Here is a 50,624-nt window from a genome sequence, read left to right on the forward strand (position 1 = left end):
AGATTATCATTAAATGCTTGGTGAGCAAGTAGATAAGCACATCTATTTGCTTCCCTTATCATATGGTCAAAAGTAATTATTCAATCTTTTATAGTGAAATCTCTAATCTTCTCAATATAATTAGAATAAAAATAATTCTTGAAAAAGTTGTATTGAATAAGGATAAAGCTTCTAAAGAGTTTAAATAGATATTAACTTTGGTTAGTATTGTATTTCAACAAAGCTTGATTTCTTTCAAAATGCCTAGTAGTTCACTAGCCACACTTGAATGATAATCAAAATATTTAAAAAATCCCTCAATTTAATGTCCATAAGCATCACAAATCAAGCCTCCACAAGTCACAACTCCATTTATGTTAATTGATCTATTAATGTTAAGTCTAGCACATCCTATTTCAGGAGGGTTCCATTTTACTTCATAACTTGCAGCCTTTTTTAATAAACAGTTGATCTTGGACTGTAAATTAATTGGTATCATTGATTAGTTATTGTTTGTTGATGAATGCAATATATCTCTGTCCGGTGTATTTTTATAACACTTGCCCCGAGTGTTATCCAAAAATCACACAATTCAAATAAACTAAGTGTGGTTAAGGAATTAATCCTAAAACCAACTTAAAAAACAAACCACTTAAATCACTAAACAAATACACAATTGCAAAGTAAACATTTAAAGCCTTTAAAAAAAATTATAGGTTCTACCCATAGCACGCGGAAGCAAGCTAGACGAAAGTGAAAGAAAAAGATGCTGTCATGACAGCATTAAATTGCTGTCATGACAGCCCTCCTGGGCCAACTTTTGGAAGGCACCGTTTCATCATTCAACCTCCAATCGAAGTGATTTTAAAGCTCACACGTCACATTCAAAGGGTACTATAAATATACCAAATTTCAAAAAGATCCAACGGTCGGATTTAAAATTAGACATGTTAAAAATTTGATTATTTTTGCTGTCATGACAGCACTTCCGGACCAACTTCCGGAGTGCACCATTTCATCATCTGACCTCCGATTGGAGTGATTCCAAATCCCACATATCAATTTTAAATAATACTATTAGCATACTAAATTTTGAAAAGATCCAACAGACAGATTGAATTTTGTGTAAGTTATAAAATCAACACTGCAGCTGTCATGACAGCAATTTAATGCTGTCATGACAGCACCTCCAGATCAAATTCCGGAGTGTGTCGTTTCTCCGTCCGATATCCGATCGACGTGATTCCAAAGCCCACACGAAGCTTATAAAAGGTTTTACTTGTGACTCAAATTTTAGAGAAATCCAACGGTCGGATTAAGATTTGGACACCCGGATGCAAAAGTGCAGCTTTTTAGTAAAAACCATTTTCAAAATTGTCCAAATCTTATCCTAATGGTTACAAACCTGTGGGAATACTTTGGACACGTCAAATAAGACTAAAAACACCTGATAGAACATTCAAATGATGGAAAACCCCCATACATCAAAATTTGACCACCCAGGTGCCATTTCCCAAAATGGACCCTAAACCCCTAAAATGCACAAATCATACAAGAGTGGTCACAAATCAATCCAAATACCATATATTTATATAAATACATATGCTAAACATTTTCACTTGGCTCAGAGCTCCTTGTGGGCCCACTCACCCACTCTCTCTATCCAAGGTGTATGTTTGCCCATAGCACACCATTTACAATGCAACCACTTTGCATTTGCTTATAAAATCACATATATATCAAAATAAATATCTGCTTATAATAGAAACTTGGTCTACTAAGTAAATCCATCAAAATCATACACCATAACCAAGTTTCCTAGTCACAAGTCTACAAACAGACAAAAATTCATACACAAGCACACAATCTACACATATTCACACACACATACATAATCATATCCTACTGGCACCCTAATCTTAAATACATTACAATATATTTGCTCAAAAGAAAGGGGTTACAGTTCTTTACAAATCACAAGCAAACCCTAGCTTTGCTCCTTTCCCCCGTCCACCACTGGATCCTTCGCCTGGACCTAGAATATTGAAAAGAAAGGGATGAGATAACCACAGTCTTAGTAACAGCAAAATCTACATTAATTATTACAAAGTAAACCATAATCAAATAAACAAATAATAAATTCAACATAGTATATAATTTAGCCATTTAAAATGCATGAATACATGACCTAGGCCGGTATGGCCTTTCATGACCAACAGAATGCCCCCTGGCACTCTTTAACTCGCAGGTAAACCTTATACCTACTTGTACCTCCACAGGCACAAAACATAATCTAAGGCATGATCTAATCCACCGAACCTCCTATGCCCCTTCGACGTGAATCCTAAGCAGTTGAAGCTAACTCCCTCCCAGGGCCAGCCAAACTTACTTTCCATGTGAGGGCTACCTTGGCCTAGGCACTCAACCTCACACTTCATATGTTAGATTCCCTTCCCCACTGAGAGGTGTCAAACACTCAATACACTAACCACTTTAGTGCACTGAGCCCACAATACGTAAGACAACACTGAGTACTGACAGTGTGCCATAGAATATCAAAAATCCACACCTTCTCATTAGTGAACTCCCACCGAGATCATGCCTTTTACTCTTGTCTACCTTTCCTGAGTATTGACCATTCAACACTCTAAAGTAGTATAATATTTATAAATCTCATTTCTATAAAAACATTGTTATTAAACAATTAGAAAATATTTGCACTATAATCAAAGTAGTACCCCATAACCCCTTATAAAGCACATTTAATCTTTTAAAACATGTAATGCATGATAACTAGTAATATTTATTCAAAAATAGCTAAAACAAAGTAATAAAAAATATAAATTCTCCTGTTACCTCAACTCTTTGATACCAAAAGGGTTCCCCTTGTACAAAATAGGGCTCAGCTTGTTCCTTACTTCTCAATAAGTTCCACCAACAATTTTCTACAACATATAAGTGATCCACATCACTTATCATGACAAATAGCATTAATGAAGACTATAACTCATACCATACAACTTAGGTCAATGAGTCATAATCCACCCTAATGGTCCATATATTAAACCAACCATTCACATAGTATCACTTAACCACCAAAACCATTTATTAGCCATCACTAGGCTAATTTTCAATTTATATAATTTTTTAATCAATTAAAAACCTTTACTTAGTGTCACCAACTTTCACCATTAGCCCTTATAATGAAAACCAAACCTTAATTTAAATCTTATTGGGCTCAAATAGCAAAATTATAACTAAATCAATAGGCTTAAACCATTGAGGAGCAAAAACCCAATTTCTCAAGGTTTATTTTGTGCCCAAAACACCTCTTTTCATCCAATTATCCACTCAAAATATTAGATCACTATATAGAAACTCAAAACATACTCCCTAGGATCCAAAGAAACAAAAGCTTACAAGAATAAAGCCTTTGGGATCAAAATCCAAAAATTTCCTCTTCCAAAAATTGAAGAAAATCAAGAGAAAGAGAAGAGGATTGAAGTAGGGAGTTTACCTATCGTGTAGCCGAGCTCGCAACGGTCGCAAAAACTCCTAGATCCGAGCCTAACTCCCTCTCTTTCTCCTTTCTTCTTCCTCTCTCTCTCTCTCTCTGCGTTTTGTTCTTTCCTTTTTTTTTTCTGCGTTTCTGCATCTCTTTTCCCTTATAAAAGCTGATCCAAAAGTTTGGAAAAAATTACAAAAATGACCCAATATTTTTTATTATTGCACAAAAGCCTGAGTCAACTTTGGTAATTTTTCCAAAGTTAAAAAATCAAATAAAACTAAACTTTTGCTTAGAAAAATTCAAACTCTGAACCTCTATCAAATTATTCTAAATTTTAATTTAATTATAGATATTTTATTTTATTTTATTTTTATAAATTCGAGTCTTAAAATTTCGGGATGTTACAATTTTTTTCTTATTAATAAATATTCTTACATCTTGCCTTTCAAATGTTCTAACATACTCGTGTAAAAAGTTTTTGTCAAAAAGACCCTCTTAAATTTGAATGTAATGTGGACATTATTTTTTGCATTTCAAGTTATTCACCTCTGTGTAGGAAGAGAAAATGTGCAACTACTTTTGATTTGCAGTCTATCAAGGCAAACAAATTTTCGGCCGTAAAGTTTAAACTCTGAAGAGCCATTTGGTAGATTTATTTAACCAATAGCCTAGGCTGAGCATCTCCTTAAACTTGTTATATTAAGTATACTTAAAATAATATGCCTCACTACCTCTTAGGTAAACGTGAACGAGGTAGGAAAAGAAAGGATACAGAAAAGACAACGCTCCCAGCGATGGAGCAAGAACAAACCCAAAAGTAACATTGTAGGAGAAGATCTCGCCTTGATTCCAATTCATTGTCTTCCAACCTAACTAGTTTTTCCAATAGCTCAACAACCAAAACTAAATGACTTACCTTATATTTTGTGTATATATATGGTATACGTACATTGATTTTGTTGTGACTCATCTTGCTCTACCGAATAAAAAATATATATATATATATATATAATTTTGAATCTTTATACTTTACTTGTATTTTATTATTGATCCCTGCACTTTTTTAAATATTTTAGATCCCTACAATTTTACTTTTTGATATTCTAGATCCCTCCAGATCTAAAATACTAAAAAAATAAAAATATAAAGATCTTGAACACTAAAAAAATTATAAAACTAATAGCAAAACACGAATAAAGTGTAAAAATATGAAGTTATGTTAAAAAAAGAAAGAACAATTATTGGAGATTAGGTGGATGACTTCCCTTCATATTTGAGATGAAATTAAAGGAGGAATATTATACATTTATAATATATAGAAGTGGGAGGGGGGTGGACCTTCTCTTGGCCCACGTGATGCATGTTTTATCTAGATAAACTCCCCATGAATATTATATTGATGATAATTATTGTGAATTGTGTGATAAGTGCAATAAATTAGCTAGAAGCACATGTTAGTATGTATTTAGTTTTTTACTTACACCTAGCAAAAGTCCATTTAAAGATTCAATTATTTGAGAATTTGACACAAACACATCTTAAATATAGTTTGAATGTATTTTTAAAGATTACCTAAATAGACCCTTAATGTTGATCAAGAAGTTATGGTATAGCTATTTTTTTATATTATTATTATTTTTACCTAAAATACTGAACTGCATTCCCCATCTTCAAAACAAGTATGGTTACAGCAATAAGACAATAAGGAAAAGGAAACCGAATACACATAAACAAGAAAGGAAAGGAAGAAGATTTAGCCGGCTTGGTTTATGTTTGCATTTGGCTTGGAGATCGATCGGATATAAATTAAACAACTTGATTTGTGTTTTCAAATTAAACTATGTTTTGACAAAAATGTCAAACTTATTGGTTCTGCTAATTTAAAATAAGTTTTGGTATGATGGTGCGACCCCCAAACACACTCTTTGACGAAGACTATTATAGACTTCAAAATTGTTCGGTGTTTGCATGGCCCACGAGAGGTGGAATGGAAATTAAAATTTGTTATACTAAGCGAAAAACTAAGGTGAAATGAGGAGAAGGAGATTGATTTTTGCCAGAGATCATTCGTATAGAGAAATTTTTATATAGACTAGTACATCATCTTATTTGTAGTCTATGTAATTAAAATACTCCAAGTTATTTAAATAAAATTTTATGTAACATTATTTTAATTAATCTTATAGTTGTAATAAACTGTATATATTTAATTTTCTTACCTTTTTTATATTATTATTAATTAATGTCGAAATCAATTTATATTTAATGTTATCTAAATGTTATGTTTTTATTAGATAGATCACAAATGATGTGGCCTGTCCAATTTACTTAAGAATTTCTTTATTCATACATTCACACATTCACACCACACTCATCACTCTTACATTCACACATTACATAAAAAGTAGATTAATTGGATACATTATTATTTTTTATTACAAAAATATAACTTTTGATACTTGTGCATTTCCTTATTTATTGATTTCATCTCTAAACTTTTACTCAAAGCAATTTAGTGCATGATTTCTTAAAATATAACTCAGTCCATCTACACTTGAAAAAAAAAATGACTTTTGACAATAATAATGTTTATCATTGTTATTAGCAATGGGTCTCATGGTAACAATTGTTCAATGATGAAAAATTACCACTAAACTAAAAACTGTTATTAGCAACTTTTTGTTAATATCTTTGCAAAAAAAAAAAATTGTAATGATATATTTGTTAACTCAAGACAACTCAATGCCTATATATTTTTTTATTGGAACAATTTAATTCCTATAATTTTTTAATTTAAGAAACTATAAGGAGTAAGTTATATAAATTAAATAAGTCAAAATTTATGAATTAAATTGAAAGAGAAATTAAAATTATGGATCAAAAGTTGTATTCTTTTTTTTTTATTTGTTAAAGCTATAAAAAATCCCATTGTTGATGTAAAGATCTTGTTAGTTAGTGACTTATAAGTCTTTTTGTAAATGTTCTTTGAGCCAGGAGACACACCTTGATACTGGTGAGCCTGTGGGACTCAACTTACTTAAATTTTTTGTTAAAAGGAAAACATATTTCAAGGTTAAAAAAATCAACATATACCCATAAAAAATTCTTATTTATCAATTTTTTTATTTTAAATATCTTCTTGCATTATATGTTCGAAATTGAGGCCAATGTAGGTGAAAATTTGGTAGAAGACTCTTGGGCGTTGGGATTAATTAAAAAGGATATATAGGATTGGATAGCCAAGGCTTCAGCATGGGAGTTGTGATATTTTGATTGGGTCTTTAAACCACCAATTCCTCTATAAAGACTTTTTTGGATGAATTGATCCACCGGAAATTTGGGATTCTGGTTAGTTCTTTGTTCTTGTTCTATATTTTTATTGTCCTTTGTCTCATGTTTGGTTGTATTTCAGACTGATTTTTAGTTAATGAAAATTTAAAAAAGGCAACAGACATCAGAGAGGGGTCTCTCCATTTTTTCCCTCCATTTTCTTCCACTTCCTTTATCCCCACCATTCAAATTATTTTATTAAATAATTTTTTTAAATGATAAAATTAATGAATGATGGGGATGGGGAAAGTGGAGGGAAATTGAGGAAAATGAGGAGAAAAAAGTGGAGAGACCTCTCTTCTCAAACTATTGGCTATTGGGCATTCTTCTCCTCTTCTTCCCTTCTTGTGGTTCTTCCAAGTCATTATGTGATTTTTAGTGTTCTGAACTCTACTTTTTGCTGGAATGGTTCGTCTAATTTTCGGAAGATATTGCAATTAAATCATGTATAGTAAAATAATTCTTAAAAATAATATCCTTAAACATGAGTTGAATAATATTTTTTATCAAAATTTTTCAACTGTTTATAAACTATTTAAGTACTCGTTTCTATCAAAATGTGTTTGTATTTGTATATATAAATATTTGTTTCTATCAAAATATGTATATGTATTTTTTTTATAAATCTCAATCAATATGTCGTGTAAAATCAAAATGAAGTTTGCAAATATGTAAGTGGAAAATGGAATTTGGCCCAAAAAAAAAAAAAACTGTAAAACAGAGCCCCATATCTTACCTGAAGAAAATTGAAAATCGCATGAGAAAAACATAAAAATTGATTTTACTTACCGAAACGGTTTTAATAATTTTTTTTAACTCAAACAGATTTTATTCGCCGAAACAATATTTTTCTAATTTTTTATATTTTTTATTTATGAGTAATATAATAAAGATAAAAACAAATATTCAATGATTAAATTCACAATAATTTTAATTTAAAACACAAGAAGTTGTTTGAGCGACAGGATACTATTCAAAAATAAAAAGACAATATGTTGGATGACAACTGGTACCTTGGAGGGTTAGATGAGAACTACACAAATTGAACAGGATTTGAGAAATGAAGGGAAAAAGGAGATGAAAAAAATGGAGACACTCCATGCACCTCCAGAAGATGGAGGCAGTAAAGACTAATTTCCCTTGAAGACTGATTAATTAGAAGTGGGGAGAAATCTTGTGGTTGAAGTATTTGTTGAATGGGAACCTTCCAACTTCCACGTGGTGCCTCGGGGGAAAATCTGAGTCATGTAGAGATGAAAATACGGGCGGATCTAGTCCTTGAGGACTCTTTTGAGGGGCACTTTTCAAGTAAGATTAATAATTATGAAAGGTTGGTTTCTTTTAAAACCAGCGTCTTCTTGCACAGTGGAAAATTCCAACCTTCAATGGACCCAATTGTGTCCCATTGCCCCAATGCTGCTACAAATTCCAAACACTATAATTTCATATTCATCACAATCTAAGGGAAAGGATTTTAATTTTAATGGTTTTGAATTAGATCTCGGAGAAGAGAGGGGGGGGGGGGGGAGAGAGATGACGCTCTATGTTCTGTTTAATATGGTGCATGCAATTTTTACCATTCATGAACGAATGCAAAAGGAATTCTATGGCAAAGCATGTTTGGAATTCTTTTACATGATGAACTATTCCATTTCACACAATACGTTCATTCTCATTTTTATAAGAAGAACATTGTAGCAGCCATAACAGCCATGAGATTTTTCTGCCATTTTGTATAGGTCCCCCCCCCCCCCTCAAAACCATCCCTTTGGACAAGAAGAAAAAAATATTTATCTTCTTTTTCGATCTTAGAAAAGAGATAATGACAGATAATTTTCAAAAAATTGAATTAATGACAATTAAGCTATTGACAAAATTTTCTAAAAAATAAATTGTAAATATTAATTTAAATAATTGTAAACAAAATTTTTTATTATAATTTAAAATTTATATTTGATATTTAAATATTTATATATAATTAAAACTGAATTTGTAATTATTTAAATCGTTATTTTTAATTTATTTTTTAAAAAGTCATCAGGAACTTCACTGTTCAGAACCTAATTTTCATTCTTTCAATAAAAAAAATTTCACATTTTGGCCCCCAAAAAAAAAATCACATGAGCCACAGAATTTAACAAAGCAAGAATAACAGTTAGGTCTCAAAATAGTAAATTAATATCAATTAAGTTCTTGATAATTTTTTTAAAAGGTAAGTTAAAAATATTGATTCAAATTATTATAAATTTAGGAGTTTTAATTACAAACAAGTATTTAAATATTAAATATAACATTTAAATTACAATAGAAATATCTGTTTCTAACTTTTTGAATTAATATTTATAATTTATTTTATAAAAAAATTTATCAAGTACTTAATTAATAGTAATTTACTGTTTTAGAACTTAAGTATCATTCTCCCCTTGACAAGTTACAAATTAGAAAAGTGGTTGCTTTTCAGCCCATTTTGTGTTCTCTTGATTTTGTCCCGGAGATTCACAGTATATACCTAAGTGAGAGCATCTTGAGCAAAGCGTAAATTTGGATTATCTCAATTCTATAATTAATTTACTAATAATGTAAATTTCAGTAATTAATTCAAAACACTTCAAAAGACTCCATGTGAAAACGTGAATGTCATGATATACTCTAATTCAATATTATAAAATATTTTTAATTAAATTATATCTCAATAAGTTAGTTAATTATCTTTAAAATTATACTCTCCTCCGTTCAAAAATGTAAAGTATTTTTTTTGAGGTGTTGGATGTTAAAAAATATAAGAGATTTTTAGTCTTTTGAAGTATAATCATTGCCCCTTTTTTTTTTCAAAAGTGTTCCTATTGATAATGATTTTACATTTTTTATAGAGTATTTAATGGGGATAAATATTGAAAGATAGGGTTAGTTGAAAAGTAGGTAACTACGTTATTGAAGGGTGATATTCGGTTAAAAATGCCTTACATGTTTGAACGAAGAGATTACATTTTTTCAAGTCTATCTTTATTTAATAAGATATCTTAATTAAAAATTTTTAGTACTTATCAAAATTTATTATTATTATTATTCATCTTACCTAAGGGTACTTTTGCAAAAACAAAAAAAAAAACTTGTTAGTTACATGTTAAAAGATCGTAGCATTCATCTTTTCACATGGAAAAGCACATTGTTTTTTTTTTTAAACAATCCCAATATCCCATTTTTTTAATAGTTAAAGTGCATTTTTCTTCTATACTTTTTTTTTTGATGAGTACTAGATACCTTATATTAATAAAAAAATGTTTTTCTTCCTAAACCATACCATTTATTAGAATAAGGTGCCAAGCACCTTTCGAAGAAAAGCATAAAAAAAAAAGCACTTTAATCCTAACAATAATGAAAATAATATTTTCAAATAAATTATAGAAGTGACTTTATAAAAAAATTAATAATGATTGAGTTCTTTAAATCTTTTATGTCATTTTATATAATTTTTTTGGTCAATCAACAGTCTTTTTCTAAAATATTAGATCATCCAAATTTAATATTTTGATATTTTACAACTTTGAATTAAAAAGAAGGGAATGAACCTCCAAATAAATTAATAAAATTAATATTATCTTGTTGAATTTGTAACTTATCTTCCCAATTTTTAAATTATAAACAAATTGCATTATATGAAAATATCAATTAAAAATAAGTGACATTTTAATTTTAAATATCCATTAATTTAACCGTTAGTTGACAATAGAAATTACAGATAATGACCTATAAATTTTAAAAAACTTAATCAATATTAATTTTATTAAAAGATCATTTTCTTAATAAATATTAAATATTTTAATAATATTTCTTATAATTTATTTTAATAAAATTTCAGAGTGCTTAGCACTTTTAGAAAAAAAGTTTAGGAACATATTAATATTAAAGAACATGCTATATTAGTAGAAAACGACAGAGTTAATGGAATACTAATAAAGGAAAATTTTTGCTCTCTAGAAAATGGTTTAAGAGAAAAAAAAAAGTCCTATTTATCAGTATAATATACCTGATGCTCATTGAAGGAAAATTCAGGAAAGAAATGCATCATAAGCCTTATTTTAAACCCACGAAAAAGTCTCCTATTCAGCAAAATATTCTCACCTCTCGCCTTGTTTATAAGGTCAGACATATAATGATTTTTCATGTTATTAAATTTTTATTACAAATCTATCATTTTATTCTCATTAAATATTGGTGAGAAAAAATATTATTAAAGTATATCTATTTAATATGAACAAAATTTAAAATTTATTAAATTTTTAGTTAAAGAGTTAATGATTTTAAATTTTTTATTTCAATAAAATATGTTGCAAGTAGCTTAGAAATAAGACTGGAAAGGTTATCGACATTCTTTATAACTAAATACTATTAAATTTTTAAGAAATTGTAATGATCAAAACATAATATCAAATCATGCTTTCCAGTTTAAAAAACAAAGAAAACTGATTAAGCACTAATTTTTTTGGCCAAAGATAAAGCGCTAATTAGGTTTGGCATTGAATCATCAAGGCAACATATAAAGACATAAAGTGCTGTCATTTTGTTAAATTAAACAAACTCTATCGGTATTCAAATATTCAAAAACAATTCGAATCCCAATGAAGTTACTCAATTTGGTAAGCTTTTATGTAATTTGTTTTTTTTTTTGGATAAAAGGTAATTCATTCATAATAAAAGTTCTAGAGGTCAAAATACATCAACAGGATCATTTCTTCTCCCTTCCTCTCCTTCTTTAATGAAAGATGGAGGATAGTAGAAGAAATGCCTATTTTTGGATAAAGCATGAGTTATCCTAGCAAGTACATCGGCGTTTCCAACATAATCTGTAGGAACCAAGTTTAAATTAATAGACCAATCTCTTCCTAAAATTAGTCTAATTTTCTGAATAGTATCCCAAAAAGGATGATTTTGTGGCGAGTCTCTCACAATCATGTTGATAGCATTGATGCCATTCACTTTCCTGATCCCTAGATTCCAACAGTGATGTAGACTAATGATAATAGCTTTTACCTCAATAATGGTAGGTGGAAGTGACTCAACTTTCGCACAGAAGCCCAGTATCCATCTTCAATTAAGCTGCCTGATAATATCTCCAGTAGCACTATCTTCCCCTTGTATAACTGAGGCATCACTTTTATGTAATTTTAGTTGAAGTATAGAAGGGATTAAATGAATAATACCATCTGATCTAGCAGTGGGGTAGTAGAGCAAGAAATCGCTAATGTCGCAACCCAGAATAGGATGCCAACCTAAACGGGCATAAATCTTCAAGATGGTGTTAATAACCTGCATTACAAGCGTTTCTTCACTCACAACGTGTTGGCTACACCGACGGCAGATGTATACAGTGACACTTGATTGGTTGCTTGAGTCGTGCCCGGAAGGACACTGTCCTTAAGAACTATTCCGGCACACCGTCCGACGCCCGGCAGTTCCCCAGGATTAAACAAGCACATCCTCGGTGGAACGAGGGAACAGAACAACGGAGACTAAACATAAGCACAGATGTTTACAGAGGGAGGAAGAGAGAACCGCGAGAACTCAAGAGGCTTATGTATCGCTCTGTCTGCACCCATGGCTATATATAGCCCGAAGGTGGACATGAACATTGGGAGGTTACCACCGGTTTAAAAGCTCGGTTATAGTCTCATAAAAATTGTTTAAAAGCTTGTCTAGAAACGTTGGGGTTACACAAACGTTTGTAAAATGCATTTGGGAAGACAAACGTTTAGAAAAATTAATTTGTTTAATGATCAAAAAAACGTTCTTGGTTTGACTTCAAACTCCAGACAGCCAAAATTTGAGTTTCTCCGGTAAGCCAAAATAATTATTTATTTATAAAAATAATCCTGTAAAAGGAACCCACTACCTCTTGAACTCGCGCGCAGGAGGGGCGAATCGGCTAATTTCAACTGCGATTGCCCTGAGTTGGCCTGTCTCATGTGCGCGAGACCACTTCTCTTCCAAGCCCATTTTACTAGCCCACTTCATTCCTTAGTATATATACACTAGGAGAGTCTTTCTTTTAATTAATGTGGGACTTTGACACACACACACTTTTGACACACATATAACACAATGAATCGAATTGGGCCTGTGTTGCCCTAGACATTGACGCTAATTAATATCTTTCTCACATCCTAAACGTTCAGATCCTTCTTTTGCTTGCAAAGCATCATTGTTTCACTTTCACCTAAAAGCTCTCACTATTTGTCGGAGAAATCAAGCATCTGTGAATCGAACGGAGATTCTTGCGAATAAGAGAAACTTGAGATACTGAAATTGCAGGTTTGATTGCTTTCAACTTCAAATTAAAAGTTCAGGCAGCGATAGTGCCAACCCTCCTTGGAGGAACTGAAAGCAAAAGTGATGGTCCTTTTGGGAAGAAGGAATCACCTGAAACATGCAGCGTTCAAGGTTTCCACCATTCTATATTCGACAAAAAATTTGAGAAGAGCTTGGCTAGTATTACTGAAATAGGAACCAAAAACTGCAAGGAGGGGATTGGAACTCTAAATTCTTGTAAAACTTAAGAAGGAAAATTAATTTGGAGTGGAAAATTGGAAGTATTTGGATTGTTTTTTTCTTGGATTGTTGAGAATAGTACTAAAATATGCTTCCACCATTCGATGTACACAGTTTAGAATTTGGATTGTTTTTTCTTCCTAATGATAGGAGGAATTTCATTCAAAGAAAAGGGATTTAGATTGTTTTGTGCAACTTGTTTCCTCTTTTCTAATGACTAGTCTATCCAAATGGGACATAGATATATGCTCTGTTGGTCAAATAAGATCCAATTTGAGATCCATCATGGTGTCTGCACTTTTGAATATAAAATGAAAAAAATGAACAAGAGAGAATGAAAGCTATGTTGGGAGGTGCTCATTTTAGTATTTGACATGCTTCCAATAAAAAAAAATAAGTTAAAGTATAATTTTGCCTCTAAATTATTCATGGAGGAACAATGTTGACCATAAACTATTCAACATAGCAATGTTGCCCCTAACCTAATTAAATTGGAATAATGTTGCCCTTTCTGTTTAAAATAAAAAAAAATTGTTATCTAAGGCAAGTGGCCTTCATCGATCAAATTTCTTACTTAATGGTCAAATGTTTAGGTTTAAAATGGTGAGGGCAACTTTTCTCTACTTTAATTAATTGAGGGGCTACATTGGTATGTTTGATAGTTTAAGGGCAACATTACTCCTTTACGAATAATTTAAAAGTAAAATTGCACCATAACCCAAAAAATATTTATGAGTAATAAAAACAAAAGAATAAAAGGTAGATTTTTGCTCTTAAATTATCATGCGAGGGGTGTCAAGTAATCTAAAGTAAGGAAAAAAGTGTAATATTACCCTGAGGTATTAAAAAGAAAGTAATGTTGCCCAATTTTAACAAATTTCAAACGTTGACCGTTAAGTTGACTTATTATGCCCAAGTGGCATACACACATAGCAATAGCATCTACCAGGTCACTACCTTCTTGAAGTACTCTCTAATGGCTTCCATGATCTCTAAGTCCTTATGCCTTACCACCATTTTCATGTCCAGAGTGTCCCCTATCCAATAACTAGCTGATGACCCTGTATAATCAGACTTCTAAGTCTTGCTTGAGGTCTTAGATATCTTTGAAGCAGTTGATGCTGTGACAGTCGACGTTCTAGTGATGGATTTTGCCCCCATTGACCCAAAATTTTAACGTGTCCTAATCTTGGACCTCAAATCCCACCCCCTTTCTCCTCATTGGAAGAGCTTGTAATGCTGTAGTGGTCACCCCACTCGCTATATTGAACCTCCTCCTACTCTATCTTAGCGTACTCCTGATCGTGAAGCTAATGATGTTGATAAAGCTTTTGGGTTTGAAGAGGCTCATGCTTTACGTTGAATAGCTTCGCCTCACCATCACTTACACCAATCGTGCAACAATCTCAAGGAAAATTAAAGGTTATCACCAAATTCCCCTATACCATTCAAAGTTGGCTTGCCCTTTCACTAATAATTCTCTTCTTATTAGTATTGAGAAGTATAGTTCAGGTATTGAAACTGAAGCTGTTGATTTGGTTATGATGATGGATTTCGATGTACTTCTCTGTGACTTGATTAGCATAGTAAAGGAGAGCGGGTTCAATGTGGTGGTCAAGCCGTGTTAAGAGGTTGTGATGGTGGCTAAGCTGATTATGATGGATGCCTATGGCAATTCATGGTGGCACAATGGAGGAGTTGTTCATGATCATGTTGTTGGTCTTAGTATTATTGTTCTTGCTTCCAAATCTAAAGGTTATACCACGATTTTTAAGGTTAGAATTGCACGATCCTCTCCTTAATGCTACCAAATTATCATTAGGAATGTTGGGTGCAATCTTGATATTGGAGGAAGAGAGGATATGAGCTTGAATTGGGTAGGTGTGAAGTTTCACTCTGAAATGGTGAATGCCATCCAGGTATAATAAGTCAACTTAATGATCAATGTTTGAAGTTTGTTAAAACTGGACAACATTCTTTTTAATAAAAGATAAATGTACAAATTTAATTATGAATTATTTTTTGATGAGCTTTCGGTAGCCTATATTATAGAGTGGTGTAAAACAAACCATCGACTATTTAAAATGGAACACCCAGCACTAATCGTTAATTTGCCACCAACATTCGTTAACTAGTTACATATTCTCTCTCTACCCTCTGCAAAAACGTGAGGTTGTTACGTTCTCTCTCTCTCTCTATCTTTACTTCTACATCCTCATCCTCCTTGGCTTTCACATAATGGAAATAGCATTATTAGTACCCATAATCATCGTCTTCTTCATGGATTACATAGCCCAGTAACTACAACAACACTATATCTTTATGAAGCATGTGCAGGCTGGGCATCCCATTTGGAATACCATTAAGCAGCATCGGATTGTTGTGTTTCTCCTTTCCATCCTTACTGCCAGAGATTTCCATGACATTGGGTAAGGACGTTGATAAGTCCTGTCGGTAATACCCACTCCTCCCCTTCTTCCTTGCATGAGAAGGCCGCTTGGCAAACCCACCTTCTTGGCAGACTCGAGAAGTTGAGTTAGAGTCTTTTGGTGCATATAGTAAGTTGACATAGCCACCATAGAAGCTCCAACTAGAGTCATAACAGCCAAATGCAATGAATAAGTATCCATAAATAGAAAGTAAGCAACGAAAATAAGTGATGGAAAGAAACCACAAAACTAGAAAGCATAGATGAACATTCAAAAAATAGAGATGCAGAGAAGAGATCATGACAGCATGGCAGGCAAGGCTGTGATGCTAAGCTATGTCTTGCTCATGTGTCCCATGTCATTTAATCCTTCTTCTTTGTGTATATAAGTTATCGTGCATCTTCTTTGTGTCTCGGAGGAGGAGAGAGACATCGAAGGTTTGAGGTGAGAGAGAAAGAGAGAGATCTACCATAGACTCGTGGAACGAATAGAGAGAGAGAGAGAGAGAATGATAAGGTGGGAGGGGAGCCTTAAATCATTGTTTGGTTCCACAAGTTGAACAAAATGATGGTTAGTATCATTTGGACAAAAGTTGCTGGGTACCGCCATTTTATTAATTGATAATTTATTTCATATCACTCATAATATAGGTTATTTAGTGATTTTTAAAAAATAATTCGTAATTAAATTTACATCTTTATCCTTTAATAAATTAGGAACAATGTTACACTTTTTATTATTTTAGGATGCCTGATACTTAAAGTTGGGAAACAAGTGGGCTTGACCCTTAAACCTAATTTTCTTAAAATACTTTATTTTTTAAAATTCAGCCCTTATATAAAGGGCTCAGAGCCAGGGTCATAAGCTCTTATTATTATTTTTTTATTTTTTAGAATTTTTAAAAATTAAATTTTTTAATTATAATATTTCATATATTTTTTAAAAATACAAATTATAATGTTTAAAAATTAAAAATAAATAATATAAATGTTAATTTTAAGGTATAAACTTATATTCTAAAGTTTAAATTTAATTTAAAAATTAAAATATTTTATTTTTTAAGAAAAATAGGACTAAAGGGGCTGTTCAAGCCCATTTTTTCAGCGCCTATTAGGGCTAGGCTTGAAAGCCCAATTTTTTAAAAAAATATTATTTTTTTAAATCCAAACTCTTATAAAAATAGGCTTAAAAGTGCAGCCCTTCAGGCCTGACTCTACTAACACTTCTCACGTGATACTTCGAGAACATATTTGCACCTTTATCCTACAAAAAGTAACTCCTTCTATTAAAAAATATAAGATTTTTTTTTTGAGGTAAGATGTTAAAAAATATATGGCATTTTAGATCCTTCAAGGTGCAATTAAATATTTTCCACCCTCAAAAATGCCTTTAATTAGAGGTATGGTCAATACAATTTTCTAATTCAAATGCCTTTTTTTTTTAAGTAAAGAGAGAAAATACCTTTTAAATAAGAGTAAATATGAAAAGAGCATGTAGGGTATGATTCAATTAAAAATGTCTTATAATATTGAACAAGAAATTAATTTCCAAAACTATGAATTAACGATAGTTATGTTCTTGATATTTTTTTCTTAAAAAAAATAAGTAATAAATATCAATTCAAGTAAGTACAAATTTATAAGCTTTAATTGTAAATAAGATATCTATATTTCAAATATATTCAAGTTGTATAACAAATTTTAATTGTAATTATCTAAATCAATATTTAAAACTCATTTTTTTAAATATTTTATTAGAGACCTAAGTGAATTCAATTTTTTTGTACCTAATTGTCATTCTCCCAGGAAAAATCGTTGAAGGCAACGATGCTGCGTCATTGGCATTACCAGCGGTGAATTTCGGAGGATTAGAGGAAGGTGGAAGAATGTTTGTTAAAAATATATATGTATATATATATATATATATATATATTGCTCACGATCTTAAACTTTCTGGTTTGACCTGTTTCCTTCAATGACTTGATTATACAAACATTGGCCAGGTTACTCTGCTTTCATATGAGACCATATTAGAGCTAATGCACAAGCTAATAAGAGAGGATCCACTAACACAAATCAACCTCACTGGATAAATGCTAATTAGAGTTTTACTCAGAGGAGTTCTAGAGGGAAGAAAATTTAGAGCCAACAAGCCAATGTGCCATGTCTGTAACAAGCTAAGGCCATATTGCAGTTAATTGTCACTACCATCTGGACAGAACTTTCATGGCAATCACTATGGATTGAACATAGAAGAAATGAAACTCACTTAGCCTCTTTAATAATTAATACACGTATAACAATTTCCTTTTTTCTTTTTTCTTGAATATTGTTTTGCATAATTTTTCGGAGCAAAATTGAATTTCAGATGCTATTTTTGTCCACGTTCATCTCAGAATTACAAATAAGATGCTCATTCTGTGTTTTCCTTTCAACAAATGGCACAAAACATATTACAATCAGAAAAAGCTTTACAGTTTTTCTACAGTTTTTCTTTTGTCTGGCCTTACACTGAAATCCTCGCTCAGAGCAAACTTTGAATCTGGGTTTCAAGATAACTTTTATAACTGCTCATGATAGCCAAAGTTTATACGAGTGCCACTTTTATTATGGGACTTTCAAAGTCATGAATAACTTGGCTACAAATACAAAAAAGAAATGAAACTTCGCAGCCGCCGTTAAAACAATAAAAAATAAAAAATAAAAACTCATCCACGACTATTACTTCGACAGCCATAAAGGACATTGAATCAGCAAGCAATTTGCACGGCTAGTCTGTTAATATTAGTGGTGTTGCTGTTGCCACTTGCACCGGATATTTGCTGTGCACCAAATGTTTCCTTCGTCACGGCTAAAGTACACGCCGGCTTTCCAGCACATGCTTTTTCCACAACAGACATGCTAGTACTGGCATCAGATGAGCCTTTTTGGAAAGACCCACATTGTCCCTGTGGATTTCCAAAGCTAGCAAATTCAACTTTTGACATTTTCCCGCCTTCACATGACAGCTCCAGATTGGCACCTTCATATGCATTAGCACAAACTGTTCCTACTGATACAGTTTGGAAGGATATATTCTGAGGATTCCCACCTACTTCTTCAAACAAAACCAGTATGTTTTCTTTGTTGCTGAAGTATTGCCTAGGAACATGGTACCATCTCTGTGTTGGATTACCACAATTGTATGTGCATTTGCTTGATTGGTATGCTCCTCTATAATCACATGTTTGACTGCATCCATCAGAACCAGCAACATTCAATGGCCAATACCGACCAATACCGTGACCATTCACCCAAGCTTCTCCTTTTCCCATGCCTTGTAAGTCCAATACCACAGGGTCGGTCCCAGAAGGAACATTAAACTTGGCCTTATACCAAGTCATTCCTTTCCCAACAGGAAGATTATTGCTAGAACCAGATTTCCATACCCCTTTACGGAGACGTTGAGCCTCGCCATTCAAGCCAGTTTTGTAAGACCAAGAATTGTTTGTCAAGTCCATAGAGACACTGTTCTTGCCAATTAACTTAACTGGACCGTCTACTATTCCTGTGTCTATCAAATCATACTTTGCACCATAATTTGGAAGCCCCACAGTTACACTGAGTAGAGTTATGATGTTTGTTCCCTCTGTCAGAGAAACTGGTTTCTCAAATGTGAAATTCCCCCCTGTTTGACTGAATTGGGATCCTACAAGATTTTTGTTAACATAAGCATAAAGAGCATGACCCATTGTGACCACTTGAAGTGTTGCATTTTGCCAAGAGGAAGTGTCATTGATGTTAACAGTTGTCATGTACCACAAATAGTCACTTGCATCAAGAGTGAAGTCTTTCTGCTCAAGAAGTAAGTTTTCTGTAGAAGTTCCCTTGCCACTCAGCGTGTCTTCTATGTTCTCTGCCATCCATTCCCAAGTAAGATGAGCAGATGAAGCATCAACTTTCTTCACCATCAATGAGGTTTGAGTATTAACCTTTGCAGTATTGTAAATCTCTTTACTGCAATTTTCAAGAATGGATACAGACCAAGCAGGAACAAAGAACTTGCCACCACCATTGGGCAAGTCTACAGTAGCATCTTGGCTGCCATCAGTGTTACTCAAGTAGCAAAATTTTCCACCATTACTACTGGTGTATGTGGTCAAGTTGACTGAATTTCCAACGCTTGTTTCAGTTCTTGTGGCGCTTGTAATAATCTTCTCTCCCGATTTTATTGCTGCATGAAGTTGCTTAAGATGCCCATATTTGGGTTGATTCAAAGTTCCATACTCATTAAGTGGTGCATCATAATCATAACTTGTTGTGATATATGGGCCTCCAGCTGTTCTTTCAAAGTTTGTTCCTCCATGGAACATGTAGTAATTGTTTAGCACTCCACCATTTTGGAAGAAGCGAGCCACTGAGTAAGCAACATCTTCAGCAGTCCTGTGTGGTAATTTTTCACCCCATTTTTGAAACCACCCAACCCAATTCTCTGTGAAAACTTTTGGGTTTTTAGGGTTATTGCCATTGGGTTGGAAGCTGTCACAATAAAAGCCATTACAAGTTTGGATGACAGTACTAGGAGCATCATTCTGTTGGCACATGATCCAAGGAACACCAATGTTTTGTGCTAGAGCCATTTCAGCGCACCATTTCACATACTGTTTCCCTGCATCTCCATAACCTGACATGATGTTCCCATACTCATTCTCAATTTGTGCAAGAATGATGGGTCCTCCTTGAGATGCAAAAAGGTTAGCTTCTTTACACATGGTCACAATTTTGGTGACGAAAGTTTGCATTTCTTTCTTCCAAGGTTCATTATCAGTTCTGACCTGAATCCCGGGAATTTTGTGTAGCCATAATGGAAGGCCTCCAAAATTCCATTCAGCACAAACATAAGGACCAATCCTTATAATGCCATAGAGTCCATGTTCTTGGACGAGCTTGAAAAACTTGACGAAGTTCAAGTTTTTTTTGAAGTCATACTTCCCTTTCACAGGTTCATGGCGATCCCAAAAAACGTAGGTCTCAATGGCATCAAGACCTGAATCTTTAGCCTTTTGAAGAATTTGAGGCCACATTTTCTCCGTGCTTCGTGGGAAGTGAACTGCCCCGGATAAAATAACACGCCTCTCTCCATTGATGATGAAAGCAGTTTGATCATATGATACCTCTATGGCAGTGGCAGAGCATAAGCCAAGCAATGATAAGCTAAATAGGACAACCTTAGTCCATGAAGAACAAGTTGAATGAAAAGAGGAACCCATGTCATGAATGGTGATTATTCAACTTTGTTACGATCTTTGAAGAATGGAATGGGGTTTAAATATACACTGCAACAAAGAAACCTAGACGCTAGAAATGGAAAGTTCTTGATATGTTTGAACGCGTAAACTTCATTTCCATTAGAAACAAGTGGACGAACACTCTAGTGGTCATATGATTGGTTTTGAACTTGGTAAGCTACGGAGTAGGATCGGTAGAGCAAACTCAAAATTAGTATTGCTATTTTAAAAGTGTCTTGTGTTTCCACATATATTCTATATACAGTGTTCGCTTTCCTATCATCATGGATCGGTATTTTGTAGACAAAGTCACTGAGACATTATTTTTATTACCCAGAACTGAGACATGCATGTGCTAGCTAATTTAATATGATATATATGATACTTCAAATTATATTGAATCTAATATATGTATTTAAATAAATTAGAAAGGCGTTCTATGCTGATGATACTCACAAATTAAAAGAATGAGACACACTATTCAAGGTCTATAGATCAATATTGTTAAAACTTGTCGGGTTCGACTAGAACAATAATGATAGAACCAATCAAAAAGTGAATCGGTTAAAACCGGTAAAGCTGGTAGAAACCAATTAGAAGAACTGGTTTTTCATTATTTTGTTTTAAAAAATGTCAATAATCCGAAACTATTTTACTATGTTCCTCGTTCAGTGGTCATCACAATTATGAGTATCATATATTGCTCATTGTTATAACAAGTCTTGAATTGTCCAGTTTGAAGGGTACATCTAGATTAAAATTTTTTGTTTAAATAATCAATTTTCTTTTAGAGAATAGCATTTGTAGAATTATAAAAGTCAACCTGGATGGCCCAGGTTAATGGTGAGCAAGAAATGTGGCTTATGAATAAAGGTATAAAAAATGCTGATTGCAGCTTGCCTTAATTTATGGACGAAAATAAATGCAGAGTGACCCGTAGGAAAATGATAAGTAGTAATAACAAATCAGAGGAAGCAAATTATGTAATTGAACTCCGGTGAAATATTTTTATGGTTATCAGCTTTAATTTTGATTTTTGCTCCTATACTTTATTACAGTTAAATGAAATGCTCATGTAAATCTTGAAATTGTGCAGCAAACTAATCTTATTTAAATAATTAGGTTTCAAACTAATCTTACTTAAAAGAAACTTGCCATAAAGAGAGTTTTACATCTATATAATCCAACTCCGACTTACCTGAACTAATTAGAGCCCAATATATAGGTTTCAGAAACCATTTGGTATTATTTAAAAAAAAAAATTCTAAGAAATAGTTTTATGTTTTATAAACTAGTTTACAAACGAAACACACGTATTCTGAATGTATATTTGCAGTCGTGCAACTTTGTAGGGATGTAGGATCAGAGAATGTCGCTGATCCACGACGGTTCTGCTCAAATAAAAAATTGGGATGCCGTTTTGTTCCTTTACAGACACATTTATCTTTCTTCACTTCATCGACATCTTGTTATTCCTGAAGATTTTAGCCAGGCCATAAAATAATTAGAGATCATTAAAAGCTTCAATGATCAGGGTTTTCTGGGTATCCTCAAGCTTCGTGTAAAAAAAGGAATCAACCTTGCAGTACGTGACAGTCGTGCAAGTGATCCTTACGTTGTTGTCACCATGCACGAACAGGTTACATTAATCACTGTCCAATCACGAATTGAATTGTATCATGTTTGTGTTCAGATTAAACACTGTTCAAGTTTTGGAAAAACGCTTTTTCTGCGTATTCTGTTTTATTTGATATTCGCGTTTGTGTTTGTGCCACTATTTTAACATTTGGAAAAAAGTTCTGTTTTTTCTCTTTTCTTTTTGGATTTATATTGCTCTTGCAAAATTTTGGGATCGTCATTTGCTTTATATTATATTTATTTGAATTTCTATTGATAGGACAGAAATGAAACAAGATTATATTGTGTTATTACGTATGACAAACCTAAACCATAACATACAAATAAGAAAATAAGTTAAATTGTACCTCCTTGAATTTAAAGAGTTAATTACAACATCCTCATATAATCTACAAACAGAGAACAAGACACCTTGAATTTTATTTAAGAAGTCACAAGCACTATTTAAACAAAAAAAATTGCTATACGTTATATTTTGAAGCTCATTAACCAATTTTGTAATTACACTTTAGTTTAAGGAGTTGAAAGTACTCCTTCGTTCTTTCAAAATATATGTAGTTACGTGAAGAGGGTTTGAATCAATGACTTGCGGCCTTACCCTATATCTGTACAACTTAAACCATATTTTCAAATATTTTATGCCTTGTTCCTAACCCCTTCGTATACAGTAAATTATTTTATTTTAAAATATTATTATAATAACAGATCTTTAATTTGTCTTCCAAACATACACATTTAAAAAAAAAAAAATATACCCAATGTTTTAGTTTTTAATTTTTTTTGGCAAAAATACCCCCATATATTATATATATAATACTGACAAATGTACTCCTATTATATAAAAACATTCAGAATTTAACTAAAATGCAGAGTAATTTATTTTAGGAGAAGGCTCTATGCACATTTTCTTCATATGTACTCCTTTCCTTATCAATATCAATGTAAAAATATAAAAGGAATAGAAGCGTGTAAAATTTTAAATATGTTTCTATATAAAAAAATGAAAAAAGTGATGTTATATATGTTTTTTTATGAAGAGTAGTTTTAAAAATATTTTGTAAATATTATATTATCTAAAAAATCATAGCATTACCATTGCTTATAAATAGAACCAAATGCTACAAATGTCACCGAAGGCAGTATACCTTTGATACATGAACATCTTCTTGGTTTCTTGTTTAATATTCAAACTGACACAGAAACTGAGGACTAAAGTAGTTGAAAGTGAGTGCAATCCTGAGTGGAATGATGAGCTGACATTGTATGTAAAGAGAATCGATGCTCCAATCATTCTAGTAAGTACTCAAACAAATAATCTCTCGCTCTAACGGCCAAATATATTCTTCATCAATCAGATCAGATCAGTGATGATTCGTTCTTGTGTTGCAGGCGGTGTTGGACAAAGACACGTTCACAGAGGACGACCCGATGGGGGAAGCTGAATTAGACATAAAGCCATTGCTGGAGTGTGTGAAGATGAACATGGCTTCAACTCAAGATCTTGAAGAAGGCGGCGTACTCAGGACAGTTCAACCTAGTAGGAATAACTGTCTCTCTGAGGAGAGCTTGTGCACGTGGACTGATGGAAAATTCCGACAAGAAATGTTTCTCAGACTGACAAAAGTTGAGCGAGGTGAACTGCTCGTGCAAATTGAGTGGAATGATCAAGGTTGTTTGGGATTATCCAACCTTGACTTTTAACCCTTTCTTTGTTCATTAATTAATACTCTCTCTCTCTCTCTCTATATATATACACACACAGATATACATATATGTATATGTATATATATATATTTATATAGGCACATAGGGTCATCAAAATTGAAATTTATTAATGGGAGAATTAATTATTACAAGGTCCATTAATAACTAAATTAAAGCCATTCACAACATAATAACCTTACTTCATTTATTAATGAACCTTATAATAATTAATTTATTTATGTGGGGCTTCATCATAATTCTCTCTTTATTAATTTCTTGGCTTGATTCAAAGGTTGAGACAAAAACTTGACCTAATTAATTACTATATGTTATAATTATGAGATAGCCTTATATTATTTGTTTTAACACCCCCAGAAAGAAATTACGTTTTGGTTGAAAGTAATAAACTTTATATTTTTTCTAATTGTTTAATTTGTAAATTTTTATTTTAAGTATTAAAACCTTACGTACATGCAATGAGTATATTGACTCACTAGCTATAGTAGATATTTTGATTAAATTTATTATTGAATTAAAATACAATATTATCTAGTGGAAATTTGTAGATATTTTGAATATATATGACAAAATTATTCCAAAATAAAATATCTACAAGTCTCAATCCTGTTCTAATGCACCAAGAAAGGTCAACCTCAAAATTCAGTTCTCTCATTCTCAAAAACTTCTGGCGCATTTATATGCATAAAAATAGAGTTATCAATTAAGATTGGATTCTTCAAGCTACATACCTATTTAGGCACGACTCTTATAAACTCTTTAAAAATGGACTCGAGTTTAAACTAGCTAATTTTTTCAAGTCTTGAGCTCAAACTAGCCCTTTGAGGCCTCTTACTTTTCTTTCTCATTTGTTTTCAATTAGCATGAAGTTGAAATTGTTAAAAATTGTTTGATTGAAATTTTTAACATTGCAAAATAACGTAATTAAAATTGTTTGGTTCATTTTAACTTTTAAATTAATATATGAAAATGACACATTTGTATAATAATTTAAAATAAAATTAATTAAAAACACTTATGGGGGCTTTCGACTCCACCTTGAGAACTATCAATAAAAGCCGAACTTGAACAGTATGGTTAATTTAAACTATTAAAGACTTGAAGGCTTAAGCCGCCAAGAACCAGCCGGCTAGCCGACAACTCTGCACATAATCTAGCAAGTGCGTGACCTGGAAGAATTTGCCTGGTTCTTATAATTTTACTGAAAATATCATACTCCAGCTTAGAGACAAAACAGTGACAAAAATCTTGAACCCTAATTTGGAAGCTTCTTTGCAGATTTTTTATATGCAAATATATATGTAAAACAGATTTGTAAGGTTACGGTTTAATGCTACTGGGTTTGCCTTATCTTCCCAAATATTATTCTTCAATGGAAGTGGCAGCTTCTGCAACAGCACCATCAAGCCTCTCAACTTCTTCTCTGACAAACCTACAGATTCATCCACTGTACAACAGACACAGCTTCTCACTACCTGCGAGAAAGCATAACCATCATCATGTTCTTGTTCATCAATATAATCAATGTCGATATGATGTAACAGTGAAGTGTGTGGGAACAGCCAAGTATGATGAGGTGGAGGTGGTGGACGAAGAGATGGAGAAGATAAGGAGGCTTCAGAATGGGTCGGATGTGAGAGGGGTGGCATTGGCGGGAGAGAAAGGGAGGAAGATTGATCTCACTCCTGCTGCGGCGGAAGCCATAGCTGAGAGCTTTGGAGAGTGGGTCATCAATGGTGTCAAGAAGGACGGTGACGTGAGGGTGTCACTCGGGCGTGACCCGAGGATTTCCGGGTCGAATCTGAGCGTGGCGGTGTTTGGAGGGCTTACTCGTGCAGGTTGCATGGTGTTTGATATGGGAGTGGCAACCACACCAGCTTGTTTCATGAGCACTGTGTTGCCCCCATTTGCTTATGATGCTTCCATTATGGTAAGTCACTGCATTTTCTATTAAAATCTGATTTTAAATGTTTTTTAAAAAATATTTGAATATCTTTTTAGATTTTTTTTTATTTTTTATCTAGCCTCTAGGCTCTAATCATAATTTATAATTTTTATTGGTCTCCGTTTCCTTTTGATGTAAAATTTAAGTATATTTTGTTTTTCTCCCTTGATTGTGTGTTATTTTATTTTTTTAGGGAAAATCAGGCTCATCCTACAAAAATAATTTAAATATAAAAAAGTCTCATCAAATCACAAAATTACTTTTAAATTGCATGTTCTTTATTAAATTTGTCAATTATTATTGAATACTTTTTCTGTCCCCATTTATAAAACATTTTTAAAGATGATTTGACATTTTAAATATAAAATATTTTGACAAAACTAAAATTTTGATATTAGTTATACTTGTTTTAATATTATCCTTCACTCCTTATTATATTTTATCTCCTTATTTAATGTTTCATAAATAATGTTATATTAAATTAAGAGTATTTTTGAATTAGTAATACAACGAACTAACAACTTTCATAAACAATACTCCCTTTGTTAGGAAATATAAGATTTTTTTTAAGATTGAATATTAAAAAATATAATGTATTTTTAATTTTTTAATGTGTAATTAATGGGTTTTTTTTAAATACTCTTAATAAATAAATCATTCAACTTGTCACTTTTAAGGAGACAAAATATTAAATAAAGACATATATGAAAATATTGTGTTAGTTTAAAGATAATCAACTAATTTATTAAGGAGTGTAATTCAATTAAAAATATCTTATATATTTTTTAAAAAAATATAAGATTTCAAAGTAAGTTTATGACTTGTAGAATTTTTTCCCATTTAAATTTTTCTATGGAACATTTTTTTTTATTTTTAACCACTATATTTTATAAATAAGTTGAATGGATACATAATTTTAGTTTTGGATTCTCTTTTGTCACAACTTACCACAAGACCACACCAACAAGTGGGATGCTATGGAGATGGGGGGGAAGGTGTGGGGGCGCGCACAAGTAAAAATCATTGAATATAAATATTTTTTTAATGAAGTATATGAATGGTAATTTTATTGAACATTACAAATAGGAAAAAAAGGAAGAAAAGAAGCACTCCCTCTCTTAAAAAATATAAGATATTTTTTGAGGAGTTGGATATTAAAAAATTTGAGGTATTTTTAATTTTTGAGATGTAATTATTATCTTTTTTTTTTAAAGTATTTCTATTGATAAATGACTTTATATTTATTATAGAGTATTTAATATGAATAAATATAAAAAGATAGAATTAATTTAAAAGTAAATAACTATTTTATTAAAAAGTAAAATTTAATTAAAAATATTTTATATTTTTGGACCTTGATTCTAACTTAAGTAATACTTTAAGTTTGTTTAGATAATCTCAAAAATATATTTAAATTATATTTAAAATGTGTTTTTTTATCAAATTTAATAAATAGTTGAATTCTTTAAATAAATTTTTTATCAAATTTGAACTGAAAAACTAATCACACGCTCGTGGTATCTCCATACAACCATTAATGTTCCATGAAGGCATGAACATAACGAGTATAAAAGTGGAAGATGATCAGTCAATAATAATAATAATAATAATAATAATAATAGTAATAAAAGCGGCGGATGAGTACAGAACAAAGTTATGACAAGAAATCAGCATGATTGGTGCAGATGACAGCATCTCACTTGCCTTACACTCGAAATGGCCTCAAATTTTTCACCAAGAAAGGAGGACTGACGTCTGTGGAGGTAGAGGAAATTTGCAATGAAGCAGCTCGTAAATACGCAAACAGGCTCGCAAAAGTCTCTACTTTGCTCAAAACTCTTCCGCAGAAAGTTGATTTCATGACTGCTTATGCGCTTCATCTCAGAGAAATCATCAAGCAGAGAGTCAACCATCCTCTTCATTATGATCTTCCCCTCAAGGGATTTCAGGTATCGAAGCCTTCGTTCTCATTTTGAGTTTCATGTTTCGTTTATATTTACTTATTTAGAGCTATCCATTGTACTAAAGTAGCATAATCCTCTGTTCCATTCCAAGCAATCGTCTTGTCTGATACTTCGGTACTTCTCTTGTCCTAAACCCGCGCAGATAATAGTGAACGCAGGAAATGGCTCCGGCGGATTCTTCACCTGGAATGTTCTAGACAAGCTTGGTGCTGATACATTCGGTTCCCTTCATCTCAATCCGGACGGCATGTTTCCTAACCATATCCCTAATCCTGAGGACAAAACCGCCATGGGCGTGACCAGATCAGCTGTCCTTGAGAACTCGGCCGATCTCGGCGTTGTTTTCGACACCGACGTGGACCGGAGCGGCGTGGTGGACAACAAAGGAAATCCTATAAATGGTGACAAGCTCATTGCCCTCATGTCCGCCATTGTACTGAGAGAGAATCCAGGATCTACCATAGTCACTGATGCTCGCACCAGCACGGCTCTCACCAGATTTATAACTGATAGAGGAGGGCACCATTGTTTGTACCGAGTTGGGTACAGAAATGTCATTGACAAAGGAGTTCAACTTAACGGGGATGGAATTGAAACTCATCTTATGATGGAAACTTCTGGACATGGTGCCCTGAAGGAGAATTATTTCCTCGATGATGGTTAGTTTGGAATGTTAATGGTTGGTTTTGAAATTATGGATCATCCTCACGTACTGATGAAATTTCTTTGATTTTGTGATGAAGGGGCGTACATGGTGGTGAAGATTATAATTGAAATGGTGCGAATGAAGCTGGAAGGATCAGACAAAGGGATTGGTAGTCTCATTGAAGATCTTGAAGAACCAAAAGAATCAATAGAACTAAGGATGAATATCATTTCAGAACCCAGAGATGCAAAGGCAAAAGGATCTGAAGCCATCGAAACATTTCGAAACTACATTCAGGTACGCACACTCTAGAACAACAAAATCAATGTTTCAAGTGTTTTGTGATGATTTAAGATCATGAATCTTTCTAATGTAGGAAGGGAGACTCAAAGGGTGGGAACTAGATTCTTGTGGGGATTGTTGGGTGAGCGATGGATGCCTTGTGGATACTAATGACACCCCAACAGCCATTGATGCTCACATGTACAGGTGATGATCCTAAGCTCAAACATAGCCTACTTGTCCTACTTGTTCACCATTTTCTGATTATGTTTTATGTCAGATTAAAATTATATCTTGACCATCTAAAAATAACTTGAGTATTAATTATTACCCTTTATCCTGTTTGGTGCCTTATTAATGCATGAGCTATGTTTAGAAGACTAAAAATGGTTCTGAGTATGAGATTTATGCATGAAAACTGATATGTTGGTGGAAACTCAGGGCAAAAGTTAAGGATGAAGAGAGGGGAGAACATGGTTGGGTTCACATGAGGCAAAGTATACACAACCCTAACATTGCTGTGAATATGCAATCAACTGCAGATGGAGGTTGCTTGTCAATGGCAAGGGATTTCAGAGACGGGTATACTGTTTACTCCTAAATGCATATTTCATCCCTCTAAAAGTTCTGTTCTATAAACATTTTCATTAAATCATTGCAGATTTCTCAAAGCAAGTGGAGTGGATAGATTTCTTGACATCACTCAAGTTGAAAAGTTTGCTGCAAATGGGATTACAGCCTAGGCTTCAATAATCAATGATCTGTTCTGTTCTACACACAGTGAGAGGCTAAGGTTGGTCTTAATCAAGATTACATAGTTATTATAAACTTTGGCTACATGGTATACTGAAGTTGTTTTCAGGAGTACATAATTTGAGTTTGAATCCAAGTCAAAGCCAAACAAAGAAAAGTTGTGTTATATCAGTTTGATAATAATGTACAGTAAGAAAATGAAAAGAAAGTATACAAATATGGAGTACATACCATAGATCAGCAACTTCTATTGAATCAGTGTATTTTTGTATTCAAAAGGTATTGTATATACAGTTGTTATGCATATATCCTCTGTTTCTCACCTTTGAAAGAATATTCATTATTAAGACTTGCCGTTCCATTAGAGAAGGAAATTTCTGCAACATAATAATCAATGCATTCAATGGAAGGGAAGGAACAGAATACATTAGCATCTATGCAGGAAAAATCAGAAGCTTAATCATGCAGATTTTTGTGCTCTTTAATTTTTGATACACTGCAGTACTAATACTGAAAGTTGAAACACTTTCAGACTCTTCACAAATCTCTCAATTGTCTATATGATTTTTGTTTATACAAAAATCAAAAGTTTATTGATTTAGTTACAACTGATTTAATCATAATTCGACCACAATCAGAAACTAGAGTTATGGAGTGAGTTGAGCATCAATATCGTTGCTCAAGTCAATTGCAAGCTGAATCATGGAGTGAGGATCTGGAACTTGGGGATGAAGTTTTTCATATTCCAAGGTCCAATGTACCACACTTCCCTTATTATCCTTTGGAGTGACTTGAATTGTGGCTTTGAAGCTCTTGTAGTGATCAAGCACATCACCCTCTAAAAATCTGAATGTGATCAAGTTCCTTTCTGTGTCTATGGCCTCAACCAGCTCCTTTGCCACGCAGGCCTTCCCATCTATGGATTCACATCGAGAATTATTCATTGATCAGCGTTATTCTCAAAAGTCATGGATCTATTATATTCCTCAGAAGAAAACATGTTACTATGGCAAAACAGATCATTATTATTTGCCTTCACAAACTTCTGACAAAGTGAGACATATTTGAGCAGTGAAGATCTTTTCCTACTTTTATGAATAACATCAGGACTCAGAATTTATTTGACATGATCATATGTTCCTCTGACACTGAGACATAAAATAAGGACCAAGTCAGGACTCAATTTATTTAACATGATCATGTGTTCCTCTGACACAGACGCAGAATAAGGATCAAGATTGGTGCTAAAACCTTTATATCTTAGATCATCGAGTAGCTTGTAGGCTTACCAAGAACAAAATTCCAAATAATGATGGAGCCCTCCTTTCCCCAATCACCCTGATGCAGAACAACAGTCTTGACTTTATCAGGAGAAACATTGGCTATGTGGTGACTTCCGTTGATGAAATTTTCATGGAACTTCTCAGCAGCAGAATTTATGTGGACATCAAATTCAGCCTTCCCAAACGGAGGCATCTGGTTTTTCCCTTCTGAGTTCTGATCGATATTTGCTGAAGGTCTCGTACATCCAGGACGACAAGTCAAAGTCAATAAAGTGGCCATAATTGCAAGTCGCAGGCTTGCAGCCACTGATTGCTTGCCAAGCCCAAACCTGACCGCTCTAGTCAACAACAACGTCCATCATGTTGGGACCCTCTTAACAAGGGATTTTTTTTTTTTTCATAACTTTATAATCGTATATTAATGTTGGTTTTATGTTTAATTTTTTTAAATTTAATCATAACTTCTCTAAGATTTAGGAATAAATCCCTTCAAATTACTTATAATAAATTTAATACTTAGAAATAATTAAGGGAGAATTATAAAGAGATTATAAATAAGAAAAATGTTAATAGAAAGCTTCTTTTTCTGAGTTTCTGCAGGAGAGTGAGAATTGATCGTCACAAAAGTCCTAGTCTTAAATTGGGATCCTCACTAGCACAGGAGCTTTAATTAGTTATCAAATCAAAATATTAATAATCTACTGTCATTCTTACCATGCTAATTGATTTTGATCATACAAAATAAAAATTATTTTTTTCAAGAGAACTGACATTTTAATATATGTTGATGGACTTCCATATAAGTATGTTTTTGTGAAAAAGCTACCGAGTTGATGAGCTGCGACAGTTGAGAAAAGAACAACTTCCTGATCAGAAAATAGTAAAATCATTGCAATATCTGTTGTATGATAAACCTTCTAAAAATTGTAATGGATTTTGATGATAGCAAGGTGTTGGATGTTTTGGCGTGTGTGCGCGTTTTTTTTTTAATTAGCAACCATCTCACTGTTCAGAGTCAGATCAAAACAAAATTATGAACCATATGACCCAGTCATCCCAAACATGAGTTCCCAAAGGGAGCTCCGGGCTCAGGACTTGCCATTACATTTGTTGCATCATTCACTTTTCTATGAACTGATATCTTCTTCTTCTTGTTTTTTTTTCCCCTTGAATTATTTTGGAGGCAAAGCCTACATATTGAAAAAGAAACTACAAGGTAATTAAAGTAACCCTCGTCAGCAGATCTGTATCGATCTAAAATCGTAGCTCATGATGGCTAAACACTCTGAAGGTGGTTTAATAATTACGCTAAGTTGCTGATCTGAAGTATTGGTGGTGATATCTTCAATTTACTTTCCATTCGCTTTTGATCTGACTCAATGTTGTTGCAGAATCTACTTCTAGTTCAATCCTTCAAAATCTCGCTTCCCAACATTTCTCAAGCCCAACCAGTAATATTCCTTGCATAGCCGAGCAACCATCATCTCTGATCTTCCTCTCCAATACCTCAGTAATTGTGACTTGCAGATTAATGAGGCTTAAATCTACAAAGTATAAAACGTGCAGGCTGCGAAAGAATGAGTCCAATCTCAAATAGGATTTTGACTTTTTATATTATTCTCATCACTTCTTCGCCTCTCATCATTCAATTCACATATTTTAAGGACTAGGCTTGTGATTGTGGCCACTATCACTGGCAACAACATCTTCAGGAACAAACCTTCTCCAAAACCAATGTGTGCCCCAGACTCGGTTCATTTCTTCAATAGGCACATTCTTTGTCTCCGGGAGAAGCAAAGCCACGAAAATTGTCATTACGGTGACAAGTCCAGCAAAGATGAAGAACAGACCGAACTTAAAGTGGCAAAGCATGGAAAGAAAGACTTGAGCTATGGCGAATGTGAAAAACATGTTCACTGCAACATTTATAGCTTGTCCCGCAGATCGAACCTCAAGAGGACATATTTCACTCGGCACCAACCATCCCAAAGGTCCCCAAGACCAAGCATACGCTGCAACGAACAAGCATATGATGAATAAAAGCAGGTCAGCTTCACCTTTGCTGAACGACCCTTCTCCTTTAACTCCAAACTTCATAGCTATCATGAGCCCCACAGAAATCTAGAAGCAATTCATGGCAATGTATAAGAGCTAGTTGACCTTGAAGGTTATATATAAGAGACTTGGTTGTGTGTGTGTGTGTGTGTACGATACCTGACAAAGAAACATTTGAATGCCACCTTCAAGGAACAAGATCCTTCTTCCAAACTTGTCCACGGAGAAAATAGAAATAATGGTGGCGATGACATTGACGCTGCCGGTGATAACGGCGGACATTAGAGAAGCATCGCCGCCGAAACCGAGAGTCTGGAAAAGGAGAGGCGCGTAAAACATGATGACGTTGATGCCTGTGAGTTGTTGGAAGCATGGAATGAGAGAGCAGAGTGTGAGTTGAGGTCTATATTTATGTTGTGTGATGGTTTTCCAAGGATGTACCACCTGCCTAGCCACTTCAATCAAGTCGATGAGATCTTGAAACTCGTCGTCCACCTTCTGGGTTCCACGAATCTTCTGCAATATAATCTTAGCTTGACCATATTCTCCTCTTTCGATCATGGAGTTTGGCGTGTCACCCAAGAAAAGAGACGCAACACACAACAGAAGAGCCGGTGCTGCTCCTACACCTAAAGAAATTCTCCATCCATGTTCATGCTCAGCAGTTAAATAGTTGATAAAATTTGCTATCAAAATGCCTATTGTTATCATCATCTGGAATCCCATGTTCAATGCGCCTCTGATATTTGGCGGAGCCATTTCAGATAAATACACCGGAACAGACTGTTGACATATAAAACAAAATTGAATGTGGTTAGTTAATTAATCCTTGAACAACAAATAAAGGAGTATCAGGGGGAAAAAAAAATCACACGCTAAGAGTTTATTACTTACTTGATTACAATATCCCACGCCAAAACCTAGCAACAGACGGCCAACGATGAGCATGTGAACGTTTATGGCAAAACCATTCAACAAGGCACCGACAAGGAAGAACAATCCTCCAAGAAACATGGAGGTTTTACGGCCCAGAATTCTTGTGGTGTTAGAGGCAAAGAGAGAGGCTATCAATGCTGCGAGGTATAGAGATGAGGTGAACAATGTAAGGAGCTCATTGTTGTATTTGCAGTACGTGCACTTATGGCCTTTTAATCCATCCTTGACTTGTTTGTACACAGAAGGGAAGAACTTGAGCAAGAATGGGTCCATGGAAGTTACACCTCCGGTGATCCCAAGGTCGTAACCAAAGAGAAGACCTCCCATGGCAGCCACGAAGCAAGAGACCAATACGTAAGTTGTGACTTTGTCCTCATAATAATTCCTTGATTTAATATGATGAACATAAGCTCCTCCTCCAGCCATCTTTAAAATATCTGGTGATGTATGGATATTGTCTTTCAACTCTTTAGATCCTTTTAATTATTTGCCTTTGTTGTGCACACCAGACTTGATAAATGATAAGTTCGTGATGAGTTATATAGGTTTTGAGACGATGACAAATATGACAAGTCTAGGAGGTTTTCACAACGACATTGTGCTTTTTGAGGTCTGTCATACAATCACAATATCCTAAATTTGGAATCTTTTTTGCCCGATTTCGTTGTTACAGTACTGTCGCATGGATATATTTTATATAAAACACATATTGTGTCCTATGAGCAGCTAGTTGTTTTCGAATTTTTTTTTTCTCGGAATGTATGACTTTTCCTAATTATTAACTAACAAATTATTTCAGCCAAATTCCAACAAAGTAATGAGGTTCAAGTGCTGGCTGCTCAACAGAGAGACAAGTAACAACGACCTTAAATAATTAGGAAAAGCAACACAATATCTTGTCCGCCTACACGTGTGTTAAGAAAGAATCATTGTTTGCTATTGCCATTTACATGATTTTCTACTACCATTTATTTAAGAAGCTGACAGATAAACAAATAAATGAAATAAATAAATAATAATATGAAAAAGATGTTCAATCTTTCATTCATATACTTGTGTCAAAACAAGTATCATCATTTCCTTCAATAAAGGATAAAAAATGTTAAACCGTTAAAAACATGAGCAATTTGGGGAAAAATATTTGCTATATTCACGTAGCTCTTGCAGATTTTTTTAGAGGTGAAAAATAAAATTTGAACTTTCTTATAGGCTAAGAAAATTATAAGTATTTACTTGTAACAAAAAAATTTCTATTAGATATAATATTACTAGAACATCAATATTAGATACATTAATTATTTATTGAATAAAAAGGAAAATACATAAAAAATTGTAAAATGTCAAAATTAACAGTGCTTTCAGTTTTTAATTATTTATAATGTTATTCAAAAACAAAAGTAAGTATAAAAATTTTGTAATGAAACTTTTGTGAAGTAATTACACACAGCTAATTTAATAAAACCCAACTAATTTTAAATAATAAAAAGTTATATCTTTTTAAGTGCATTGTTAATCTTTTAACTCTACATAAAGTTTTAGTTATATTTCTGAGTTTCATAAAGTACTCTTTCCGCTAAAAAATATAAGCATTTTTAATTGAATCTCACTCACAATAAAATAGTTACTTACTTTTAAACTAACATCATCTTTCCATATTTACCCCTATTAAACTCCTTACAATAAATATAAAGTTATTTATCAATAGGGACACTTAAAAAAAAAAGCAATAATTACACATCGAAAGACTAAAAATTCTATATATTTTTTAATATCCAACTCTTCAAAAAATTTCTTACATTTTTTAACGGAGGGAGTATTTTTCTAATCTTGTAGGCCTAATATTATCAATTTTAAATGATTACTTTTTGTGTCAATTATTGTCAAGGACGCAAAATTTGAATAAATGGAGCATAAAAATATAAAATATAAAATTAAAATTAAAATACTATAAAAGATAATATAAATTTATATTACCAAAAAATAATAATGTAAATTTAAATTTTATAACAACTTGAGAGCTTAAAATTTTGACTAAAAAAAGTTAAGATTTTAAAATATATTAGATTTAAGTGAAATATTAAAGGCTTAAATTTTTTAGAGCTCAAATATGTTTTATTTTGGGGTTAGTAGATTCAAAATTATTGGATAGTGTGTGCAAATTTTCAAAAGTTACAATGCATACTTGTAAATTTTATCAAGTTGAGTGAAGGCATTTGTCCACCTTCACATCAACCTAGATCCATTGCTAATCATTGTTATTTTTTAAAAAATTAAACTTAATATGTTAATATTTATAATTATTTTATCAATATTTAAAAGTTAATTAATAAAGTAATTTTTCATTGATGAAATTAACACATTAGGGTTATAGGACTAAAAAAATATTTTATAAAATTAAGAAACCACAATAAAATATTATGTAAAATTAAAAGATTAAATGTATACTTTATAGTCTAAAATAATTTTTATCATAATAAAAGGGGCACTAAGTAACAACTACTGTATGCTAGAACTTGAAACAATTCATAGACTATGAATACATAGTTAGCTGGTAGGATTGTGCTAATTTGAAAACTTGTTGGAAGAGTTTCTTAATGGACAAAAATTTCAAGATTGCAATGGCTAGCTTCAAATCAAAATGTCTCTAAATATGGGATTTTTATATATTAACAACCGGACTTTTTTAAAATTTACAACTCAACCTTTTTGCTTATTTTAAATTGAACCTTTAGAAGTGACGAATCAGACAAGGAGCAAAATTTAAAATATTCTAGAATATGGGGACTAAAATGAATTTTCACATTTTTTATAAATAAAAATTAAAAAAAGTTAGAAAGCAATAGTGAAATTTGGGGGGCCCTTGCGCCTCTGCATTCTTCTCCGCTTTTGATGTTCCAATTCGATCGGGTTAAATGATCCTGAACATCAGGTTCGTCACTATTTTAATTAACTGCAACTTTCAAATTTACAACTTCTAGTTTTTGCAAAGAACTCGTTATAAATTAGACATGGGATTTCATATGTGTGTGTATTACTAATTAACAACTGGCTTTTTAGTACTATTGTATAATTTAACTATTGTTCACTTCCAATTGAGCTTTTGGAGCTTTGAAACATATTTTAAGAAAATGATACTCCCTCCATTTCAGTTTATAAGATATTTTTAAAGGTAATTTAATATTCTAAAATATAAGATATTTTGAGAAAAGTAAAATTTAATTAATTATAATTATTTCAATATTACCTTCACTGATTATATTTTATTTTTCTATTTAATGTTTCACATACGTTAAACCCTGGTTTCTGTTATAACAAAGATAGAGAAGATTTTGTTTCTTAAGAGATTAAATTCTCAATAAAAGATAAGATATATTTGTGCTTATCGTTTTTCCAAGCAAATGTTTCAAAACTTTTTCTGTTATACATATAGTACCAGTACTGCTCTTTTAATATCCCAATTAATGCTTTCAAAAATACTAGAGATTACCGGTATTCTCATTTCACTATCGATATTGTGGTTTTAACTTAGAAAATTTCAATACTTCTCTTAGTATCAAAACTAAGTTTTAATAACTAAACCAGTTCCACAACTTAAGATATTCAAAGATTCTAGCTAGTTATACCGATATTCTCTTGTTACTACTGATATTGTAAAACCTAAAAGTCCTCAAATATTTTATACTGAAACTATTAGTTAGCGGTATTGAAGTATTTAAACAAGTTCTCATTTATTTTGATTAATATCGGAATTAATATATTAATACTTGTATTGTTGTTCATTTTCTAAAAGATTATACCGGTAATAATATTTATGTCCCCTGTTTTACTAATGCTTTCAAGTATAGTTATCAAACTCTCGATTTAATTTTACAAGTTTAATGTTTTTGTATTTCTAGCTTATAAAATTATGTTAACTTACTTATAAATTCAGACAAGATACAAATTCAATTAAATTCACAAGCTTACCTCCAAATTTATTGTTTTTATATTTTTAACTTACAAAATTATGTCAATTAATTCATAAATTTAGACTAGATGTAAGCTTAGTCAAACTTATTAAGCTCGTTAATTTTTTTTAAGTTGAGCGAGTTAAGTATATATTATGAAGAATTTAGTTCATAAAAATTATAAGACCTAGTTCAAAAGAAAAAAAAAACTTAAAATGCAAAAATTAATATTAATAAAAAAAGAAAAATATCAAAAATAAGTTCTACTATTTTAAAATTTTTATGTCTTATATATCATAATTTATTAATGTAGATGAGTTTAATTTCAATGATTTATACTTTTAATATGTTTAAATTAAATTATAATTATATTTTAATGGTTATATATAGTTAACAAAGGTAAACTATTATAAGCTTTCAATTTGAGTTTACAATATGAGTTTACATTATTATCACAAGTTTATTTAAATTTGTGAGTTTAACAGTCTTGCTTTTAAGAGTTTGTGAATCATTACGGATACTACGGAATTACTATCGGTACTCTTTGTTTATTTTCCAAATTATTACTGGTACTATTGGCTGATACTCATATTCAACGTGTTATTTCCTAAGTTTTGTAATGGAATATCCATACTGTCTTGTTACTACCGATATTTATGTGTTAAGTTTTCAAAACTGAGTTAAGTATACTAGAATGGTTGTTTCTTCAAGCATATATATTATCTATCAATGAGAATTCCTATGCTATCCAATCACTACTAGTATTTGTTTCCAAACAATATATTTAAACACCAGTACAATTTGATTACTTCAGGAAGTAAGTCCTTTAAACTTATAAGTTTTACGCTGATATCACTCGTATTGTGGCATTACTGCCGACATTCCCTTCAACGAAAATATGTCAAAGCATTAAATGCTATTTAATAAAAAGTAACCATTTATGCCTTTTCCAATATGTCCGAAAGTACATATCTTGTCCATCTTTTCTGGGGAAGCCCCTGCTGCTGTAGACAGCAATGGACGTAGGAAACTGAGCTAATGGGGGCATAGTTATTTAAAATTTAAATAATAAAAAATAATTTAATATATATAATAAATATTTAATTTTGTAAAATAACCTTAAAAAAGAAAAATTAAAATAATATTTTTATAAAAATAATCTAAATTTAAATATAATGTACTTAAAATTTAAAATATATTGAATTTAGGTAAAAATATAAAAGATTTAAATTTTTCTGAACTTAAATATATTTTAATTTGATTCTTGTGAATTTAAAATTATTAACGTAATGGGGGCACATTTTTAAAAATTCCACCTCCTCTTTATAAATATTCTCAAGATGTGCCCCCACTGTACCTGCGTCTGCCACTGGTTGCAGACATGAGAAGAATGATGATTTCATTGCACCTCTTACAAGTTACAATTATCAGAATTCAAGAGCAACGACTAATTATTAAATGAGTCTTAACGGATATTTTATTAGTTTGCACTGGCTATAAATGCAACTCTTGTATGAAAAGGAAGCATACGTGCTTAAGCATTCGATATTCGCAGCAAGTCTCTGTTGCTACATTCATTATCCCTGTACTCCTTCCATTTTTAATTATTAAAGAAGTTATCACTTTTAACTTACATTTTTTTTATAAATAAAATTATTTATTTTAATAAGTATTTACTGCACATTTTTTAAATTATTTCTTATAATTTATATTAATAAAAAATAATTAATATATATTTATGTTGATTCATATAAGGCATTGTAGTCCACTTTTTTTTTTTAACTTTTAGACATAATTATTACAGTTAATTAATTTTTTTAAAGTTGTATGATACAATTTTTTTCTCCTACACGAATACACACATATAATCGGAGGGAGTACTTCATTAGTTACAAATTCATTGGAGGGAGAAAGTTATTCTGTAATTGATTACTTGGGTGATTATATTGATCTGTTTTTTGTATACACTAAGTAATTTTACTTAAGTTCAAGAAATTAAGTGGATACATTAGTGCTTGGGTTATACTAAGGCATCTAAGAGCCTCTGAGAATCTTGAAAGATATATACTAAAACTCCCAAGCGTGAGTATTGGGGAGGCCAGTGGATTGGGTAAACCAATATAAATCCTAATATTGTATTCTCTCTCTCTCTGCTTGAAATTATCTCTCCTCTTTCAATCAGCTCTTTGTGGAATCATTGTAACTCCTATCTCTTTATCATTATGCGAAATTATTTATTATTCAAATTTTTAATAACCCAATTCGCCCCTATTTTGGCTTCTTTAACAATATAAAATCATATTTTTTTATAAAAAAATGTATTTGAAAAAAATTATAAAATGTATTTAATGAATTTAATTAATTTGCATAATTTTACCTAAAAAATATCTTACAAAATTGAGATGGAGGGAATATTTCTTTTACATAAGAATGGGTATTCCGTTTGCTCTTACTCCCTCTGTTTAAAAATTTAAGATATTTTTAATAGAATCTCACATTCTAATAAAATAGTTACTTACTTTTAAATTAATCTTCTCTTTTCATATTTACTTCTATTAAATATCTTATAATAAATGTAAAGTCATTATCAATAAGGGTACTTTTGAAAAAAAAGGTAATAATCACACTTTGAAAGATTAAAAATATCTTATATTTTTTAAAATCTAACTCTTTAAAAAATATCTTATATTTTTAAATGAAGGGAGTAGAATTTATGTCAAATAAGAATATGGGTTCTTCATTGATATTTTGACCATTCGAAGTCCTAATTAAATTATAATTTCTGGTTTTCAATTGCTATTCTTCCTCCAGAGGGAACTTTCCAGCTCTACATCGATCTCTTTTTCTTCTCATGCTTTTATTAAAGTAAAAACACTTCTTGTTCTTGTCTGCTTGAGATTACAATTTACGCTTTTATTAAAGGAAAAGCGCCTCCATCGGCCGGTGCTTTCCTTCAGGCCCCAAGAAGCGTGGATCTTTAATTAATCCCCCAATTATCTATTATCCTAATTAATTAAATCATTAAGAAATAAACCACACAGATATAAATAAATACTATGTTAATGTGTCGGATATGAATTTTATTGATATTTATATACACTAATACTAATATGGCTCAGACCTCTGATCTCAAAAATTCTATATCCATATAAATAAAAGTATATGCAAAAGAGTAGAGAGAGAGAGAGAGTGTGTGTGTGTATATATATATTTCTTTTCAACTTCTTATCATTATTTATTTTGACTGTTTGTTTATGCTCCTAGTTAGAGTAGAGCTGACCAAAGTCCAAACTACCTATAGCCAACTTATCCAACATAAATAAATTTAGATACTACTTTATTTATTTAATTAATTTTCTTTTCATTCTTAACCAGCCAACTTATTGGCCAGTGATTTATCGAGACAATGAATGGGAGTGTTTTAATCGCGCTAAGAGAAACTCAATTTCTTAGACGAATGATATATAGTAAAATCTAAAAGATTTTTCATCCAAAAAAATGTAAAATATTAAATTAATTATAACAGTCATGTCTGCATTAAAAGTTTTTGAAAAACTAACTAGTTATAAATAACAATTCAAACAGTTATAAATAAAATAAAAAAATCTCAATTACATATACTAAGAGTTATATTTATAATTTAAATGTTTTATTTATAATTGAAACCTCTAAATTTATAATTAGTTTGATTATTATATTATTTGCATCTTATTCTATGGAAAATTTTGTTGATGACATTAATTTTTTCTCTTATGTATGACTCAACTGTCATTCTCCCAAATTTCTTGGTGAGCATGTACCAAGCCATCTACGGTATAATGTCAGTGATAATACAGGTCCAAATGCTGATGCTTTTGTTCCATCGCTTCTTCCTTTTTTGTTTTCATGAGGCTATATTCCATTTAAAGGAAATGAAGCACCTGATTCTTTGCTTGAGATTGGACGTAAGAAATAAACGAAATGCTATAAATATACATGCCATATGTGCGTGATAGCTGCAGATTTAAAGAAGCAACAATGCATTGACGTACGTAGTGTGTGAAACATGGAGCAAGCAGCTGCAACGGGTGGTACTGGTAAGCGCAACTAATTAATTAGTGTTTGTTGAGTTTGTTTGGATGAAATGTGTAGTTAGTTAGTTTGAGTTTTGTACGGTTAAGTTATGTAAATGTGAATGGATTTAAACTAATACGTGAAGTCTTACATTAGATAAAATTGTATTTAATAACTGATATATAGTAAAGAAAAAGAATCCACAACTTAATTAATTATTTAAATTTTTTAGGTAACATGTAATGTCCTTCCACCACTTTTTGCCCATTTCTCATTTCGATCCCCATTCCTAACATGAGCACAATTCTAAATGAATTTCAGAGATGAGAAGAGAGGCAGAAGAAGGTTTAGAGACGGCTATACTGTACAAGGCAATATGTGACAACAACTGGTTGGCTGCAAAAGTATTCATTGATGCCCATCCTGGTTGCTTGAACGCGGAACTCTCTGCTAAAACTGGCGAAACAGCTCTTCATGTGGCCGCAAAGTTCGGCCGTGTGGGCATCGTGGAGGAGTTGGTGAGATTAGTGCCATCTGAGTATCTTGAAATGCCCGATGCTCGTGGCCATACTCCACTTATAACAGCTGCAATGCATAGCGGACTCATTCCAACTGCAGCATGCTTGATCCAGAAAAATAGCAATGTACTTGCAATAGGCAATCCATGGCTTCCTGTCGCATCGGCTTTTCGTAATGGCCACAGCCAGATGGGACGCTATCTCTATTCTCTCACTCCTTTGCGAGTCTTAAAACCAGAAAATGGCCTTCCGGGTCCTACCCTTCTCACACAATGTTTTTTCTCAGGAAATCTTGGTAACATAACTTAACCTGCAACATATTCTAGAGAGTTATCATAACATTTTGTATTCCTGTTCTTTTGCTATATATTCCATCTCAATTGTGCCATGTGAATAGATATTGCGTTGGATTTGCTTCGTCGATGCCCAGAGCTGCTTTTCGCTCCTGACGCCAAGCCGATGGCAGCGATTGTCCGAATCGTGTTCTTCCTTCCTCAATCTTCTCTCAACACAAGTCAACTTGGGTTCTGGAAGAGATGGCTTTATCACTGTTAGTACATGCCCATGTTTCTACTGCCTTTACTTATTTGCTGGCTAAACTGCTGAATTATGATGACGAGAGTAATGATAGTGAAGCTCAACGTATTTTAACTATTGTGTTATATATATATATATATATATATTTCATTCATTCAAGATGATTGCTTCAGAAATTTTCCTAAATATTATTTGAAGAAGCTTACCTTTCTCCATTTCTTTGATCACATTTTTGGTGGAAGATACCAAGACACCATCAACCACTACCACTGAGCATTCCTTTGTAGATATGAAAAACGAAAGCGAGAGTAACAAAGCCCAAGGTACAATATTCTCTATCCCTTGATTAGAGGATGAAATCAAATACTATGACAAATCTAATAAAATAAAGACTAAAAGATGTAAATTCTTTATTTTGTTTATCATATTTCATGCATGAAAATCAGGTTTGTCAGCATGTAAAATTTGTACAAGCTAAGTAGCTCAATGTCAACATAATGAAAACTTGAAGAGTCCTTAAGCTCAAGCTATGTATAAGATGCTAAATGTTTGGCACTTAAGTCGAACGTCGTTATGACCTAAGAAAAAGAGATAGACGTACACACACACACACACACACAAAACAAGTTATTAGTTTGCACGTGTAATTCTGTCGAATGATTGGTCTAACAAATTATTCCATCTCAATAGGGTTAAATCTATTGCAGTTTCTCACCTCCCACATCTGTAACTTTTCAGGTATGCATGCTATGTTCCCCAAAACTTCAATTGGATACTTTTATTAGTTTTGTACTTCACATGATTAAAATCGACTGACATTAAGTTGGATATATCATATATCTGATGGGTGACCTATTGTCCAGGAATGAAGGAAATCTACAAGATGAAGTTGCAACATGCACAAGCAGCTGAAATTTTAAACCTAGTTTGCGAGAATTTAAAATTTCTAGATCTCAATAAAAAGAACAAGATTGCAGAAGCAATCAATGTTGCAGCTAGGGAAGGGAAAGCTGAGTTTTTGTTACGAGTTGTCAAATCAAACCCAGAACTAATCTCGTTGGTCACTTTTCCTCATCCAGAGGGCCACATTTTCTTCACTGCCATTTCATATCGTCAAGCTGAGATTTTCAACCTCATCCGTGGGTTTCGATTTAGGAATGCAGCATCATCACTCATTTTTCCCAACAGCAATACCTTGTTCCATGTGGCAGCCATGTTGGCTCCTGCTTCACAACTCAACCGCATATCTGGTGCCGCTTTACAAATGCAAAGAGAATTGCAGTGGTTCAAGGTTATAAGTTTAAATATAATTAAATGCTTTTGCGTGCGTGCGTGCGAAGATATATTATTTGGGAAAAAGATGTAACAAATATTTTGAATAGCTACAATTGATTCAAACTTTTATCTTGCATTTTTTTTTTCTTTCTTAACATAGGAAGTAGAGAGTGTGATGGATCCTGGAAATAGGTTATTTCAAAATAATGAGGGGTTGACTCCAGTGGAATATTTCAAGATAAACCACAAAGAACTGAGGAATGAAGGGGAGAAATGGATGAAAGATACTGCATCTTCATGCTCAGTTGTGGGTGCTCTGATCGTCACCATCATGTTTGCGGCAGCTTTTACAGTTCCAGGAGGGAATGATCAAAATTCTGGGTACCCAATGTTTCTGAAAGAAAAGTTGTTCAAGGTTTTTTTAATTTTAGATGCATTGTCATTGTTTGCGTCTACTACTTCTGTGCTTACATTTTTAGGAATCCTTACGTCACGCTATACAGAAGAAGACTTCCTTTACTCCTTGCCTACAAAACTGATCATAGGCCTTTCTACACTTTTTCTCTCCATTGCAACTATGATGATGGCCTTTTCTACAACCATAATCATCATGTTGCAACATCAGTCATCACGTGCAGGGGCATTTCTTCCAGTTATTATGCTTGCTAGTGTTCCGGTGACCCTCTTTGTGTTATTACAATTCCCTCTTCTTGTCGAAATAATTTCTTCTACTTATGGTCGTGGCAATTTCAACAAGAAGGTAGAGAAATGGCCTTGAATGTGTGTGTATATGTCTTATTGTCTAGGAGGAAGGGGACCAGCAAAGGCCAAAAACCCTTCAAATTTTTTAAATTTTTCTTAGTATTATATAGATATTATAGATATTATATATTTCCAACCTTCTAAATTTATGAAAACTTTATAGAATATATAGACATTACATATTTCCACATGTATTTTCTCTCTCTCTTTTTTGTGTGAAATATATAAATTTTCCATTGAATAAAAAAAAATTTCCTCTTGAATTTAAACTAATTAATTTTCTTTTATTTTTATCCTAACTAAGGGTATGTTTCATATCCTTTGCATAATTTGAAATATATATATATATATATATATTTGATCTTATGATGCCAAACTAATTAGTTTAAAAGTAGTTACAGTTGATGATCATCGTGGACATAATAAATTTTATATGTAATTGAGAGAATCCACCATGCATGCATTTTGTGATAACCCTGAAAAAAATAATAAATAAAATAAATAAATAAATAATAATAAGAAATATATAATAATTTATTTAAAATATATTTTATTTATGTTTGAGAACAATTATGATAATAAAAAGTGTTGGTAGAGTGTTAGGTTCCAACACCATGATGCAAGTACATGGAATTTTATTTTTTTCAACTCCTCAGAAATCAGCAAAATACCCTGCCTCGCAAGATTTGTTTTCTCTCTCTTCTCCCCCATTTCAGTTTCGGTGGTGCAGCGTAAATGGAGAAAATTCTGGAACTTAGGTGTGGGTTTCTAATCTCCATCTCATCTGCATCTTCGTCTCTTCCTTCTCATTTCTAGCGGTCGTCGGTGGTGTGAATGCCGTAATCCTCCATTGCTAGCTGCAACGTCGTGAGTCCTTGGTCCTTTACTTCACCGTTGGTCTCTGTTTCTTTTTTCTTCACTGTCGGTGCTGTCATATCTTCTTCTGCCTCCATTATTCTTTTCATTCGTGCGTGGGGAGCAAAGGAAGAGCTAGTCTGGTGCTATGGGAGGACTAACTCGTGGGTTAGAGGCTGAATTATTACTGTTTTCTTCGTCCCCTGTTCAGCTGTAAGTTCCGTTTTTCTTCTTCCCTGTGTATGCGCTGTCACTACTTGAGGTAAGGAGTTTTGAACTCTTTCATTTATTGGTTCTATTGTGCATGTGAATGGTGGAAGATTGGAATTGAATGCTGAAAAATCTGTCTTCTTTGTGGCTGTACGTTACCGAATATATATAGGTGTAAAAGAGGAAGAAGTTGGATCTAAATGAAATTTTGTGACTGTAAAGAAAATGAAAAGAAGAGAGAAAAATAAGGAAATGAGGTAGTGTGGAATTATAGAATTCTAATGTGTGTTTGCTACTGTCCATGCCTTTTGAGAGAAGAGAAAATTTTGAATATTAAGCTAAAATTTTGATTTAGTGTTACTATGTGAGATGTGAAAGATAATGATTTAATTTTTTTAAATTAAGATTGATTTGTCTAATGAAGAGAAGGAACTTAGGAAGCTGAATGTTCATTTTATATATTAGAGAATTGTGAAAAATGAAATCAAAGAGGAAAAAGCTTGGCTTGAGCTTGAATAACTAATGAATGAAAGGTGTTTGAAATAATGTTCTATCAGAAGAAGCTTTACTTGATTTTGCATTTCTGAAAATTTCATTAGTCCTTGTGAGAAGTATGCTAGTATAGAAGTGATTGATTTGAAAATTAACTTGTAAATTTGTAAAAAAAAAATTGATAATAAATTTGCATGTAACTATTTAAATACTTAGAACTTATATGGGTATTAGTGAATTTTGACTATTTTAATTGAACGATTGGAATCAATGCACCTACGGTGTTGGTGTAAAGCCCAAGAGTAGCTTTTACATCAAGTAAGTAGATTATTTTGACTAAAACAAATTAGCGGAGACTAGTGAAATGAATAATAATACTTGAGCTAACTCTAAAGCATGAATTTTAGTTTAAAATTCTAGATGACAGTGGTTGATTTGGAATTGTGTTAAAAAAATTAAAAATCTATTAAAATTTTAATTATTATATCTTTATAGGGTGAGTAGAAGAGGAGGATAATGGTAGAAATTGAAGAAAGAATATTTTAAAAATTTAAAACTCCGACAAGTAAGTGAATAGCATTCCCTTTAATTTATTTTTATTTTTAATAGACTTTTATTAAAATATTTCACTCTTATAAATTACATTAGTTTTAAAACTTTGAAATATTGAGGATGGATAGTTAGATGATGATATATGCATTTATTTTCTCAAGAAATATATTTTGAAGATTTATGAAATTATTTTGTTTATTAAACTCTTGAAATTCTTGGTTATTCAGGTAATGCAAACTTGTATATTATTTATGAAATATTATTTTTGATAAGTCTTAAATTAAAATTTAAAATGGTTCATGCGAGTTGGGTATTAAAATGTAAATTTATATTTTAAAAGTGATTATTTTTCTCGCATGTTTAAAGTGTGATTTTTAAAAGGATTCTAAACAGAATACTGCTGTTAACGGCAATTCCATTAGCTCATAGCATGTTGTGGTTAAGAACTAGCTAGTTTGTCTTGTGGGCTTTGTTCTCATGTTTGTTATTCGTGGGCTTTGTATCCACATTTGTTTCTTGGCTTTAACTGCGTTTGGTTACTTACCTTCATGGACTATGTGTCCACGTTTATTTTGTAGCTCTGACTATGTTTAGTTACTGATCCTCATAAACTGTGTGTTCACGTTTGTTTCATGACTTCGGTTGCGTTTGGTTACTTACTCTCGTGGACAATGTGTCCATGTTTGTTTCGTGGCTTCGGCTGTATTTGGTTATTTACTCTCGTAAATTGTGTATCCATGTTTATTTTCGTGGCATAAGCCGTATTTGATTATTTACTCTCGTAAAATATGTGTCCACATTTGTTACCTGTTCTGTTAAGTTCTCAAAATTTTAAATGTTGATAATATGTGTTTTCAAGATTTTCATGGTTTTGATTAGTAAATATATTACTTTGATTGATGTGTGAATAAATTATCTTCTTTAAGCACGATAAAATCAATTGTTTCTAATTTACTCTCATTTTATGGTTATGATTATGATTTATAAATTTATAAGTTTATTATGTTGAATTATCATCTTTCAATTAGTTTACACTAATATTTAAGTTTATTATTTTAATTCTTTTAAATTCTACTTTGGGAATGCCATTCACTGAAAAAATATTATTTTGGTCTCAGATTTATTAGCTAACGCTGATCCCTCTATCGACCTCTGAAGGGCAATATGGCTATATTGGGTGGAAATTTTGTTTGGTACTGTTACTTTTTTTATGTCAATATTTAAGCTTTATGTATTTTGATTTAGAAGAAAGATTAGTTACTCCACATAAATTATTGATGGACTTTATTTTGATTTGTATACTTGTTGCTGGCTGGAAGGAGTTATGCTCTTGATTTATAATAATTTGTAAAATTTTTTTGTTGTAGAATTTTTAAAAAATTTTAGTTACAGAGGAGGTTTTGTCAAAATTTCTATAAAAATGTTAAAACTTTCTTATGACAATTAGTATTGAAATTATTATAACTTTCATATAATTTGATTAAATTTTTTTTCTTTCTTTTTTAAAATGGAATAAATTTTTATTTTGAGGCTTACGGAGATGTATGAAGTAGTTCGCACCCGTGTTGATTACTTTTTATTTTTGGGGCTTGACACATTCTCTCCAGACTCTCCATCAATATATCTTTACATAATTTTATCTATCATTTTAAATATTAAGAGAGGTAAAGAAAAGATAGTCCGAATAATAATAATAATAATAATAATAACTTGCAGACTTTGTCCTAGGATCGTTTTTTATTTCTTTTATGTTTATTCTATATTTATTTGAAATTGACAAAAACGATTTCATTGTATCGTACAGCTTATTATAGGGATTATATATCTTGACATGCTTATGTCTTGACACAATAGCTCTGCATCACATATATAGTGGACTCTCTAGTTGATACTTCAATTAGTTCCACTCCCTTCTTTTTGTCTGTGGGAAATTGCGTGAGTGAACTGTGAAGGAAGAAGAGGACGAGGGAAGACTTCAGTTGCTCGCCCTTTCACGGAGTTACCAACCTGGTGATGCCTCAAAAAAGGATAGTGGCCTCCCATTCAAAAAAAAAAAAAAAAAGAAGAAGAAGAAGGATATTATTGCCATTTTATATATTAATTTATTTATATTTCAATCCTTAAGTCTAGCAGTATAAAATCAGATTCTTCTAGTTTTTTTTTTTTTGTTTTTGAAAAAAGAATGTCCATAAAGGTCCTCCTGTGTGATTTTCCCAACGCGCATGCTGGATTAAATGTGTGTGGGCGCGTGTGTTAATTTGTCTTTTTCCCCAATCAATTCGGATTAAATATATCAGACTCTACTTATAAGAATATAGTGGTTATGCCTCTTATCAACTTAATTTTATTTCAAATAATTTATATTACATTATTGTTCAGAAAAATTATTTAAATTATTGCAGTTACCGGTGGGCTGGAATCACACATCATGAGACTTAGCATTAATTAAATTAATTAATTGCCCTTATGTCATGACATTATAAGAGTCAAATCAACCATGGTTGAATCTCCATGTCACTTATTAGTGAAAAAAATTACTGTCACATAGACAATGGATTGGCTCAGCTAATTAAGGTACATGTAACGTCGGTGTTGGAATTTTGGGGGGGGGGGGGGGGGGGAATTTGGAAAGTCCCCACAAACCATTTAAAATACCTCAAATATCCCGCCAATTATTTCTCATATTCCTGGGAGTTTTGTGTAGTATTTTAAAGTTCAAAATGCTTATTAATCCTTATATATAAATAAGTCCCATGAATTTTAAAACATACAATCAAGTCTTTGGGACTTGATTGTAATATGTAATTGGTCTCAAAGACAAAAATACCCTTGATAAAATACATCAAATTAGATATGAAAAAAAAAAATTCTTAAAATAATTTTTTCGATCTATCCCCTCAATCAGACTTGACTCAAAATCCCGAATTTACAAGTCAAATTTGGCGGCACTGGCATGAAGCAAACTGACCCAATCGATAGCAATGGTAGCCTGATTGACATGAATCCAATCACCGAATCTTTACCCAAAGAGATTTCACTGGACATGATGGTGAATCTGGATTCGAAGAAGGGGTCCTTGCTGTGAAGAACAATCGTATTGTGAGGGATAGCGAGGTTGTGGAACCGGTAGGGTCGTTAAAG

General features: G+C 32.2%; 6 protein-coding genes across 9 annotated transcripts; 3 read left to right on the forward strand and 3 right to left on the reverse strand.

Moving 5' to 3' along the window:
* Window positions 1-18,218: 18,218 nt before the first annotated feature.
* Window positions 18,219-21,047, reverse strand: LOC129284593 (beta-galactosidase 7-like). The gene has a single exon (XM_054920119.1). It carries the CDS (start codon window positions 21,038-21,040, stop codon window positions 18,542-18,544), a length of 2,499 nt encoding a protein of 832 aa, XP_054776094.1. The 5' UTR covers window positions 21,041-21,047; the 3' UTR covers window positions 18,219-18,541.
* Window positions 21,048-21,885: 838 nt separating this feature from the next.
* On the forward strand, window positions 21,886-24,397 carry LOC129322620 (protein C2-DOMAIN ABA-RELATED 7-like). The gene is made up of 5 exons (XM_054968907.1): window positions 21,886-21,931; window positions 22,395-22,480; window positions 22,593-22,697; window positions 23,896-23,991; window positions 24,086-24,397. The coding sequence occupies exons 1-5, from the start codon at window positions 21,886-21,888 to the stop codon at window positions 24,395-24,397; spliced, it is 645 nt and encodes a 214-aa protein (XP_054824882.1).
* A 1,345-nt stretch (window positions 24,398-25,742) lies between these two features.
* Window positions 25,743-31,362, forward strand: LOC129322933 (uncharacterized). Of its 4 annotated transcripts, none has more exons than XR_008596313.1 (8): window positions 25,743-26,348; window positions 28,049-28,312; window positions 28,470-28,986; window positions 29,071-29,270; window positions 29,350-29,462; window positions 29,697-29,837; window positions 29,917-30,048; window positions 31,227-31,362. XR_008596313.1 is itself a non-coding variant. In XM_054969402.1 (7 exons), the coding sequence occupies exons 1-7, from the start codon at window positions 25,749-25,751 to the stop codon at window positions 29,996-29,998; spliced, it is 1,917 nt and encodes a 638-aa protein (XP_054825377.1). In that variant the 5' UTR covers window positions 25,743-25,748; the 3' UTR covers window positions 29,999-30,179. The 4 variants fall into 4 exon arrangements, 1 of the variants encoding a protein (XP_054825377.1); XR_008596310.1 differs by lacking the exon at window positions 31,227-31,362 and adding an exon at window positions 30,915-31,217; XR_008596311.1 differs by lacking the exon at window positions 31,227-31,362 and adding an exon at window positions 30,647-30,925.
* LOC129322936 (MLP-like protein 43) lies at window positions 30,413-31,573 on the reverse strand. Its single transcript, XM_054969405.1, has 2 exons — window positions 31,298-31,573; window positions 30,413-30,924 (listed from the first exon to the last, which is right to left on the reverse strand). The coding sequence occupies exons 1-2, from the start codon at window positions 31,569-31,571 to the stop codon at window positions 30,656-30,658; spliced, it is 543 nt and encodes a 180-aa protein (XP_054825380.1). The 5' UTR covers window positions 31,572-31,573; the 3' UTR covers window positions 30,413-30,655.
* Window positions 31,574-32,501: 928 nt separating this feature from the next.
* Window positions 32,502-34,883, reverse strand: LOC129322937 (sugar transport protein 10-like). Its single transcript, XM_054969406.1, has 3 exons — window positions 34,241-34,883; window positions 33,506-34,129; window positions 32,502-33,412 (listed from the first exon to the last, which is right to left on the reverse strand). Exons 1-3 carry the CDS (start codon window positions 34,706-34,708, stop codon window positions 32,951-32,953), a joined length of 1,554 nt encoding a protein of 517 aa, XP_054825381.1. The 5' UTR covers window positions 34,709-34,883; the 3' UTR covers window positions 32,502-32,950.
* Window positions 34,884-42,249: 7,366 nt separating this feature from the next.
* LOC129322934 (uncharacterized) lies at window positions 42,250-45,410 on the forward strand. The gene is made up of 7 exons (XM_054969403.1): window positions 42,250-42,305; window positions 42,604-43,095; window positions 43,198-43,350; window positions 43,580-43,660; window positions 44,028-44,075; window positions 44,201-44,628; window positions 44,773-45,410. The coding sequence occupies exons 1-7, from the start codon at window positions 42,275-42,277 to the stop codon at window positions 45,388-45,390; spliced, it is 1,851 nt and encodes a 616-aa protein (XP_054825378.1). The 5' UTR covers window positions 42,250-42,274; the 3' UTR covers window positions 45,391-45,410.
* The last annotated feature ends 5,214 nt before the right edge of the window (window positions 45,411-50,624 follow it).

This window comes from Prosopis cineraria, unplaced genomic scaffold (genome assembly GCF_029017545.1).
Source record: "Prosopis cineraria cultivar Desert tree isolate PC_DT_omini unplaced genomic scaffold, ASM2901754v1 PC10, whole genome shotgun sequence".
NCBI classification, from domain to species: Eukaryota; Viridiplantae; Streptophyta; class Magnoliopsida; order Fabales; family Fabaceae; genus Prosopis; species Prosopis cineraria.

What these genes read in the sequence shown, in the direction of transcription:
- LOC129322936 (XM_054969405.1), bottom strand. Translation starts at nt 31,571, where the DNA reads ATGGCCACTTTATTGACTTTGACTTGTCGTCCTGGATGTACGAGACCT. An exon ending in TATTTGGAATTTTGTTCTTG is followed by an intron (nt 30,925 to 31,297) that starts GTAAGCCTACAA and finishes GTGAATCCATAG; the next exon opens with ATGGGAAGGCCTGCGTGGCA.
- LOC129322620 (XM_054968907.1), top strand. Translation starts at nt 21,886, where the DNA reads ATGGCCCAGGTTAATGGTGAGCAAGAAATGTGGCTTATGAATAAAG. An exon ending in AAAAATTGGGATGCCGTTTT is followed by an intron (nt 22,481 to 22,592) that starts GTTCCTTTACAG and finishes TTCAATGATCAG; the next exon opens with GGTTTTCTGGGTATCCTCAA. An exon ending in TCGATGCTCCAATCATTCTA is followed by an intron (nt 23,992 to 24,085) that starts GTAAGTACTCAA and finishes CTTGTGTTGCAG; the next exon opens with GCGGTGTTGGACAAAGACAC.
- LOC129322937 (XM_054969406.1), bottom strand. Translation starts at nt 34,708, where the DNA reads ATGGCTGGAGGAGGAGCTTATGTTCATCATATTAAATCAAGGAATTAT. An exon ending in GCGTGGGATATTGTAATCAA is followed by an intron (nt 34,130 to 34,240) that starts GTAAGTAATAAA and finishes ATATGTCAACAG; the next exon opens with TCTGTTCCGGTGTATTTATC. An exon ending in TTCAAATGTTTCTTTGTCAG is followed by an intron (nt 33,413 to 33,505) that starts GTATCGTACACA and finishes AATTGCTTCTAG; the next exon opens with ATTTCTGTGGGGCTCATGAT.
- LOC129322934 (XM_054969403.1), top strand. Translation starts at nt 42,275, where the DNA reads ATGGAGCAAGCAGCTGCAACGGGTGGTACTG. An exon ending in TTTTTTCTCAGGAAATCTTG is followed by an intron (nt 43,096 to 43,197) that starts GTAACATAACTT and finishes CCATGTGAATAG; the next exon opens with ATATTGCGTTGGATTTGCTT. An exon ending in GAGAATTGCAGTGGTTCAAG is followed by an intron (nt 44,629 to 44,772) that starts GTTATAAGTTTA and finishes TTCTTAACATAG; the next exon opens with GAAGTAGAGAGTGTGATGGA.
- LOC129284593 (XM_054920119.1), bottom strand. Translation starts at nt 21,040, where the DNA reads ATGGGTTCCTCTTTTCATTCAACTTGTTCTTCATGGACTAAGGTTGTC.
- LOC129322933 (XM_054969402.1), top strand. Translation starts at nt 25,749, where the DNA reads ATGCTACTGGGTTTGCCTTATCTTCCCAAATATTATTCTTCAATGGAA. An exon ending in CTTATGATGCTTCCATTATG is followed by an intron (nt 26,349 to 28,048) that starts GTAAGTCACTGC and finishes TGATTGGTGCAG; the next exon opens with ATGACAGCATCTCACTTGCC. An exon ending in GAATTATTTCCTCGATGATG is followed by an intron (nt 28,987 to 29,070) that starts GTTAGTTTGGAA and finishes TTTGTGATGAAG; the next exon opens with GGGCGTACATGGTGGTGAAG.